This window comes from Dipteris shenzhenensis, chromosome 23 (genome assembly GCF_047967505.1).
Source record: "Dipteris shenzhenensis isolate YYH24624 ecotype China chromosome 23, Dip_SZ_1.0, whole genome shotgun sequence".
Taxonomy (NCBI): Eukaryota; Viridiplantae; Streptophyta; class Polypodiopsida; order Gleicheniales; family Dipteridaceae; genus Dipteris; species Dipteris shenzhenensis.
Window position 1 is genome coordinate 8,658,025 of NC_141618.1, and position 72,089 is coordinate 8,730,113.

Genomic DNA, 72,089 nt, shown 5'->3' on the forward strand with positions numbered 1-72,089 from the left:
CTATGTATTGTGTGTGCATTAGATAAGATCTAGTGTTAAAACTCTAGAGGTTCCTCATCCAAGATATATATTAGAACCTTTTTCTTCTTTACTATTGAAAATTTTAATAGTACATCTCCAACAAGGAATTTTTTATTAAATTATTTTTATTAGATTCATGGATTTGTTATGGAAAATGCACTCTCAAGGGGAGATAAATCATCACAGGTGTGGAAGTTTTAGGATTGGCCCTTATCATCAAAACATTATTTGACTCTCTTTAAAAAAAGAAGATAAGAAGTCAACTTTTATCAAGGGGATGTCACCCTCTAGAACAAGGACTAAATAGAAAATTTGGCCAAAGTACTCACGGCACTCTATGCATAGCCTATGCTATAGTGCAGCTATACTAATTTTTAGGTAGTGAATTCCCCACATGTAGTAAACATAGTGAATCTTTCTTGCTGATTAGTAGGACAAGGTCGAGAACACAATCACCTTCAATATAGCCAGAGGTGCACAATCTCTGCGACCAAGTTCCACACTCTTGTGCAAGGCAATCTAGTTGCCCACACCCCATATACTGATCGAGCACCCCATATACTGCTAGAGCACAACAATAGCTTGGAGATACGGCCAATAGGCTACCAAAGTAGACAAGGTCTCCATGATAAGTGCAACATCCATTTAGAGACAAGAGACGGGCCATTCCAACTTGACCTTTCACACAGAGTCCTCCACTTGCTGCGAAATCCCACGGCATGACCACATCAAATGTCAAACCTCTTCTACCAATTTACTACACAACCAAAACATGGGAGTGACCCCTATCCATTTTGACAACCTTCCTTGAACTGCTAACCACATTTTTAATGTTTTCCACAATAAGAAACTTGCTTTTCCCTCTTGGCATCCCTTCCAATGTCCTTGAGCCTAGACTTTGACCATCCAGGGCTTCACCTTAGGCTCCATTTCTTATTTAACTCAAGCACCAAAGATTAGTTAACAATCAACCTTCTATAGACCACCCTCATAGGGATATTTTGCAAACAACTTTTTAAAGGCACCATTGAGAAACCTACTAACCGATTGAAGGAACACAACTAAATGGCCAGTCCTCTTGAATATGATCTAACACAACACCTAGCAAGGAAGCCTCTTGATCACTAAGAGAGAATTGTGCATGAACCACTATTTTAGAGTTTTTGAAGGGCATTGCAAGCTCTCTACATGAGGCAAGTCCATATGTGCAAAGGGTTTTTAATCCATCATAATAGCCCAAGTCAACCAGATGTCATCCATAGGCTTGCATCACCTCTCAGGCCAAGTCTCGCTTTTTGCAATTCAATGATAGTAAGACTTCGAGTCTAGCAGCTAGATCAAAAACCTACTATCTTTAAGGGAAACCTTGTACATATTTTGTTCTTTATCATACAAGGAAAGGCCACTCCATAGCATCATACCTATGCTATTTCCCTTCTCAATGAAGTCAAATATTTCTCTTCATGCATTGGGTACAATATTTGACTAAGTGAACTCTTAAGCTTCTCCTCCTAAAATTCAATTTAGTAATGATGATCTATTTTAAAGAGCTTTGTAATAGTATCCTAAAGGTTGTTGAGGTTTCATTTCTTTTTAGGGAGAAAAGGTTTCCTTCATTGTTCTTCCCATATACTACTAGCCATCTTTTCCTTATACCAAAGGGAATTACCATGCAAAATGTTACAATGGGTCCCCATGCCTAGTCCCTACTTTTTGAAGGGGCTAAAGGAGCTACATATGCTACCTAGTATTGGCCGATTTTAGGCCTTATTTACAAGGTGACCAATTACTTTCTCCTCACTTAAGAAGCCTAATGGGTCATTGTTTCCTTGGATGTAGCCATTTTTTATGAGGTTCAGGAATTTTTTTATGTAGGCATCTTGCATGACCCATAACTTATGCATTGCTCAATGGAATTCATCAAAAACTTTGTTTTCAAGTTGTAGTACACATTCCAAACTTGAACATGAGACCAGAAAATTATGAATGATGATTGAAACAAGACCGTTAAAGCATTAAAACTGCTATGCTGCATGTGAAGCATGCATCTTGAAGAGTCTAGGAAATAGCAATATATTCAAAAACATCAAAATTTTATTTTGTACGTACATGCAACCAAGTAATCATTCAAAAGTACACTACGTGAGCTTCTACTCTATGTGAGCCTCTATAAAATTGCTGAAATTCTGGGTGTCCATGTCCTTAGACTCAACTCGGCCCACTAGATTGAGTAGCAGTAGTGCCTAGGCCATTGCTTCCTCCATTGCTTTGGTGCTCGAGGCACCATTGCTTCCTGCAAGCTTGGCACCTATCTGTGAGTAATGGCCTAAGATAGTTGGTGCACAATAGCTTGGCCTGCTGCCAAGTCATCATTGTTTGGTCACTGTCTCTAGGGTAACTTGTGTGGTTGCTCGTCAAGTGCTTGGAGGAGCCGAATAAGAGACTGAAGTTGAGTGTAATGCTCCAACTTCCCTTGCATCCAAACGTTCTCCTTGTAAGAAAATAATACAACGTCTATACTCAACAGATAATAGGATCTCGTATGTAAGAGAGAAAACAAGATAGTATAGAGAATCAAAATTTTGATTACTATAGAACTGATACAATAGATGGCGCTGCCTCCCAACCGTGCACTCCTGTGAAAGAAGCTTTGATGGCGTGCTGGAAACAATAGAAGACGGAGGCTAGATGCTAAGGAATCAGGGTTGTTGTAGCCAGTAATGAAATGGGCTAAACGGGCTTGCTCTTATATAGCCACCAGTCGTAGTCGGTTAGGCTCAATTGGGTGATCGACCCAATCCGGCCAAAACAGTCGACTAGGGGTCGATCCTGAAATAGGCCACTGACCATACGATAGAACCGATGCGTAAAACAGAGCAACTGACCTATGGTCACCGTTCGGCATAGAGCCATCCGGGATCATCTGAGGCTCCAAACGAGCCCCGCAACCCGAGAGTGGGCTGCCCTGGGAAATGCTCCATCTACCCTCAGTGCGGTCAGTCAAGGGATGCCTTCCCACACTTGCATGTAGCCTAGTTAGCGGTGTGCCAAATCTATCTAAAGCCGTCCAGCCATCAGGCCACACATGGCCCCCATCTGGTGTCCAAACCAGGACCTACCGGATAACCGAGCTACTCAAATGCCTTCTCCTCATATGGGGGGCTTACAAGTAGAGTTAGCTAGTTCTTGTGTAGTTACATGAGAGTGGAGCATTGATATCTAACACCCCCCCTCAATGTCCACCCGCAAGTGAACTTACTTTTTCGGCCCAATGCCAAGTCGATGAAGATGCCTCTCCAGCAAGTCTCTTCCAAGAGCCTTCGTGAAGATGTCCGCAACATTCTCTGTAGTCATACAATATACAAAGTCGACCTCTCCATCCATGATGGGCTCGTGTACAAAGTGATATTGAATCTCAATGTGTTTTGTACGAGCGTGGAACATCGGGTTCTTTGCAATCGCCATGCAACTCTGATTGTCACATGATAACTGCATAGGCTTGTTCTGCACTGCACCCATGTCCACCAAAATCCTCCTCAACCACACTGCCTCGCAAGAAGCAAAGCATAAAGATTTGTACTCGGCCTCGGTAGAAGAAAGAGCAACTGTGGGTTACTTCTTGCTGACCCATGACACAACTCCAGATCCAAGTGAGAAACAATACCCTGTCACTCATCTCCTGTTGTCCACGTCTCCTGCCCAATCCAAGTCACAGAATCCGTTCAAGATGTTGCCCTTGGTATAGGTGCTGCCATAATCAAGTGTGCCTTTGATGTATTTCAGCACCCGCATCCCTGCCCTCCAATGGTTCTCTCGGGGCTTATTGGAAAACCTGCTTAGTACACCAGTCACAAAACTGATGTCCGGCCGTGTGTTGCATAGGTAAATCAAGCTGCCCACAAGTCTTCTCTGTACTTCGCTTCATCCACCAGTGGTGATGAATCCTCGTTTGAGAGCTTCGCGTCAACCTCCATAGGGGTACCAACTATCTTGCACTCAGCCATGCCAAATGCCTTCAGTATCTCTTCCCAGCATGCTTCATCTGTGAAATGAAGATCTGTTTCGGCTCCTGCCAAACTTCAATCCCCAAACAAAAATGCATTAGTCTGAGGTCTATCATCATTTCAAACTCTCTTCCTACCAAATGCTTCGTCTGCAAGATCTTCTCTTCATGGTTCCCTGTTATGACAAGGTCGTCCACATAAAGGACCACAATCATACACCTGCCTCCTTCTCTGAAGATATACAAATTTGCATCAGATGGGCTCCTCCTGAACCCGTTTTGTAGAAAGTAGGCATCAATTCGCTTGTACCGTGCTCGTGGGGCCTGTTTCAGCCCATAAAGTGCCTTCTTCAGTTTGCAGACTTTACCTTCTGAACCGAGGATCTCAAAACCTGGTGGTTGTTCCACGTATACCTCCTCCTTGAGATCTCCATTCAAAAAGGCGGATTTCACATCCATTTGAAACACAGGCCAACTTCCCTGGGCAGCTAAAGCCAAAACATTGCGAATTGTGGTTAGTCGAGCTTTGGGAGCAAAAGTATCTTGATAATCAAAACCATGTACCTGTGCAAATCCTTTTGCCATGAGCTGAGTCTTGTACTTATCCAACAATCCGTCGGACTTATACTTGGTTTTATACACCCACTTGGTTCCGATTACCTTGCGTTTTGGTGGTCGATCCACAAGGTCCCGAGTGTTGTTCTTCATTATGGAGCCATACTCCGACTGCATAGCCTCCATCCACCTATCATCGCCTTGTGCCTCTTCCAAGACACTTGGATTCATAAGCACGGATCACTTTTGTCATCAAAGCATAGTTGACCAAGTGTTCCTGTGCCCTTCTTTGCTCCTCTAATCTCTTGGACCGGCGATGTTCGGATGGTTCCTCCTCAATAGTTCTCTGCGGTCCAAAAGCTGCTTTACCCACTTCAAGAATGGCCGTTGCCATTGTGGTTCTGCAAGCTTTTCTTCATCTTCTTTGTCTTGAATCCTCCCAAGCACTGTTGGGGGAGTTTGGTCTGCTGGATGGATATCTTGGTCCTGGTTGTCTGGGAAGGAAGCATCCTCCTCCAATTGATGCGGCTGTTCTGAGAAGACCACATCGTGACTTATAATTATCTTCTTGGTAATAGGGTTATAGAGATGGTAACCCTTCACCTCTTCACTGTAGCCCAAGAAAATACACTTCTGGCTCTTCGGTTCCCATTTGGTCTTGGTAGCATCAAGGACATGCACAAAACAGTCACATACAAAAACTGTTAAATGTGCAGCTAAAGGTTTCTTACCAGAAAAGGCTTGCAGTGGAGTCATCCCGTTCACAGCCTTCGTGTAGCTACGATTTAGGATGTAAACTGCAGTGTTACATGCTTCAACCCATAAAGGCTTTGGCAAATCTTTCCCTTTCATCATACTCCGGCCTGTCTCGCAGATGATGTGCATCTTGCGTTCTGCTACTCCATTTTGTTGTGATGTATGTGGTGGGGGTTTCCGCCTCTTGATTCCATGACTTTTGCAGTAACTTTTGAATTCAGTTGATGTGAACTCTCCGCCTCTGTCTGATCTCAACTTCTTCACCTTCCTCCCCGTTTCTTTCTCGACCATTACATGCCATTCCTTGAACCTACTAAAAGCCTCGTCTTTAGTCTTCAAGAAGTATATCCATATCCTTCTACTGTAGTCGTCGATCAGTGTCATGAAGTAGTAGGAACCACCCAAAGCTTCCGTCTCCATCTTTCCACAGAGGTCCGTGTGAACGAGCTCTAGAGGAGCCTTTGCCTTGCTGGCCTCTTTAGGAAAGGGCTGCCAATGCTACTTGCCCATCATGCAAGATTCACATACATCGGGCAGATCTGAAATTTCTGGTAGGTCTGCAATCATTCCACTTTTATGCATCTCCTTCAAAGAACTAAGGTTTAGATGACCAAACCTCTCATGCCACAGCTTAGTGTTCTTCACATCTGCTCGAGCATTGAAAGCTGAGAGTTCATAAATGTTGTTGCACTGTGTACCTTTACCAATGACCTTTCCTTGAAGATCTAGGATCTATGCACCATTCTTATCGAATTGAACTTTGAGGTCCCGATCCGTGATCGCAGAAATGGACAACAAGTTCCTCTTGATATCTGGCACATAAAGAACATCGGACAACTGTTTTATAACTCCATCTGACTTGAGAGCAATCGTACCTTTTCCTTTTGCTAGACATTTTGCATCATTGCGGACTGCTACCAGGATGTCATTCCCTACCGGCTGTAGAGAGGTATACCAATCCTTCTGACTGGTCATGTGGTGTGATGCACCACTATCAATGATCCATGGTTCATCTGCAAGTACTTGAATTGCCTCCGTGCAAATCTCCTCAATTGTGACGAACAGCTCTACTGGTACTGCCTATGCGCTGTTGCTGGACTCTTTCTTTACTCCGTTCTTCTCATCTGCAATCTTCTTTCGGCACTCATTCTGCTTGTGCCCTGCCTTGTTGTAATAGAAGCACTTGATCTTCTTCTTTCTCTTTTTATCATTAGAAGAAGATGGGTTACTAGAGTCCTTACACTTACCTTTCTTTGATCCGGTCCAGAAAGCCGAATCTTCTCCAGTCCTCATCTTTTGAAACATCTCCTCCTCCAGAAGCATCGCACTGAAATCCTCAAAGTTGAGGGGTGGATTTCTGTTCTGTGTATTCAGCACTGTAACAAGACCGTCATACTTTGGTGGGAGAATCCATATGCACCTTCGTGGTAGATTCTCGCTGGTGATGGTGATGCCAATCGCAGTCATCTGATCGTGCAGATTCTTTACCCTGGTGATGAACTTCTATGCCGCTTCAGACTCAACCAACTTCTCATTCACAAGTTGAGTCTCAGATTCTGAATCCGTGTCTGATTCTGGTCTCGTACTGATTTTTCAAGACCGTCCATGCCTCCTCCGTTGTGGTGACATGTTGAATTAACGCCATGATGGAATCACTAACACTGCAGACTATTGAACACATCGCATCTGCATTTCTTCTTGTCCACGCGAGAATCTCATCTGCAGTTGGTACGATCTGTTGTCCTGCATTGGTTGGATCCGGTCTCGCAACCAGCCTCACGTCCACCCTAGTAGCAGTATCCCAAAGCTCATATGTGCTTTATCTTGAACTTCTAGAGTGGATAGTTAGAGCCATCCAACTTTTCGCTTTTGTTGAATGGTGGGATTCACAGTCTTGCGAGCTGGGCCATCTCTCACAATCTGCTTGCAAATAGAAACACACTACCAAATCTTCTTGCTAGAGTCCAGGCTCTGATACCATGTAAGAAAATAATACAACGTCTATGCTCAACAAATAACAGGATCTCGTACACAAGAGAGAAAACAAGATAGTATGGAGAATCAAAATTTTGATTACTATAGAACTGATACAATAGATGGCGCTGCCTCCCAACTGTGCGCTCTGTGAAAGAAGCTTCGATGGCATGATGGAAACAATAGAAGACGGAGGCTGGATGCTAAGGAATCAGGGTTGTTGTAGCTAGTGATGAAATGGGCTTCACGGGCTTGCTCTTATATAGCCACCAGTCGTAGTCGGTTAGGCTCAATTGGGTGACCGACCCAGTCCACCCAAAACGGTCGACTAGGGGTCGGTCTCGAAATAGGCCATCGACCATACGATAGAACCGGTGTGCAAAACAGAGCAACTGACCTATGGTCACCGTTCGGCATAGAGCCATCCGGGATCATCTGAGGCTCCAAACGAGCCCCGCAACCCAAGAGTGGGCTACCCTAGGAAATGCTCCGTCTACCCTCAGTGTAGTTAGTCAAGGGATGCCTTCCCGCACTTGCATGTAGCCTAGTTGGCAGTGTGCCAACTCTATCTGAAGCCATCCAGCCATCAGGCCACACATGGCCCCCATCTGGTGTCCAAACCAGGACCTACTGGATAACCAAGCTACTCAAATGCCTTCTCCTCATATGGGGGGCTTACAAGTAGAGTTAGCTGGTTCCCACGTAGTTACATAAGAGTGGAGCATAGATCCTTAGTTTCCACAACTGCTTGATGGAGTCGATGATTTTTTGCATGCAGTGCTTCCACCTATGTCTGGGTTGCCTACCCTTGTCTGCTACACTTTTGCTTATTGGTCTTGAAACTAGATGTTGGCTGCTTCCAAATTTACTAACTCATTTTGGCACTTGTCATTAACCGTTTGCATTCTATCTACCTCACACTTGAGGTTGCCATAGTCTAGCTCGGTGTGATTCTAACTTAGTAGGGAATAGTTTTGGACCAATGCATTGTGCACTACTTTCTTGCTATCAAGCTGATCCCGTAGACTTTTGCACTCAACTATGAGATCTACTGATGTCTATCTTAGTCCTATTCTTTGCTCCTTTGAAAACCAAACTAGCTCATCCCTTCCGTTCAAGTTTGAAATTTATTGTAAGGGGTCCGGCTTGGCCTTATACAATAGTACGAGCATACCCTTTTCCAAATGCAGAGGGACAACATGCCATGTCTTTCTCCTACACTGTATCACCTGGTATGACAAACTTGATCAAAGTTATAATTCATCAGGTGGCTTAGCTGATGCAGTTCCCTTGATAGCCTTTGATTCATTTAGATGATGCTCATTCGCTACATAAAGACTAGGAACAATAAATTCTAAGGGAACCACCACTTCTAAGCTAAAGGCCATATGTAAGCGAGTTAGATTTGTAGTGACTTTGTAAGCAGATGATTGCACTGTTTTAGTGAGAATAAGTTTCAATGTCTTATTCATTGACTCAACTTCACCATTTCCATGAGCATAGTAAGTGGTCAAAACTGTATGCATAATTTTGAACTCAAGCTTGAGGAATTGCACGATATCATTGAGAAAATGTGAATCCTGATCACTATGTATAGGACATCCACATCTGCAAATGATATTTTCAAAGATAAACTTGGCAGTGTTCTAAGCCAAGTTATCTCGTAGTGCATTACCTCAGCCCACTTAGTAGGAAAGTTAGTACCCACAATGATGTATTTGCTTTGTGTAAACCTGGGGGACCAATAAAATCCAAACCCCATCTTAGGAATGCTTCCCAAGGGAGAGTAGGTTGCAATGGCATAGGCTGATTTGGCAATAATTGTCCAATGCATTGGTAAATATCACACTACATAAACTTAGTATGAGCATCCTTGAACAAGGTTTTCCACCATAACCCAGGGGTCTATAACACTTTTCTTGCAGTTCTCTCTCCTTGGAATTGTCCTCCTACTGAAGGACCTGAGTGAGCTTCCTGTAAAACTATTGCTCACTCGTGTAGCATAACCCAGTGATAAAGAATACCACTGACACACTAACACTAAAGGTGTCCACAGTTAAAATATATTTCCAAGCCTTCAAGGCTGATTCTCCGCTCTTATCATGAGGCATTGTGTAAGGAAATGTACCCTTAGAAAGTAAATGCATCAACTTGGCATACTCATGTTCATAGTAGTCAACTGCAAAGAGTTCATAGCATCTAGAAGTCTAGTGGTAACTCTCTGAGTATCTTCCAAGGCAAGTGTCTCGACAAATATCTAGTTGTAACTCTCTGAGTATCTTCCAAGGTAAGTAGTCTAGACAGATAGTCAGGTCCTATATGAGTTTTCCTAGGCTTATGAACAGTCTTAAAATTGAACTCTTAAAGAAGAAGCATCCAATGCACGAGGCATCCTTAAATAGATTAGGTAAAGTAATGCCTGGTGGTGATCCATACAAAATACAAAGGGGTTGCCAAATAAAGAATGTCTTAGTTTTTGCACATTGAATATCATACACAAAGCTTCTCGCTTGGTGGTACTATAGTTGGACTCAGTGGGAGTCAATATCCGATTGGCATAATAGATTGGGTAATCGAACTGACCATCTAGTTGAGTCAGGAAAATAATATTCCATCTCAATTGTCTCAAAATGGGTGTAGCCACTATTTGTCTTTTTAAATCATGGAAAACCACAGATAACTCGGCGGTCCATTCAAACTTGGCATCTTTCTTTGTTAACTCACACAAGGGAGCTACAATCTTGGCAAAATATTGAATAAAGAGTCTATAGAAATTGATAAAGCCCACAAACAAATGCAATTTAGATTCATAGCCACAAGAATTTGTTGGATAGCATGAATTTTACTTGGCTTGGTGCATATACCATCTTGAGAAATTACATGACCGAGCAATATGCCCACTTGGACATGGAATACACTTTTAGCTGGGTTGAGTGAAATACATGCTTGCCTACATCTTTGAAATGCCTTTTCCAAATAATTGAGATGATCTTTATCTGAGGAGTACACACAAAATTCATCTAGGTAAATGGCAATGAATTCAGTTTGGTAATCTCTAAAAGATTCTACCATAAATTTCTCAAAAGTTGATGGAGCATTTTGCAGCCCAAAGGGCATCACTTGGGTTGCATAAGCAACCCATTCTATAATAAAGGTGGTTTCAGATTGATCCTTTGGAGGTATAGTAATTTGGGTATAACCAATATAACCATCCATCCATAAATGAATACATCTCATGTCTTGCAACTTGATCCAGAATTCAATGAGTGAAAGGTATTGGCTGGGACAGTTTGTGCATTTAGTTTTGATAACCCATTTCTTTTACCATTTTCTTAGGTACTACCACAATGCGCTCGATTTGTTACACCTTTGCTTACCATTGGTTGATCATCCAAAATCACTTACTTCTCATACTGCAACTGATGCTCGATTCAAAAAGTCACACGATCATTTTGAGCAATATAACACTTGGTATCATCTAGGACTGTGCTTCTATGTTGGCCTTAACCTAAGGGCCAACATGTGGTTCTACATATAGGCTCTCTTTGAGGTATGCAAACCCATGATTGGCTGTCCCACTAATGTATATTAAAATTTGCTTCATCCCATTCAACTATGGATACACGACTTTGCCATGGATAGGCTTGATAGCCCTACTGCATAGCAAATATTAGGTTGTGTAGATGTCATCAAGTAGATGAGGTTACCAACTTCCTGTTAGTATAGTTTAGGATCTAAAAGATCTACCAACTTTGTAGTTTTAGCATCTTATGCCCGGTCTCAATTAGTGTACTCAGAGGTATGGCATCCAACATCCCAAACTACTCCAACATAGAGTCAATATACCTTGTTTGGTTGAGAAATATGCCTTCCTCTATTTGAGCCATCTCAATACCCAAAATATAATGCAAGAACCCCAAATCATGCCTTTCAAACTATCTGTGAAGATTGACCTTGATCCCCTTGATCAGCTTGCTGCTGCTGCCTGCTATAATGAGGTCATCCACATAGAGTTCTATGATTGTGAGAGCATCAACATTTATCTTCACATACACCCCATGATCAAGTTCACTTATTTTGGGTTGTTGCCTCTAGCTTGCAATGAGTTGCATTTGCATGCAAACCAGTGGTCCCCTCTCTCTCACTCTTGCCCCGTTTGCCTTCCGTACTCCGCTCTTCTTATCATGAGCTCATAAGATTTTGGAAGAAGTTGCCTTGATTCCTGCCATCGTGAGCCCGTAGGAGCTAGGACGCAACGTGTGTTTGTCTAAAGGGGGTGAGCAGAGCTCGTGGCTCGGCCCCTTTCATGCTACCTTGGTAGATTTTGGCGCGCTTCTTGCCATATCCCATGGGCTATGGTTGCCTTGTATCTCAGCTCGACTCTAAGGGTTGGATGTAGTCAGCTCGTGTTCCCTTCCAGGTCTCTCTCCATTGCCCATACATGCCATTATTCGAACGACTAGCTAGCTTCTTCCTCCTTGCATTGGGTGGCCTTTCTTCTAGTGTCCCATCCTTCACTGCCTTTGCATTGGGACTGGCAAAGGTATTCAGCAAGCCATTCTTCAAATTACAATCAATCCAACCTTTGAAGATCGACTCCTATACTTCCCTCTCTCTTTCATGCTTTGAGAGCTTGAGCTTTCTTGTGCAAGCAACTTTGCAAGGCTCCTTCTCAACTGCCCTCTTCTAAACCATTTTCATGTTCCCCCCTATCCCAAAGGTTTAGCTAGAGGGGCAAGGATTGAGGTTATAGGTGTGGGGCAACTTGCCAAGATGTGCACCATTTTTGCACACTATTGATGCACTCTTTTACATATAGGAGGGTCCAACCTACCTCTACATGGCCAGTTTTTATAGCTTTGTATCTCGCACATGTTTTAAAATTTTCATTTTTTGATCAAATTTCATGCACTTAGCAGTTAACTCCACTAGAGTAATGAAGAGGAAGGGTTTTTGGCACTATTTTGAGTACCCCTCAGAGTCAGAGTCAGAGTCAGAGTCAGTAGTGGTGAAAGACAACTTATTGCTTATTCCAGTGTTTCTATTCTTTGGTGGCGACCTTTGGTCTCACCAAAGGGGCTTCATGGTAGCACCCTCGATCCCCACAACTATCAAAGTTCTTCTTTCACCATCGGATAAGCAACAGGTATAGCAGGCAATGAATCTTCTTCTAGACAAGGCAGTCCTAGGAAAAGCAATAGGTAGAGTAGGCAGTGAACTTATTCAAGACAAGGCAATCCTAGGAAGGATAGTTGGTCTCACTCCCTTGAGGAGACATAACAGGGATAGAATCTAGGCCAGCCTTGCACTAGATGGTGACCACATTTAGGAGGTCACTATCTATGGACGCGGTGTTTTCCTCCTCCAGTTTGGCTCCTTGGATATTGCTCGGGCTCTCGTGGAGAGGAGCCCTATTCTCTGGTCCCCCATTTGGTGTACCTTATTCCTTGGAACCATGGATTCACGGTGGAGGACATGGATTCATCGACTCACTATGACCCCCGATTTCCTGTGAGCAGGAGAGGCTGGGTGCTGACTATGATCACGTGACAGGATATGGGCTGTTGCTCGAGGCTATGAGAAGGCTATGGAGTGCTAGAGGTTGTGGGCGAAGAGAGGGTGAGTTTGTAGCAACAGGCTATAGGAGCTCGACTGGAAGAGGTTGACTGTTCCGTAATGGAAGCTTGTGGGGGGAGATTGGTTACAGGGCGGCGCAATTGGGAGCTGTTGGAGGTGGGTCGTCATGTGTGAAGAGGAGAGGCACTGAGAGCAGGGATCATTGTAAAAAGAGATCGTAGTTCCTAGTGGGAGCTTCAGGATTTGTACTGTTATCAAGCATATAAGGTGATCGTGAGACTTGGCCATGGCTCTCTACTGTGAGCTTCTTGATCGGGGGTCGGCTTTTGCTTTGGGTACTCCTGGATGGTGGAGGCGTTGCTAACATGTGGGCTGAGAGAGCCTTGGAAGAGCTTTGTGTGCCCTGTGAGCAAGAGAGGCCGGGTGCTGACTATGTTCACGTGTATGAAGGACTATTTCTCTGGTCGAGAGTTACTGGACAGAGGCTTGGCATCGCTATTGTGAAGTGGGGTGCTTGATGAATGTGGTGGGGAAGCCCGAGTCTATGAAGCTGCACATATTTTGAAGACTTTACTAAGAGGCAAAGCATATTTCTCTGGTCGAGAGTTACTGGACAGAGGCTTGGCATCGCTATTGTGAAGTGGGGTCCTTGATGAATGTGGTGGGGAAGCCCCAGTCTATGAAGCTGCACATATTTCGAAGACTTTACTAAGAGGCAAAGCAAAGCTTCTCGTAGCAGAGCGTTTGTACATTGCTGCTATATTCATAGCTAGTGGGGTGCTTCGGATGAAGGAAAGCGTGTGAGCTAGGTCCCGGAGAGAAGCCGCGACAATGCAAGTTCTTGAGAACACAGAGAAGAATGACTATGCAGGCGTGAAAGAGAAGGGCGATGCATGAACTCCGTGTTGCAAGTGCTAAGCTACAGTTCTTGGATTATCACGAAAAGGTGGTGGATCCTGCTTGAAGGACAGACTGTGCGAGCTGGAGCTTCATGGTCTCATGAAAGGGTGTCGCTACTGTGGGAGCAAGGGAACGCTATAGACGGAAGCTTTGTGAATGAAGGTGGCGACTCTGAAGGAGGTTGGTGAACTGCGACAACGAGATTGTTCTGTGAGTCACGAGAGGCCGTGGCTTTTGGCTGAGAGGTGCTGGACGAAGGTGGTTAGATAAACGACTGTGTGTGGGCTGGGGTGCCTTCGATGAAGGAATACATGTGCGCCAACTCCTTAGGAGAAATCTTGACACTGTGATGAGAAATCTTGACACTGTGATACGGGAGCGTAGCTCACCATAGACTTGGGAGCTTGTACTGTCAATGGGTTGCTGGCAGTTCGGTGGTTAAATGTGAAGGCAGATAGGTCGTTCATGACTTGTGTGAAGCCAATTGATCAAAGAAGAGGTCGGGCTGTTTGCTCTTGCTGGAATTTTGAAGAGACTTGGCTATGGCGTTGCTAAGAAGCAGGTCGGGAGTGCCTTGATCGATGGCATGTGTGCTCTGTGAGCTGAGAAGTTGACTGGCAACTATAATCTCTTGAAAATGACGGATGCATCTGCGAGGACCTCGACAGTGAAGAGCTCCAGTTATGGCAAGCTGTGTCGGGTGTTTTCCTCACTTCACGTTTTCAAGGATCTTGATAGGAGCTTGAGGGTGGCTGGCTATAGCAAACCTGGTGTCCATTGTTAATTATAGAAGAATCCTTGCTTGTGATGACGAGACTATCGGCAGCATGTAAGTGATGAAAAGTGGGCTTCATGGAGTCGAAGGTGCTATTACATAACATGCTTGTATAGCTCAGAGTGTAAGTTCTCTTACAGGGTGGTAGTTTGAGCATATGCTACTTGAAGTCAAAGAAATCCGGGGCTGTTCTTGACGGATTTTGTCAAGGGAGATATGAGCATGGTTGTTTATACCTTGAGCTGTCAGGAAATGTTCCATGGCAATTATGCAGTTCTGAAGTTGTCATTTTCTTGGGATTTATGTTTCATGGGTCTTCTATGTATTTTCTGAGCTTGATCCCAATTAGTAGGAGAGCTTGTCTTGAGCTGTGTAGCCCTTTGGGTTCTTTTTTAGGTTGTTTGGCTTTGGGAGGAAATGTGGCCAATGTATGAACATGTAGAGAGGTGTAGAGACAAGGATTTTGAATGAATACCTTTTACCTGGTGATTGAGTTGTTCATTTGCTTTAAATGTGGATGATGAAGGTGGTCTAGGCTCTACTGCTTTTGTCCATCCAACGAGAGATGGTGGGACTCGGAGACCATCTAGGCAGACACATGAGTAGTCCCAATGTGAGTAGGAAGAGTCCCAGACCCCTTGGGTTGAGCCTTTAGAGGGAAGGTAGACCAAGTTAGGGAAAAAGAAACAGAGCAAATGGGCTAATAAGAACCAACATAATCATGCCAACCATAAAAGGTGAGCACAGATAGTAGCACAGACATGGGGAGACTAGGTCAGTGGCCCATAGATAGGAGTACCATGAGATCCAAAGAGGGAGCCTTTGGCTTCAGGACATCCTTCAAGCCCCTTTCTAGAGGAGCAACTTCTAGTTTTCCACCGAACCCCTCGTAGCATTCAGAGCAGACATCAGAGACTCTTAGAGCACTTAGTCTAGTATGCTTGGCCCCTCAGAGATTAGAGAGGGAGCCATAGGGACTGCATGCTCCACCGCCGTAGCAACCAGCCAATTGAGACAGTGTTAGACCCTGCCCAGTCGCCTTTCCCATTACCCTTGGATCCACCTGCCCTCTCTGTGCAACCCCCTGCTGCACCTTCCCCACCTCAGCCCTCACTGCCTGCTCCTTCTACCATGATTACCCTCATCACCTGCCCCCCTCTCCTCCCTCTCCAATAGCAACAGCCTTGCTTATGGCCTCTTCCTCGGGCGGCCCGCTAGGTCTGATGACGGGATCCTCTTTTGAGAGTAAGGGGAAGATAAAGGTTGCTATGCTGTCCTCCCCACAACAGCAAGGCAGTGCTTCGAGCACATAAAATATAACTTCTTCTCATACCCCATGACAGAGTCCTCAGACCTCCACATGCATGCAGGCTGACCTTTGCCGAGGGAGTTTTTGTGGTTGGGACCATGGAACTAATTGGAGATCCCCGATGGGTACCCAATGCCCCTAGAGCTTACCAGTCTCATCCTCCAGCTCTGGAAGGGGGGCATTAGCATGGTGGGATCATGTACCCAGCCAATTCAGGAGTAGGACCCAGGGTCCCAGTGGCTCAAGGATCGCCAAGAGAGTGCATGCTCAGAGCTATAGGACTTGGAGATCTACAAAGCAGAGTTCTCTTACCACATCTCTTGGGCCCCCGATGGGTCCAACAAGGGGATAGGTTGACTAGACAAGAAGGGTTCCTAGTCTAATCTTAACCTCAACCCACTAGCGAGCCTGTGGTGTTTCTCACTCTTGTCTTGGAATATGTTCGCCTTGATCCCTAGTGGCCCATACTTTCTCGCTAGAAAAACTCAATGATCATGCTTTGAGTCCATTTTGGCTATATACACCCTGATCTTGCCTATGCATCCTGAGAAAATGCTCTCTATGTGGGGCATCCTCATTGATGAAGGTCGTTAGAGACAATGATAGCAATCTCGAATCTCATAGTATCTAGATTATCTGAAGTCTAAGTGATCCTCTGAATCATTATCTTTTTTATTGCATAAAGTGTAGATGTGACACTCTTTGGGTATGCCCTCATCACATCTATTCTCAATGCAAAGTCAGTTTGATCTTCCCAATCAATATCCTCAAGGATCGGGCGAGATGGATCCATGTGTATCTTGGTATATCAATGAAGCCCTCCATTGAAATTTCTAGACAATGGTCTCTATAGAAGTTGAGCTTCACAATAATATCACTAGGTCAAAAATGTGTGTAGAGGTGTCTAAAAGATCCTCTCCAATAACCCGATTCACCTCATTATATGTGAATGGGATAGAGGGTACCTCAATGCTGTACTAAAATGGGGGTAATCTATCTATGTGGAGTCCTAGACTCTCAAACCATCTCCATGTATGTGCATACAAACATCTCTAGTTGCCTCAATTGTCAAAGGCATGGATGAGGATAGTGCCAGCCATTGTAGTCTATGTTGCCATATAGTACAAGAGCCATACCCCTTGACATGGTAGAGATACATGATAACTTGTAATGTTGCATCAAGCTATGTGGTGAGAATGCGATGAGCTCAGCTGGGACTATTTGATGTGGGTCTAAAGGCTTACTATGCATAATCCTTAAAAACAAGACAACTTAAAGCCTCTTTCCTTGAGCCCAATTTTCTCTGCTCTAATAGGTCTTGCCCCTAGTAGGGGATACCATACATACTCGTTGGGTGGACCAATATGTCAAAGAGAAGAGAGGATCCTAGAAATGAGAGTGAAAGCATTGCCACTCAACTCTAACAAGCATGACATATCCCCTATTCAGTTGGGCCTATGATGCTTGTTGCATCATTAAAATTGATCCAGAAAAAAGAATCCCGAAGTATGTATAGCCTCCATTACCACCCATCTACTGTGAAGCGCTCTTTGTGCATAGGATGTATTAAAGATCATGACCTTGGTTTTACCAAGGTTGATCTTCAAGTCATGTGTCTTACATAAGTGTAAAGTGCATGCACGTGTCTTTGGAGGCCCTCTTATGAGAATGAGAGTGGGACCATGTCATGGGTGTATAAGAGAATTTGGATCAAAGATCCAATTAGAGAGCAGCCAACCCCCCCGAGGGTCCCAATGAAATTCTCGAGCTCATCTATATAGAAGCCAAATGTAGTTGGTCATAATGGACAAAATTGTTTGACCCTAATAATGCTCAGAATCTCCTCTCTCCACCATGTACCTATCCAAACCTTATCCAAGGAAAATTGTCATGACTACCCAAGTAATCTCTTTATCATAGCCCAACTCCAACAAACATCTGATGAGTTGAGCTCTTGACACAATATCCAAAACTTTGCAAAAATCTGTAGAGCAACAATAGATCCTTTGTCTCCATGTCTTGGCCTCCTTAATTACACCTTTAATTGTGAGAATATGATCTAGGATCTTGTGGTCTCTTCAAATTTTTGCTTGTCCAATGGCTCTGAGTCCTTGTATCTCTACAAATTAGCTAACCTTTGTGTTGATGCATACATCTTGTACATGAAATGTTCAACTTATAATGGTCCTCTGATTTTCTAGGCTCATGGGATCCCTTGCCTTGTGAATGGAGTTAAGGGTTTAGGTATGGAAAAACTGATAAAAATCAATTTGTTCAAGAGCTTTGCTAACATCAGGGCTACATTATTGATTCCATATGTAATGAACTCAATACATAGGCTCTCATGATCATTTTCTTGGCCGTTGTAAAGCCTTAGGGCTACAAATTTAACACCACTAGCTATGGAGTGGGAGAGAGAGAGAGAGAGACACACACACATGCACACACACACACACACACGGATTTTCTATTTATATTGAGCCAAAAGATTTGTATATTATAACTTATGTCAAATTTCACCTCACACGAGAGATATAAAGAGAAATCTATAAAAGACACAAAAGTTCACTTCCTATTTGTGATGATAGCATTAACTCAAAAAAGGTAGGCTAAGACTTGTTCGTGATTTGGTTGAAGTGAGCTACTGACTTGAATAAGCAGATAGTTGCCACACTGAAGAACATGGGCATGTCTTTACCACAACAGAAGGTAAGACCATTTTGTCAGATTTGTCAGAAGACAGGCCATACAGATAGTTATTGTTGGTATAATCCCAAGGGGCACAGAGCGCAGAGCAAAGACAGTTTGATATGACGCAGTTGACGATGACATGGTGCAACGCGGGTGGTGCAATCGCGAATGATGTGGCACCACGACTGACAAGGCACACACACAGGTTGATCATCGTGCCATGTATCACACACGGCGCATAGTCTATTAGTGGGCCGGATGGGACAGTCCACCAGCTGGCATAGAAGCAGAGCTGCAGAGCCACATGGTGCTTGGAGTGTCATTGAGGCAACATACATGGGACAAGTGGTTGCCATTGTTAGAGTTTGCCTACAATGATAGAAAACATTCCTCTACAGGGTTCAGTCCGTTTGAGCTGAACAATGGTTATAGACCAACAAATTCAACTATAGTTGAAGTACCTCAGAAAGTGCCTAGTGCCGCGAACTTTGTGGTTTAGATGCGGGTGATGCTAGCACTTGCGAGAGCTAACAACCAGAAAGGTGACATGGTGGCATGGCTAGGGCACCAAGTGGCACGTTCGGGCAGAGGAGTAGGGACCAGATGGCCTAGCATAGAGACGAGCAGAGAGAGAGAGGAGAGAGAGAGAGGACGGAGAGAGGGAGAGAATGAAGTAGAGAGAGAGAGAAAGAGAGGGAGAGGGAGGGAGGGGGGGAGAGAAAGAGAAGGGGGGGGAGAGAGAGGGAGAGAGAAGTAGAGAGAGAGAGAGAGAGAGAGAGAGAGGGGGGGGGAGAAAGAGAGAGATAGAGATAGATAGATAGAGAGAGAGAGAGAGAGAGGTGGGGGGGAGAGAGAAGTAGAGTGAGCAAGAGAGGGAGAGAGAGAGAGAGAGGGGGGGAGAGAGAAAGAGAGAAGTAGCCGAAAGAGAGAGAGAGAGAGAGAACAAAGTGTGTGTGAGAGAGAGAGAGAGAAGAGACAGAGATAGAGACAGAGAGGGAGGGAGCGAGGGAGAGAGAGAGAGAGAGACAGTGAGAGAGAGAGAGAGAGAGAGAGAGAGAGAGAGAGAGAGAGCAAGGGCAAAGAGAGAAAGAGAAAAGTAGTGAAAGAGAAATAGAACGAGTGAAATAGATAGATAGAGAGAGAGAGACAAACAGATAGACAGGGATAGAGAGAGAGAGAGACAGAGAGAGACACAGAGAGAGAGAGAGGGGGGGCAGAGAGAGAAAGAGAGAAGTAGTGAAAGAGAAATAGAAGGAGTGAAGGAGAGAGAGAGAGAGAGAGAGAGAGAGAGAGAGAGATTCACCGAAGAAGTGTTTAAGAGTCGAGCTGCTAACATGGGAAAATTTGTGGCTAGGTTACATAGCACAATCTTAACAAGCTACACACACGAGCAAGAATTAACTCCTGGATCTCAAACATCGCATGTAGTTTTCATCATCAGAATTATGAACAAAAGGTAATTGGTCTATTACTCAAAGAATTGGACCACACATGCACCAATCTGGGCCATGCCTATTACATGAAAAAAACTAGGTTGTGGATAATGTGGTTTTAAAAACTTGAGCTCCATTAAGTTTGGTTGTAATGTGTGATTCTAGGCATTAATATTGTGACGTTTCCTATAAAATGTATAAACATAATTGTTTAAACCTTTTGTTTGTTTTGACATGCATTATAATAGTTTCATGTAATTATTGTTCAGAATCATGCCCTTACTTTCTCCATGCATGGGTAGTGGGTAGGTGCAACATCCCAAGCAATATTTGCAAGGGTTTTATGTAGGTGGTGGATGTCATTGATGTCATTGAGAACACGATAATAGATTCATGATGGGCAACAAGTGAGGGAGATTGGAAATATGGTAGATTTTGCCAAGTATAGCATGAAGAGCCAATGGAGATGAGGTTGACAACCTTTATAGGCCTCCTCTATCTTTCAATTGATATTACATGTGACATAACCCCTATTGAAGAACCTAAATTCTTTATTTCTTGGCCTTGCAAGTTTTCCACCTCTCTAAGGTCATTTTTAACGTGGCCATCAGTCTTATGTGTTGATAACTCCCACACGAATGAATGGAAGAGACACTACCTACATGTCAAATGGCTTCTCCAAAGAGTATCAGCGAGATGTTCAGCCCTCGACCTCGACTCCTCCATTTGCCTTCTACAAGATCTAAGGCCTCAATCCCAGACATGAATGGTCTCTTGAATCAAGTGGTGCCAGCCTTGAGAGGTCTCCAAATTGCCAAGGAAGTATCCAATCAGAGACGTGTCAATCAAAAGAATTGGGGACAATATGGTTGTACTAGATAGCGGAGCATCTACAAGTATGGAAATGAGGATCATGCCCTTCTTCATGGAGAGTAACAATCGTCAACTTAACCACACCCATGTCCTATGAAAAGAGATGTTGATCTACAAACATAAATCATGACTAATGCTCGTTGTTCCCCAGTTCCATGTGAATGGAGAAGGAATTCACGACATAAACACATTGATAATGTAAGATTTGCGTAGTAGAAGATTCAAGGGATTTCCCTGCCCAATATGTGATCATTTGTGGTAGATTATAAAAATTTCCCTTCACTTTTTGAATGATGTAGTGGATTTGCAGTATGTTGTATGGGTGCATTAGCAATAATGCATTTCTGATCGCATCATGTAGGGTGAAGAAGATAATGGAGAGAAGGTGTTGCTTTTTGTCTTGCGAGAAGATATCTTATGAGAGAAGATAATGTGTTTCCCTATTGCTGTCTTTGAGCGAATTTGGGAAAGCCTTTTGTCAAGATTTTGCACATGTAGTAAGGATGTGTGGTTTTCTTGCATTGCAATAGTCATGTCTTCAAGTTCATGCCAATGGAGATGGGATTGACAATCTTTATAGGCCTCCTCTATCTTTTTGTCATGACTCCCAATGAAGAACCTAAAATCTTCTCTGCCATCCATTTATGTCAAAGACATCAACACATAAAACTGATGGAAACTTAAATAAACTGGAGAGGTCTTGAGGGTGTAGACCCATGAGAGACCCATAGCTTGCTGATCAACATGACATTGCTGTAGGGGCAAAGCCATAAGAGTCTATCAAAGACTTGCAAGACAAAGAAATGACAATACCTGCATGAATGGCTTCACCAAGAGTGTATGAACAAGGTTTTGCCTCAAGTTTCAACCTTGACCTCTTTGCTATTATCTTCTACAACATCCTTGACTTTGTTGTTTCCAAGTCTTAGATTTGCGGCCTCATCTCAGCCATGAATGATCCCCTTAACCAAGGGGTGCCAACCTTGAGAGGTCTCAAGGTGATGTTCAACACCACAAATCGCCAAAGAAGTATCCAATCAGACGGATGTCAATCGAAAGGATTGGAGATAATAAGTTTGTACTACATGGAAGAGCATCTGCGAGTAGGGAAATGAGGATCATGCCCTTCTTTAAGAAAAAGTAAAATCGTCAACTAAACCACACCCACACCCTATGAAAAGAGATTACAATTGACAAAGTTGAATTGTTTTCTTTTATTTTTTTTCCAAATGCCTTGCAGCATGATTTGCAAACACAAATTACAAATAAAGCTCATCGTGCCCCAATTCCATGTGAATGGAGAAGCGATTCACTTCATTGAGACATCAGCTTATTCAAGATTTACATAGCTGAAAAATTCAAGGGATTTCTCTACCCAATACACGATGGGTTGTGGTAGGTTATAAATCTTTCCCTTGACTTTTTTTGAATTGTGTAGTGGATTTGCAGAGTGGATTTGCAGTATGTTGTGTGGCTACATTAGCAATAATGCATTTCTGATTACATCATGTAGGGTGAAGAAGATAGAGGAGAGAAGCTGTAGCTTTTGGTCCTAGAATTGGCAGGGCTACCTAATGTTTTTGTGCAAAGTTCATCAAATGGGTGCATGCAACCTTTGAAAGGGGTAGCATGAAAAATGGGTGCATTCAAGTAAGCTTATGTAGCTACGCCATCATGTTGAGTGTATAGCTTGCAGCCTATACAAAAGTAGAATTTTCATTAATTATCGACCTTTTCCTGACATTCTTAGCTAGGAAAAGTTTTGATGATGGCCCCGTGCAAAGGTGCAAGACAGCCTTGAGAGCTGTAGCGGGTTCCTTTGAGGGCATTGTCAATATCTTCATCAATAGCCAGAGCTCACCATCTATCAACCCGCACTTTCATGTGTAAATATTAACCTATACGTTGTAGCCATTGGCGCGCAAGGCATGATGAAATGAAAAAGTATGTCCATTGGAATCATCACCATGAAAGATATGGAATGTGTCTTCATTGTGCAAAGTTGGGCTAAGGGTGCACCCACGAGTCAATTCCTGCACCCCCAAGGGAGGGCAACTTTGGCTAGAGGGGATGCTTGAGAGAGACACACACACTAACACATACGTACATAGAGAGACACAGACATTGATGGAGATGATGATAGATACATAAGGGTAAGGAGGGGGAAGGAGAGCTTGTGAGGTGGTGGCTATGGTAGAGGAGGAGCAAACAATGAGAGTGATGATGATGATATCATAGGGGTTAGACAAAGGGGCAAGGGTAGGGGAAGAAACATAAGAGAGTGTGAAGGGATGATGGAAGGGAAAGGCCACAGAAAAGGAAAAGCAATGCTGTGAGATGTGAGGAAACCATCTTCTCAGCTGGCTCTTCCCTACTGCTATGCTCTTTGCATGGAATTTGTGGCTCCATGATCGAGAGCAAAAACGATTAGTCCAGTTAATGCACAATATCTTCACCACACTGAGCTTCAATTCATGCATGAACATGTGTGGTTCACTACTAGATGTATGAGAAGCATGGATCTATGACATAGTGATGGAATTGATATAATGCCCAAGTGGAGTTTCCTTTTGCTCTCCCATTATGTCCCAATCCTTTTCCATGTTGGTTGTAACAAGAAGGAGAAGGATGTGTTGGCTTTGGATTTGTATGCTTGGATGTCGTGGTAAGGCATCCAATTGAATGCCCAAACATTCAGTTGTGTGCGCCAGTGCATGCACACACACACATACCTATATATGTCGGATAGCTATTGCCCAAATATGTTCAATACAATCACAAGAAGAAAGCAAGGAAGCCTTTGGCCTTTATGTGCGAATGCAGGGGCAAGGTCTCTCGCCAAGTAGCTTTACCTTTGTTGCCATCTTGAAAGCATGTAGCAACACAACTATGGATACCATTGTCAAATTAGCAAGGTTGCTTTTGGGATTCCATGTTGAGACCAGCGAAGCAGGTCTCTAGCGCGTAGATGGGTCAGGTTACTCGTTATGTTTATGGTTGTAGTCCAAGTGACAATATTGTAGGAGGATGAGTCACCTTATGCTGCACCTTCCAAAATATGGAACTTTGATAAAATGCTAGGAAAATGCCTGGCTCGCAAAGGCAAGTGTCAAAGTTGCTCTCAACAAGGCGGTAAAGATTCATCCATGAGCAACGCTTCTTTTTTTAAAATGCAGTCGTCTCTGGTTTTCGGTATCGCCTCTCCATCCTCCCAATACAGCAGTCCGTCTTCTGCTTGCTCAAAATCGCTTTCTCTTTATTGCCATACAGCGACCCTTAGAATTACAAGTTTGGCGTACAGGGATGCTCACGGACGTGATTTGTGGGCCTCGTGGACTACGGCCCGTGGATGTCTCTGTGGAGCTGTGCTGCATAGTACACGTCCTTCACGAATTTCTAGTTCTGGACAAGATTTACGACAAAGAAAGCACAGAAGTAGATGGCTTTGCGATTGGAAAGCAGTAGGCTCGTATGTCACGCAGAAGCAAAACAAATCGCGGCATGGAACCCGAGTTATCTGTATCATGAAGAGAGAACTTTTCAATTACGATGTTTTAGTAGGAGCAAACGATTGTTTTCCCCCAAACACACAATATTTACACAGATATGACAAGCTCAGCATCCGCACCGTCAGTGATTTTGTCAGAAGCAGCACGGGACAATCTCCTTGTGGAGGTAGCTGTAAACGTACGGCAACCAGGTTGCATTATACAAGTTCGGCAAAGTTTGTCACCGGTCATTTGATGCTTGGGGCTTTGCTTGGCTTCAGAAGCTCCGTTGCTACTGCTGCTACTACAGGTTTACAGGCTCAGGGAACCGGTTTCAATGCAGAATCACCAAATTCTGTTCCTCGAGACAACTCGTCGTTTGGGAATGCAATCGTGTCTGTAAAGCCGGGCCTAAAGATTGAAGGTTTAGAACAATCTAATGCACTGCCTGGTGACAACTCAAGTGCTGAACACCATCTGGCTTCAAAACAGGGCAGCGGAAATGTACCTATATCAGAGGAGAAACGTGCAAGGGGCGCACGTCCGGCTGATTCAGGTATCACATTAAGGAGAACTAAAGAACAGGTCCAGGGGAAATTGTCAGAGTTTGGTCAATGGTGGAAAGACATCCATGAAGTATATCGTCAGGACACTGCGGCCTGGGGCTACGGTACAAACCCAATCTTTACGGTATATGAGGGCCCAGATGGAAGAATACATAAAGTCACCATCGATGAAAAAGAGATTCAAAGACGAGCGGGAGTTGAGCCTCTTCTTTTAAGCTCTGCGGATGAAGCTAGCAAGGCCCAAGCACATGAAAGAGTAACGCTTGCAAAAACAATTGCAAATGATATAGAAATGGGGAACACACAGCCTCGAAGAAATAGCACAATCTTTGCTGTTGTGAAACACAGAACCATGAATGAAAGCCAGCACAAATATGGGAAAATTGTCAATCAAATTGTTTCTGTGGCGCACACAGCTGGTCCTTTGCTTAGATCCACATTTTTGGTGGTTGTGCCTATATATGGGATTTGCGTTCTATGGGGTGCTTACCTGTTGCTTTCTAAGCGGAGTGAAGAGGATATAAAAAAGGACGAGGATTCAGCAGCCAGACTCGCTAAGATGAGAAAGTTGAAAGTTGAAATAGATAGACGTAAAGACAGCCGAAGCCAGGACAAAGTTGGAAGCAAGCAGGAATCTGCAAATGCATCTGATTTCATGAATAAGTTAGAGGAAGTTAGACAGATGGCAAGGCAAGTGCGTTCTGGAGAGGAGCTACAAGCATCTGTTGAAGCAGAGGCACAAGGAGGTTCCACTACTGTTTTGGAGGATCAGACTTTGAGGCATAGTTCACCGGATGGAGCCCATCTGAAATTGCTGCATTCAGAGATAAAAACACAGGTTCCAATCAATATGAACAATGAAGAAGTGTACAGTAATGATTTCTTAGAGGATCTTGAAGGTTCAACACAGGAAGATGGAATTGCTACTCTGGAAAAGGGGAAAAAAAAAGCAAGTGCCATTGCCGATTTGGATAAAATTGCTGCCAATGGTAGTGTGCAGGCATCGGCCCTAAACAATCAACGCAGGAGCCCAGATAGCCCTTCAAAACCTTCATTTCGAATAAAGCCTCGGATTATTATGTCACCAGAAGAGGCCAGGGTCACCATTGCTGCTAAGAAAGCAAGAGTAATAGGTACACCAACAAAGAAAGGAACAATAACTGATGGAACCACCTTGAACTCAATAATGGAACACCATTTAGCTGGAGATATACCAGCAGCCAGTAGCATTGCCAATCTTCATACTGAAAATGGCATAAACCCAACAGCAAACAAATCAAGCAGCTCGGTTGATGGTGGGGCCTTAAACAGTTGTTCAGAACAGATAAGTGACAGAACTATGGAACCCCCAAACGAGGGACACCAGAAAAGGGAGGAGGAATACATAAAAGCTGGCTGGTTGTTTTCAGATGTCAATGAAGCAAAGGATGAAGTGGCCAATGCTGAGCTAGAGGGACAGAACAGAAGACATAAGCTGGAGATAGAAAGGGTAGAAAATGCCAATGATAGACGATGTAAGTATTGCCCATTTAAAGCCGTCACTTCATGCCTTCCTTTATTTCAAGAAAGAACATGAGGGAACATGCGTTTGATGTGAAAATTGACCAAATCAAATTATCTAATCAGTGGTAAGAACTTCAGAGTGAAAATTGGTTTAAAAAAGGAAAGAGACTTTTGCTAGGTCTATAAGCTAATGCCTTGTCTTTCTCTTTTATTTTCAGATGGAACTGGAGTTGATGATGCACCCGAAGAGTATTTACCACGCAGGAAGGATTCTACTAAAGCAGTCAGATCTCCATCAGTAGATAGATTCAAGGATGACAGCCAGGTGTTTCTTAGGGATCAGATGAGGGTTCAGCCATCACCCTCCTTCCCATCTTCCTCTAATTCACGGAATTTCCCTTCTAGCAGTGCCTCCAGTGGTTCATGGTCTTTATCTCACGACTCTATTGCCAAAGGTTCTGATGAAGAAGTACTTTCTAAGCGGCATAAAAGTTCCAATGAGCTTGCCTCAAGCAGTAATACGACAGTTGTGGTAGGAAGTGGACAGCCTTTGAGGAAAAGGGAGACATTCAAGAATACCAAACGCTGGGGAAAGGATATTCAGAAAAGATATGACTCAGAAAGGGACCCTGAGATTAGGGAACTAATGAAAGAAATTGGGTCAGATTTGGATAGTTGGGTCACTGAAGAGGAAGTGGAGGAGGCAGGGAGGTTGGCACAAAAGATTCTAGAAGGAGAAGAAGAGTCTGTACTTGAGCAATATAAGAAAGTGCAAGAAAAAATAAAAGAACAAAAGCAGAGATTTGGATTGGAGGCTGTCTTGAACAAGTACAAAGAATATCAGCCTGAGGCAGAGGATGAACTATGGTGGCTAGATCTCAACTGTGTGCTGGTAGGTGTATTTAATCCTTCTGCTTGGTTTGAGTTCATTTCTTGAGTCTATCTTGAGCAGAAAGTGTCTATTTTTGCTCCATCTTGGTATGAAAAAAGAAACTTCCAGTAAGCCTTCCATTTGTCATATTTACGACAGGGTTGAGAGCACAGATTTATGCTCCTATTTTTGCTCCATCTTGATATGAACAAGGAAACTTCCAGTAAGCCTTCAGTTTTCATGTGTACAACAGGGTTGAGTGTGGAGACCTGTTTATGTGTCTGGAAGGCCGAAACAAGATTTGTAGGACTGTCATGACTGTGTACGATAACAAAAGAGATAGCAGTTCTTGTTCCTTGTAAATAGGTTGCCATGTCAATGTGGCAGTGCTGATGCGACACATCTAAGTTCAGGTGGTTTGGTAGAGAGTCTTGCCTAAAATGTGGTGCAAGAGGACTAGCAGCTGGACGTCTAGGCCAGAGGCTAAGGACAATGGTATAATGGATTTTCATGAATATTACATTCAACTGGCTCCCTGAGTATATGAGGAATTAAAGGAGGATTATTTCAGGGGAAATTATCAGACCCTTCTATGTTGTTCTTGCTGAACTCCTAACCATTGTTGCTAAAGCCCCGTGGCAGTCTGTGTAAGAAAAACAAGGGATGCTTGCTGTAGCTACTAGCAAACGCTAGCAACAGAAACATGAAAGAGGATCACACCTCTCCCCAATCTCACCGAGAAAGTACTCAATTTTGAAACCCACAAGAATCTGGAAATGAACAATGAAATGAATAGCCAAAAAGTTCTCCATGAAACACGTGGAAGAGAAGCTCAACTGAGAGCTACAAACATCCAGCAAGTGCTGGGATCACTACAGCCAAGAAAGTACGCTGAATCTGCAAGAGAATGCTGAGGCTATCTGCTGCTCTTGTGTGCTTGTAACTTTGAGAGAGGCAGAGGGGGGGAATACATGTCATATGCCTTCAAACAATTCTTGAAGGAAAGAGGGATTATGCAGCAGTGTACAACCCCTATATACCTCAACAAAATGGTATTGCTGAGAGGAAGAATAGGTCTCTAAGGGAGATGGCGAGATGCATGATCAAAGGGAAGAGGTTACCACACAGATTTTGGTTGGAGGCGATAATGTGTGCAGCACTGTTTTGAACAGGTGCCCCACCAAGGCCTTGAAAATTATGACTCCCTTGAGGCATATGTGCATACCCAAGGTATGCACATATGCCTAGTCAGTTGAGATGCATGTCGGCTACAGCAAGTGAGAGCAAGGCTTATCGTCCCTACAATCCTCAAATAAGGAGTTTTGTCAGTAGAGTTTAGAGAAGTGATTTTAGCAGACCTCAGATCAGGCCCTCATCCGATGCTCATTTGTCTTGACAATCTCAAAACTACCTGGTTTTTATGTATCATACAGTGAGCTCATCCAACCTGAATCAACAAAGTTTGCTCCACCTGTACCTCTTGAATCAAACCTTCTCCTACTGAAGAGAAGGGCTGAAAGTATGGTGGCTTACAGAGCCATCGAGGGGCTGTTCTAGCTTCTTGTGAAGCAGCCCTCTCTTCTCTGACAACGCCCTGCACATCCTCATGGGTGATAGGATAATGCTAGACCTGATCTGAGCATCCAAAGGCTGCTGAGTATCAGCATGTGCATGCTGAATATTCTGATTTTCTACTGGTGCACTGAAGTGCCTTAAAATGCAAGTGGAAGCAACCCTTCAAACACATTCTAATTGCTTGTATGCAACTGTCTATCAAACTCAGTCAGGCAGAATTGGATTTTATCATAAAGAACAGTACATGGGGAACTGGTGGATTTTCCCATAGGGAAGAAAGCTATTGGGACAATGTGGGAGTACAAGATTAAAGATCTGATGGTACCATTCATACAAGCCAAGGTTGGTTGCCAAGGGCTATTCTCAGCAGAAAGGGATAGCTTATGATGAAACCTTTGCCCCCACTCCTAGGATGACCAAGGTGTCTGGCTGCTCATTTTGTTGGAAAGTACATCAGTTGGATATAAAAACTGTTAGAGGTAGCATCTCCTGTATCATAGAGTGAGGGCCATTGTTGTGGCTGTGCTCGCCCATGTGAGGTAGAGCGAGTTGTGGGACTGCGTGGCAGTAGATGCATTTTTCTTGAGTTCTTGTGCAGGCTTCTGTGTGTGTGTGTGTGTGTGTGTGTTCGCACTTTAGTGCGCTGTAGTTGTGCTCTCTTTTGTGGTGTAGATTCCGCTGCACTTCTCACATGGTATCAGAGCCAAAGGTTGGCTAGAGACCTGAGTTGTGAAGGGTGCTTGGAGCAGCGAGCTGCGAGGTGTTTTGGGCTGCTGTTCAGCAAAGTTTGAAGAGGAGTGCGAGGAGGTTTGGACTGCTTGGGAGTACAGCAAAGGGCGACCTGTTTGAAGGGTGGTTTCAGAATAGAGAGGTGGTGTTTTCCAGGGCCGGACTGCAAGGACCTGACCTTGTCCTTTGCCAGCCCGTACCTCTCTTTTACCTTCAAGTCCCCTTTCTTTTATCCTCCAAGCCAACCTTCTCTTTCCATTCTAATTCTTCCTTCCGACATGGCAGAGATGGCTGAGAATAAAGTGAAGGTTCCTGTATTACCTACCTTCCCAGTCGACCGTCAATTCAATGGAAGCAATTACGGTGTTTGGCATGTTATGATGGAGTCCGTCTTGCAGTCATGTGATTTAGAAGACTTCATATTGGTGGGGATTGTCTGGCCTGATCCCATTGCAGAAAATCTAGAGATTTTGCAACAGCAGGAGGCAGAGACCATGTCTCAGTTGTGGGACCGAGTGAATATGAGGGTAAGGTCTTTCGTTTTCCTAAACTGTACTCCTCAAATAGTTCATCATATAATATAAGAAATCCTAGATTTACTATTATATAAATGTGCTAAGGAGCAGAAAGGAGACTAAAAATAGCAAACAACAAGGAATAGTGTATTGCTTGAAATGTCTAGACTGTGATTCCATACAACTGGGCCTCTCTTATATAGAGAGTGAAGAGCCACACATGAAAAGGCATGTGCTCCGAAAAGGTATGTGCATGAAGAGGTGTGTACCCCTTATGAAGGGTGTGACCTTTGATGAGAGGGTACATTACAATAGTACCAAGCAGTAATCCTCTTCATATGAATATATCTCTTGTAAAGGGTTGTGCCTCCTAGGAAGTGTCATAGTAGCTAGTCCTTGCTATGTGTGATGGAGTTTATGGTTTTCAACCTTATGAGTGACTATCATGAGATTGAAATTGCACTAAGTTGTGTTTTTAGAGGATGAGTTTGGGCATGTTCCTGGATTCATATACATTCATTTAGATATGTGCCTCATGGGAAGTGTCCTATCGAAAGGGCATACTCTTTCACAAGTGTCCATTCATCGCAGCATCCATAGGTCTAAGGAATAAGGAAAGGCATACACCACAGATCGTGACATCCTCTCCAACTAAAAATAAGACCTTGGTGGAGAAAATGAGCTGTTGTAGAAGATATCATGGTAAATTCTGGAAATATTGCTGTAATATGCCAGGGTGCTAGATTGCCAAGTAGTGTCGGAGTCGTCCAGATCACACCAGAGAAGTGATGAGTCAATGCCGAGTCTCTTGCTGTCGATGCTTAAGAATACACTTAGGGATAAGGATAACATAATCATCTTCAATTTTTGGAACATATCGCCTGGAGGAGGAATATCTTCATCACTTGGAATATATGTCTTTAACCAAGGAATATGAAATGTAGGATGGATTTTACCCCAGGATGGTGGTAATTCCAATTTATAACTTAAAGATGAATGTTTCTTGATGATCCAGACTGGTCCATAGCATCTTGGCCACAACTTTGGGAACACAGACTTGATCGTCTTGTAGTGATGTGGAGCTATAAATAACAGCATCATGTCACCGATTTCAAATTCAAGATGACGTTGGCATTTGTCGGTGGACTGTTGATACCGTTGTTGCGCTTTACGCATATGTGGAGTAGAATGTCTTGCATCTCTTGAACAAGCTGATTAGACAGAAAGGCCAATGATTGCCAAATTTTGTAGAGGCCTTAGATATTTCTTATCTACAAAAGAAATCCTTCAGGAATCTTGTACTAACCAATCTGTAATTGTATGAACCAACATTTCACCTCCACTTTGAGCTAGCTTTCCTTTTATTGTTTGAGCTCCTCTGACTCAGATAAATTCTGAAATCCTGCTCACGAAACTCATCATCATTGTCACTATCCGAAACAATCATTGTGGAAACATCGTCTGGAATGATTATAGGGGTGGCAAAGCGCTTTTCAATGTCTACTGAATTCTTGCTTAATGTAGGAGAAGATTGAGAAACTTGTGACTCATCCGTTGTTCTTGCAAGCTTCAATGACTTTGTCCTGAACATTGAGGAAAGATGCTTTTCATCCTTTGAAGCATTGCTTCCCCCTTCATATAGGTACGATTTGGAAGCACCTGTTCAACTACCCCTTTCATTAGCTTCAGCCTACTCTTTCCATTGTCAGCTCCAAGACTGGGAGACTTCAAATTTTTGACTGTTTTTGGAATAGGAATCGCAATTTTCCGAGGGGCTTGTTTGGGAAATTCCTAGTTGATCAGGGGCTGTTCCAGGAGTTGCGATTTGTTTCCGGGCTGTCCAAGGGTAGCTGCATGCGTTGCAGGATGCTGTCTGGCTGAGCAGGAGCTTCTACAGGGATTTCGACCTGTTTTTGGTTGCTTTTGGGCTGTTGCTGCTGGTTTTGGAGCTTTCTAGGCTCTTCTTCGTTGCTTTTGGGCTGTGCTAGGGCAGAATCAACTATTCTCAGTATCTAGGGTTTTCCAGCCCAGGTGACCTGATTTCTATGGATTCTGGGCAGAGGAAGGCTAGCTTTTGCTGTTCCCGGACTGGTTGCTAGTTGGTTATTGCGTTTGAGATTGATTCCTCGCCAAGAAGGGTTGGTTTTTGATGTTGGGCAGTGGCCAGAGGGCCACAGATAAGGGCGACTTGTTTGGAAGTGCTTGGTGGATTGATTGCACCAGAGTTTGGCTGTTTGAGGCTTTTCTGTAGTTGTTCAGATGTGTTTGGCTGGTTGGGCACTAGGTTGTGCAGGTGCAGGAAGCGCACAGTCAGTTGATGCCTTTGGGGTGGTTGGCAGGGAGATTGTAGGATTGCCTAGTGATTGGATGCCAGTTGGAGTTGTGGTTAAATTTGAGACGTTCAGTGGTAAGGCAATTGTTACAACGGAAAGGCATCTGCAACCACATTTTTCTAGCTTTCAACATGTACAATCTGAAAATGAAACATAGACAAGAAGTTTGCCCACCTCGTGCTTCTCAGATAGCTTGGATTGCGTCAAAAAGTAACGCAGGGATTGATGATCCGTTTGGACCGTAAAATCGGCTCCAAGGAGGTAATGTTTCCAGGTGGACAAGGCATGAAGTACAGCCAACATGTCCTCATAGATCTGCAAATGCTTCTCAGCTGGCTGTAATATATGACTCTCTCATAGGCTACAGGGTGCCCATCCTATGTTAGAACAGCTCCAATACCATTCTTACCACATGCATCCGCGTGCACATGAAAAGATTTCTGCAAATCAGGTAAAATCAGCACCGGATCTATTATAAGTTTCTGTTTCAACTCCTCAAAGAGTCATTCCCTTCCTTTGTCCACCGAAACTCCCTTTCTTTCTTAGACAGAGCATGCATAGGAGCTGCAATATTTGCAAAAGGACGGATAAAGCGGCAGTAGTATGAACACAAGCCCAAGAAATTACGAACGTCATGTAAGTTCTTCGGTTGTAGCCAATCCTTCCGTCTTTGGTAACAATATGCCCTAGAAAATGAATCACAGCCATGAAAAGCTCACTCTTCTTGGGGTTTATAAAGAGTTGTTGCTTCCTGAGCTTTGCAAACACAATCACTAAGTGCTCCCGATGCTCCTCTTCATCTTTCGAAACACAATCATGTCATCAAAGAATGTACCTACAAAGGCTCTATGATTTCAAAAGATCCTGTCCATCATGCGATTGAATGTTGCCTGAGCATTAGTGAGTCCAAAAGGCATGACCAAAAACTCATACACCAAAAGAAGTCTTGAATGCCTGCTTATACACATCTTTTGCGCGTATGCGAACCTGGTGATACCCACTCTTTAAATCAATGCGGCTGAACATAGCTCCTCCCTTCAACCTATCCAGAATGTCATCTATCTTGGTATCGGGAAGCGATTTTTAATGGTAATCTTGTTCAAGGCATCGATAGTCGATGCACATACACTAAGAACCGTCTTTCTTCTGCACCAACAGGATCGGAGAACAGTAAGGTGATGAGCTCGGCTAAAGCAGTCCTTTCTCCAAGAGTTCATTAACTTGACTCATGATCTCCTCTTGCTACGCCGCACTGACCCTGTAAGGTGGTTTATTAGGTGGACTACTGCCAGATATAATATTAATTCCATGGTCCTCTGGCCTTTCTAGCGGAAGCTCACCAGGCAATTCATTTGAAAAGCAATCTGAAAACTGAAAACAGCCCCTTCTCTCTCCATACGAGAAATAGTATGCTCTTCATTTACTGCTATGTTTCGGAGCACCAGTCTCAATGGGAGAAATTTCTACTGTTGGTTGAGTATGCATATAATAACACGGTACATTCTTCTACAGTTAAAGCTCCATTCGATATAGTGGAAGGCAGCCGTAAGATTCCACCCATCCGACAAACCAAAGACAAAATTTTTGAGGCTGATAAGTATGTGGAAAGCTTGGATGTAATTTATCAAAAGGTGAAGCAAGCACTTCAGCGGGTACAAGATAAGCACAAGAGGGCAGCAGACAAACATCGTCGTGAAGTTGTTATTAATGAAGGTGATTATGTCTTGCTGCGTTTTTAGAAGGCAAGGCTAAAAAGTACAAGTGGTTTATGAGGTATTATGGGCCTTTTAAGGTAACAGAGTAGATTAATGATGTAGCATTCTGGTTGCAGTTGCCTGATCATTGGAGGATTCACAATGCCTTCCATGTGAGCATTCTTAAGCCTTTTCAGGGTAATGTGCCTGAGGATCTGCCTTGGGAGATGCAGCCAGAAGTGGAAGAGTTGGATGAAATTCTGGTGCCTGAGCAGATTCTAGCACACAAGGAAAGGAAGGTAAAAGGTAAAGTCACCCGACGCTACTTGGTGAAATTTCTGAATTATTTATCATTGCGTGTGAAGTGGTTGGAGGAGGAACTGGCAGATTCTCCTCAGGAGTATCTAGAGGTCTAAAATATGAGGTACTGGTTGCTAACGGTATTTCTGCTGTAGGGCCTCTATGATTGGTGTACTAGTCATTTGGTTATGATACATCTGATGTGCGATGTTATATGTATTTGTTATTCATGGCTCTACAAATATGTATACATTGTTGGTTGATCTGTTGGCGGCATGGTTGGCTGTCCTTTCAGATTTGGTTGGTCTGTTGGTTGGCTAGCCTTTCAGGGACCAAAGTGTGCAATAGGGGGCCCAAAGGGTGGTGCAATAAAAAATTGCTAGCACGGGATTTTAAAAAGAGCAGAGAGCCCTGTTTTTGAAGACAAGTGGCCAGAAGCAGCCCAGAAGGAGCCAGATCAGTAGTCGTGACCTATTGGAGCTGCCAGGTGCTGCCAGATCAAAATTGCCATCTGTTAGGAGGATCCAAGGACTGCCAGGAGAAATCACCACCAACTACCAGGAGGTCCCAGGAGCTGCTTGGAGAATTCACAATCTGCCAAGAGACTGCTAGGGAGCTGCAGGAGAAATCGCAATTTGCCGAGGGGCTTGTTTGGGAAATTCGCAGTTGATCAAGGGCTGTTCCAGGAGTTGCGATTTGTTTCTGGGCTGTCCAGGGGCAGCTGCAGGCATTGCAGGATGCCGTCTGGCTGAGCAAGAGCTTCTATAGGGATTTTGACCTGTTTTTGGTTTCTTTTGGGCTGTTGCTGCTGGTTTTGGAGCTTTCTAGGTTTGGGCGACCTCTTCTAAGTTGCTTTTGGGCTGTGCCAGGGAAGAATCAACTATTCTTTGCAGGATCTAGGGTTTTCCAGCCTAGGTGACCTGATTTCTATGGATTTTGGGCAGAGGAAGGCTAGCTTTTACCTGCTTTTTCCGTTCCCGGAGTAATTGCTGGTTGGTTATTGCGTTTGAGATTGATTCCTCACCAAGAATGGTTGGTTTTTGCTGTTGGGCAGTGGCCAGGAGGGACACAAATAAGGGCGACTTGTTTGGAAGTGCTTGGCGTGGATTGATTGCACCATAGTTTGGCTGTTTGGGGCTTTTCTATAGTTGTTCAACTGTGTTTGAGCACTGGGTTGTGCAGGTGCAGGAAGCACACAATCAGTTGATGCCTTTGGGATTCTGTTGCACACTTGGTTGGCAGGGAGATTGCAGGATTGCCTAGTGATTGGATGCCTATTCACCATATAAGGTTGATTAGGGATTGTAGGGTGTGCAGGATATTGGAAGTCTATGGGCAGTGGTTTGCCTGTGGTGCAGCTTTCAGGAGACCTTGTAATCAGCTGCTTGGCTTAATATGAATATTAAAGAAATACCGCAAGGGGCGCAAGCGTTTGGGGCCAATCGGTGTCCTTGTTTCTGAGTAGGAGTGCTCTAGCTCCCTGTGAGTAAGTTTGTGGTGATTGATTGTTTGATTAATTACTGTGTATGCTGTAGTTAAAGTGGATCCCACCACCCTTTAATCTGTGAAGGCTGGTTTCACCAAGTCGGGTAACCGACCAGCAGGTAGGGTTATTGCCGACCTTGGGTCGGCGAGTCTAGGCCCCTTGGTCGGTCAATTTGGCTGGAAGGGGCTCTATAAATAGGGCTCCTCCCCTCATGGTTTCTCATCTTTTGTATGAGGTTTTCTGCCAACAGTAGAGGCATTTTTCCTGAGTTCTTGTGCAGACATTGATCATAAAGCAATGTCATTGGGACTCAAAGGGATCAAGTATGATGCAGAGAAACAGGAAACTACAGCACATACCAGATTAAGAATGGATTACAAAAAGGCTCACATTTACGAACAGAAATGAGAGACAAAGATAGTGCAATGTCAAATGCCTTATACATGCCAAGACGTAAATAATTGTATGACAGAAATTCTGCATAAAACAGCCCAAGAATGCTTCACAAAGAGCAAGGGAAGGAGCAAAGGCATGCCATGCAATCATTGGTATGACCCCGATTGCAAGACAGCAAAAAAAGCATGGAAAGCAGCCAAGACGAATGAGAAGGGGGATAAACGACTTTAGAGTTTCAAGGATCTCAAACAAAACCCCAGCAAACAACAAGAGAGGATTGCATCGTGGGGAGACATGATACAATTTGTTAAAGAGTTATGCGAAAGAGAAGGAGAGGAAAAGGTAAGACACGATTTTTCTATCAAAGCAGCGTACAATGCCATAACAGAAGATGATGTGGAAAGTGGGTTGAAAAAACTACCAAATGGAAAGGCTCCAGACAACCAAGTAGAATTGTACCAATCCACAAGGGAGGGGATAGTAAGATGGCAAAAAACAATAGGACCATCATGGTGAGCAGCTTGATGGCCAAACTATATGGAACCAACTCAGCAAGTGGGTAGAGGTAGAAGGGGTAAGAGCACTGTCAAAGGCAGGGCTCCGTCTCCATAGTTACCAGGGAACGGCGTTCTGTCTTCCTCGAACATGGGAACACAGTTCCCAGGTAGAGCGCCTATCGGGAATTCTGGTAACGTTCCAACTTTGGGAATGCCAGGGAACGCGGCCGGAACGGCCAGGAAACGGCTAGGGTTTGGCGTTCCCGTTTTAGGGTTGCGCGGGGAATGTCTTTAGCCGCCGATGGGGGGTTTTCCCACTCTTCACCTTCCCTCCCACTCCCTCTCCTTCCACTCAGCCCCCTTCCCTCCCACATCACCTTCTCCACTCAGTCCCCTCCCCTTCCACTTCCTTCTCCACCCCCTTCCACTCAGCCACTCAGCCCCCTATCCTTCCACTCAGCCTCCTCTCCTTCTACTCCCTTCTCCACTCAGCCCCCTCCCCTTCCACTCCCTTCTCCACCCCCTTCCACTCAGCCACTAAGCCTGCAATCTCCCTGCTGTTTTTCTACCTTCCTTTACTCTCTCTTTCTCTCTCTCTAGCTTTCTCTTTCGCTCTCTCACTCTACATAGTACTAGGGCCGAGGACAACAGTCGGGCTGGACCCCCCCGAAGGATTTTATTACTTGAGAGAAGAAGGAATACAAGAGTTCAGCGTAGAGCTGTCTGATACCAAATTCAAATGTGAATCCATTTTACAAGAGCTTCAAGATCATTCCAAAATGGCAACATGCCACTTTTAAAGAATCTAGACTAAATCCTTTTACATGCCTCTAAGGGCAATTTCTGGGATCTTCATAGCATTTGGTCATGCGGGTGGCCTCCGAAATACTTGCTATGCTCCAAATTGCTTGGGTCTTTAGCCCCTCCTAGTACCTGCAACAATTAATTAAAACACACCACCATGGCACCCATTAATTGTTAGCGCTTTGCATGCAAATAATAAACTATGGACTAATCCTAGTCACAGGTGGGCGTCCCCACTGAACAAACATGTGAACAAAACATAGAACACAATTCTTGGTTGACTGAAGTCAACCCTCTTGGTCGTAATTAAGGAGCTTTGACCAATGGTCATGGTGCCTTAATTATGGCCAAGTCTCTCCAATCGAAGCTGGTACAACTTGGTTAACTGTAGTTAACCCTCTTGGCGCATGCCAAGTCTCGTTGACTGAAGTCAACACTCTCTGACCGTAGTCAGCTATGTGGTTCTCTGGTTAACCGCAGTTAACCCTCTCGGTAATAAACCAAGTCTCTCCAACCGAAGTCAGGCTTACTTTACCAGAGTCAAGTGTCTTTGACCGTAGTCAATTCTTTGACCATCAAAAGAACTCTTTGACCATAATTAACACAAATGAAAACTCTTTAATTATGATCAGATAAATGGTAAACTGTACTTTAACTTAGGATATTTACATTATGGTGACATCCCCTCGTCTTCTATTGAGTTGACCTTAACTGAAAAGCTTCCTTATAAACATCCAAAAGCTGTGGATGATCGGACAACATGTCTTCATCAATCCACTTGGCATCCAATGCCGTATAATTCTTGAATTTTACAAGATACCTGTAAAACTCCTTGCCCTGAGGGACTTTACGTACAGTATGGTACACAATCTGCTTTGGCTAAAGGACCTCCTCTACCTCATCCGGTTCTGGTGGATCCTCTGCTATTGGATCTGTAGGCTCTGGCCCTTGGAATTTCTTTAGAAGACTCACATGGAAAGCATTGTGAATCCTCCAATGCTCTGGCAATGCCAACCTGTATGCAACCTCATTTATTCGTTCTGTAACCCTAAAAGGGCCATAGTACCTGGGAGATAACTTTGCATATACTTTCTATTTGCCTTTAAACTTGCGGAGCCTAGCTTTTTCGAACTTCAAAAGTACCCAATCCCCTTCCTTGAGATTTAGTTGTCTCCTATGCTTATCTGCAGCTCTTTTATGCTTTTCTTAAGACCTTTTAATTGCTATCCGGCCTTGGCTGAAAGCTGTCTGGAGGTCTCTCACAAACTGATTAGCTGCAAAAATTTAATCTTTGGTCCTTAGGATAGGTGGCAGAATCACCTTCCCATAGATGACCTCAAAAGGGGCTTTCCCTGTAGAGCTATGTACTGTATTATTGTAAGTGAACTCTACCAATGGTAGGTACTTTTCCCAGTCTGAACCTTGGTCACCCACGTAACATTTCAGCATATCCAATGCTGTAGAATTTGCTACTTCACTTTGACCATCTATCTAGGGATGGAAAGAAGAAGAAAAATTTAGATTCGTCCCCGTATTATCAAATAAAGCTCTCCAGAATAGACTGGTCATTCTGGGATCTCGATCACTGACAATGGACTTAGGCATACCATGGTGCTTAAAGATCTGTGCCATGAAAAGCTTAGCCATATGATTTGCCTTTATGGTTTTACTAACCGGAATGAAATGAGCTTGCTTGCTGAATCTATCAATGATAGTCCAAATCCCATCATTCCCTGACTTTGATCGTGGCAAATAAAAATGAAGTCCATTGCAATACTTTCCCACGGTGCATGAGGCACGAGAAGAGGCATAAGTAGGCCAAGTGCCTTCCGTCTATCATACTTCACTCTCTGACACGTAAGGCATTCAGTAACAAACTGATGTATATCCTTTCGCATCCCTGGCCAAAAGAAATACTTCTCTAGTGCTTGAGTTGTTCCTGTAATTCCTCTATGCCCAGCATAGGGAGGTACATGGCATTCTTCCAAAACCTTTTTCCTCATCTCTTGGGTGATGCATAGGCAATCATCCTTCATTAGATACCCATCTTTCAGGGAATAGTGACTGGTGGACTGCCCCTCTTGCATTTACTGTAAAATCTCACCAAAGTCTGCATCATTAGCATATTGCTCCGTCATGTCTTCCAGGTCCTGATGATAAGCAATAGTTACATTGTCGACTTGGGGTCTTCGGGACAAGGCATCTCCCATTCTGTTCCGAACTCCTGGAGTATGGATAATCTGAAAATGGTACATTGACAGCATATTTGCCCATTTCATATGCTTCTCGAAAAGTTTTGTCTGAGTTAGAAAGTATCTCAGACTTGCATTTGCTGTAAAATCTCACCAAAGTCTGCATCATTAGCATATTGCTCCGTCATGTCTTCCAGGTCCTGATGATAAGCAATAGTTACATTGTTGACTTGGGGTCTTCGGGACAAGGCATCTCCCATTCTGTTCCGAACTCCTGGAGTATGGATAATCTGAAAATGATACATTGACAGCATATTTGCCCCTTTCATATGCTTCTCGAAAAGTTGTCTGAGTTAGAAAGTATCTCAGACTTGCATTTGCTGTAAAATCTCACCAAAGTCTGCATCATTAGCATATTGCTCCCTCATGTCTTCCAGGTCCTAATGATAAGCAATAGTTACATTGTTGACTTGGGGTCTTCGGGACAAGGCATCTGCCATTCTGTTCTGAACTCCTGGAGTATGGATAATCTGAAAATGGTACATTGACAGCATATTTGCCCATTTCATATGCTTCTCGAAAAGTTTTGTCTGAGTTAGAAAGTATCTCAGACTTTGGTGATCTGTTTTAACTGTAAAATCTGCACCCAAAAGATAATGCTTCCAAGTATGGATGGCATGAATTATAGCCAGCAACTCTTTCTCATAGATTCCCAGATATCTCTCTGCATCTCGGAGTCTCCTGCTCTCATAGGCCACTACATGACCATTCTTATGCAATGCAGTTGCAACACATTCCCCACAAGCATCACAATCCACATCAAATGGTCGATACAAATCTGGAACTATTAAGATTGGCTCTGTGGTCAGCCTCTCTTTGAGTGTGGTGAAGCTTGTCTTTTGAGGAATTCCCCATCTGAAAGCTGTATTTTTCTTAGTAAGATCGTGGAATGGAGCAGCTATATCCGCAAAATGCCTGATAAATCTTCTGTAGTAGCCTGTAGGAACACAGGTCTAGGAAACTTCGAACTCCATACACAGTTTTCAGCTTTGGCCATTCCTGAATGGCTCGGATCTTTGCCGGATCCATCTGTATCCCATCTTTGGATATTATATGTCCCAAGTAATGAATATCTTCCAAAAAGAATTCACTCTTCTTGCTGTTTGCATAGAGCTGATGATTTCTCAGCTCTTGAAACACTATAGCAAGATGTTCCTTGTGCTCTTCTTCAGACTTAGAAAAGACAATTATGTCATTGAAGAAGGTACCAGTGAATTGTCTGTAGGGTCGGAAAATACGATCCATCATCTGATTGAAAGTAGCTGGGGCATTTGTCAATCCAAAAGGCATCACCAGATATTCATACAACCCAAAAGTAGTGCGGAACGCTATCTTGTGCACATCCTGAGGTTGTATCCTCACTTGGTGATAGCCACTCTTTAAGTCTATCCTACTGAAAACTGAAGCTCCATTTAACTGATCTAGCACATCATCAATGCGTGGAATAGGGAATCTATTCTCGATGGTCATTTTGTTTAGAGCGCGATAATCGACGCACATACGGAATGAGCCATCTTTGTTCTGTACTAGCAGCACAGGGGAACAAAAAGGATAAGAACTGGGTTGAATCAGCCCCTTATACAACAAGTCCTGCACCTGAGTCATAATCTCCTCTCGCTGAGTTGCACTAACTCTGTATGGGGGCCTATTGGGTGGCTCGCTACCAGGAATAAGTTCTATGCCATGATCCTCAGGTCTCTCAGGGGGTAACTCCCCTGGCAAAGCGTCAGAAAAGCAATATGCCTCACTTATTTATTCTGATCTGCCTCACTTTTCAAGAGACTGAAATTTTTTCTGATCTGCCTCACTTATTTCAGCATGCATTTCCATATTTACAAAAACCATGTAAGTTGAAACTGCAGACTTTATTTCTTTTCCAACAGAACTATTTGATACAATGGGAATAGTTTCCCCTCTATTCCTAGCAACCACACGATGTACTTTGTCCCTATGTACAAACTCGAGCACTCTTTCAGGAAGAGTCAACTTCACTACCTTGCGATGAAACCAAGGCATACCCCAGACTACATCATGATGTTTCAGTGGAGAAATGAAGAAGTCTTCTTGATCCACATAACTCTATACATGAAGACAGAGCTTCCCTATCAAGGAAGTGACTGGCACAGGGTTCCCACAGAACATCTGGTCGGCATCCAAAGCCCTGCCCAACTCCTCTGTCTTTATTCCGAGCCTCAGAGCTAGATCCTCTGACATAAAGTTATCATAGCCCCTGGATCAAATAAAATCAGCGCTTGCTGGTCTTTGACTTTGCCCCATGATAGCAGCAATTCTCGTTCCTCTGGGTTTGGAACATGACCTAGTATGTCAGGAATTCCTCCTGCCATTGGCTTGTACGGTCCTCGTGGCTTCTTTGCCTCTTTTCCCTTCGGAGTTGAAGGATTTTCTGGGCACTGGGCAGCCACATGCTCCTCTTTTCCGTATTTGAAGCATTTACCCTCTTTCTCGAAAGTGTCAATCTGTTCAGGGGTAAACTGTGGTCTTCCCTTATAGGGCTTTTGTACCTGGTTTCCCCTTGGCTTCTGAGGCTGAAATCCCCTCTTCTGAGCCTTGGGAAACTCTCTTGTTTCAAACTTGGGGATTGCTGGCTTTTTATCCCCCAGTAACCCTGCTTGTAGTGAAGGCACACTAGTAGGATTCTACATGTACACGAGACTAGCCACATTGGCTGAATGCATGAGATCTGATATTTCTTTAATATCTTTAGTGTTCACTTGGGCCTTTATCTTTGGAGTGAGTCCCGCCCGGTACTTCCTAAGTTGAGTCTTGTCAGAAATTTTCTTGAAAGGCAAAACTTGCAAGTGTGCATCCCAAAATTTCTGGCTGTAAGACTCAACTGTATCTTGTGCTTCCATATGAATGCTCTCCCAACCAAGAAGGACATGATCCCGAAACTGTTTGGGAATAAACTGTTTATAGAAAGCTTTCTTGAAGTCCTTCCATTTCCTGGGGACTACATAGTTGGCTGTTTTAGCTATCCACCATGCACTGGCTGTACCAGTCAAGTGTAAACCAACCATACGGAGCTTTGAGGACTCACTGAAATTTTCCAGGCTGAACTGCATAGCCTTTTCGCTTGGCCATACTGGCCATTGTAAGTGGCAAATCTTACTGACTTCCCACCATCCTTGAATTCTTTAGTCTCTGCCTTCCTGTTGGACTTGTTGTTCCTCTTCTTCTTCTTCTTCTTCTTCGACTCTGAAGATCCCGAAGAAGGAGATGTTGTCGAGGATGAAGAGGTAGAGCTAGAAGATGAAGACGAATTGGATGAACTGTGATGATGCTTCGCCTTTTTCTTCTTGGGAAGAGGACCTGCTCTTTTCCTCTTTTTGCCCATCACTTCTTCCTAATCTGCTCCAGAGGGAGGCTTCTCTAGCTTTCCCTCAAAAAGAGGTACAATCCTGCGAAACAAGGGATCACTTGTTGTCTCTCCCAACTGAGTAATCAACTCTCTGTAGGCATTCTCTTTATTTCTGTAAAGCCTCAGCCTGCTGTACCTGGTCAGACTCTGCCATTCCCTCATGGGATGATTGGGCATGCTGTTGTGAAGACATCTTTGCAACTTGTTTGAGATCTGCAGCTCTCTCACACACACTGTGTAAGCAACTGATGCACTCAGCCTCCCCTTTTTCAAAGAGAAAATACCTCAACAAGAGGCGTATTGCATTCACACTTGTGATAGTACAAGCTATCAACTCAAAGCATGAACTCAAAACTGTATGCTCCTTTTCTGGCTACTGCAGATGACACTGAGAATGCATCTGATTCCCTTTTCTGAGCACAAAGGCATGCGTTTCTTTACTTGTGCAAATCTCTGATTTCTCTGCTTTTCTGCTGTTTTTTTGACAGGAAAAAGGCTGACAGATAAGTGAAAATTGATGGCCAGAACTGTCTCTGCAATTGTCTTTTTTTTTGTGTGGACAGTAACTGGATGGGTAACCGACTGGTTACACTAACCAGACTAGTTCTGGTCTGGTTTGGTTGGCTCCCAACTGAACTCAACCCACTGTAGTCTAGTTAACCAGCTATGGTCTGGTTAACTACAGCCAAGGTTAGTTGGTCAAACCTGGTTTGTCTAACCAGTCTGGTTTAGTTAGACCAACTAATTGAACCTCTGACCAGGCTTAACTAACCAAAGTTAACTTAACCACTGGTTTGCCACATCAGCCTGCCACGTGCCTTGCCACGTCATCTGCTGAGCTGGCTGCCATGTCAGCTCTGTGCATGCACTGCCATGTCAGTTGGTGTCCTTAGTGCCACGTCACCTGCCACGTGTCAGGTCACACACGTGTGCCACGTCAGCTGGCTGCCTTGCCTGGGTACCGAACTTGGACTGAGATTTTCAAAATGGGTTGATCCAACAAAAATGGGAATCTTTTGCTACATCGCTAGAAGACGTCGGATGAGGCTCGATAGTAAATCTGTAAATCCATAGTAAATATGTATCTAATTTACAGTACAATGCTGAATTTCTGATACATCCCCTGAATTTGAGGGCCTCTGCTCATTTCCTCCCAACCACGGTTTCGCAATGATCCCCCTTTCGTAAGTACCCTTTCCTTTTTCATCATGCTGAAGATCACTCTCTGGAAACCTCCCCCAAGCCCAATGCTTGCAAAGTGGCCTCCTCTTTTGGTGCCATGTGTCCCACACGGGACCTTACCCTTCTAGCCCCCTCATGGGCTCTCCTTTGCACCTCTTAATAATGTCTAGGCCTAGGCGTGACCCTAGACCCAAACCCTCTAGGCCTCATAGTATGCAAGCATTGTCAAGCCCTCTGGTTTCCCGCCTAACCACAATCACAATACATGGTTCCGGGATTATGGCTGACGTAACATTCCCTTCCCCTTAAGAATGGTTTACGTCCTCAAAAACAAAATTGGGAAACCTCCTCTGGAGATTGCTTACCCTTTTCCATGTTGAACTCTCTTCAGATCTATCTTTCCACTTAACCAGATATTCTTGCCATATAGTATGTCGTGTTCTTTTTTCTTGTCTATCTAAAATTCTTTCTGGTTCATGTGGTAAAGATGCAAGTTTAATGAGTTCAACTAGGACTTCATTTCTAATGAGATTATCATCATCTCCTAATTTTCTTTTTAGCCTACTCTACACCCCTTAGGTAAGGCTAATTTGTAAGCAAGTTCTCGAATCCTCTTAAGTATTGTGAACGGTCCACAATACCTAGGAGACAACTTTGGACGTTTAGAGATTTTGAAGATTCGGGTACCTTAAGGTAGACTTTCTCATTTACTTCAAACTCCAACTTTCTATGGTGGGGGTTTGCATAACTTCGTGCTCTATCTTGAGCTCTTCTTATGCTATCTTTAGCTAACTTAAGCGTTTGATTCATATCCTCAAGAAAGTCTTTGGCTGCTTGAACCTTCTCTTTTTCGAGTTCCACTGTCATTGGGGCTCTTGGTTGAAATCCATACATCATCATGAATGGACTAAAACCTGAAGTTAAATGTTTGGCACTGTTATATGCAAATTCTAATATGGGCAAATACTGTTCCAATTAGTTTGCCGTTTACTTACATATGCTCGAAGCATATCCTCAATGATCTGATTGACCCTTTCAGTTTAACCATCACTCTGTGGATGATCCACGGTGCTCATATTCAATGAAGTTTGTAATGTCCACTTCCCTGGTATTTGTTCGAGGCGTTGGATTTGTCTTCACGTTTTCTTTGATCCGCGCCTTCTCGCTTTCTTTTAATTCACAATCCTTCGATCCCGCTTCTTTTGTTTCCCTCGATGTAGAACTTCGAACTTCTCGACACCTTCTTCTTCTTTCAATTTGGTGAGGCTAAGGAGTTTTGGAAGAGTTATGGGTAATGAAACTTAGAGACAAAAAGGACATTGCCTTTGGAAAGCAAAGGGGTTTAGACTTTCGAGAAGGGTATATATAATAGTCTTGCTGATGTGGCCTTTTCAAAGGTCGGATGACCTTTGCTAATGTGGCACGGCTTCTTGCTCTCAATGTTTCAAATGCCTTCTTCTCCCCGCACGTCAAGCTCTATCTTCCTTGCAAACGAAAGAGACGGACCGTAAAGTACTTGAAACCAGCAGCCAACAGGCAGTAGCCAGGAGCCCAGACGTACATCATCTTTGACAGCTTTAGTGAGGCGGAGCGACTCCCGTGATGGTTTCTTCACAACAGTACAAATGATGGATCACGGCTCCTTTCCAACGCGTACAAACTCCATTGGCCGTAGAACTCCAGCGCCATGTGAACTTGGAAGGCATGATTTGAAAACGTTTTAGAGCGCCTCTCCCAAGGACAACTGTGCTGGGAGTGCTGTCTTTTCTTAGTCAATTCGCGGGTCTGCTACAACACCAATTCCAGTTTGCAGAAGTTGGCAGAACCTGTATAAGCAAACCTCTGAACTCTCTGCCATATACAGATATACTGGGCTATCGAACTCCTTCTCTATAGATGAACAGGGCTGTGCAGATCGATAAAACAGCAGCTCATTTTATCTGGGTTGCCTTGCCTGGGGGCTCAGACTCCGATTCCAAGCACCTTCCTCCTCCTGTCGTCGTTGCGCATGAAAACCTTTTAAAAGCGCTCCTCAATCCATTCGATTTGGCTCTAATACCAATGATACACCCCCTGAATCTGAGGGCCTTTGCTCATTTCCTCCCAGCCACGGTTTCGCAGTGATCCCCCTTTCGTAAGTACCCTTTCCTTTTTCATCATGCTGAAGATCACTCTCTGGAAACCTCCCTCAAGCCCAATGCTTGCAAAGTGGCCTCCTCTTTTGGTGCCATGTGTCCCACAAGGGACCTTACCCTTCTAGCCCCCTCATGGGCTCTCCTTTGCACCTCTTAATTAATATCTAGGCCTAGGCGTGACCCTAGATCCAAACCCTCTAGGCCTCATAGTATGCAAGCATTGTCAAGCCCTCTAGTTTCCCGCCTAACCACAATCACAATACATGGTTCCGGGATTATGGCTGACGTAACAATTTCCTTCTTGATTGATGAAACCGCTTAAGGAAATGAGTAAATAACAATTGATTTTCATATTCTACAAAGGACATTAGGCACAAATTGACAATACTGTTGTGTTTACAAAATTAATATTGAAGTAGCTGAATGTTAGGGACCTTACATGATGGACTTTGGTATGGTAGATGAATAGATTTTGAAAAGGAGTATGAAGTTTTTTAGATTCTTATCGCATGCATAATTATTTAGCTTTGATTGTGCCGATCAAGTGTGAAAATATTTTAATTAAAAAAACCTTGATAATGTCAAAAGACCGGGTGGGCTAAGTAGTGAATGAAAGTCAAAGTAGAGTGATTAGTGCACTTAGCAAGATTACATCTGAAGTGACATACTGAAGTTTCACATAGGTCAAATTGATTTCTATCCTTGTCTGCTTATTCGAGAATATGCATAGAGTTTCTCGCGAACTTTTGCTCGACATAAAAGTCTGTAACTAGTCTCTGATAGGCTTTGCATAGTTCAAAGGTTGAATGGAGCTTGTGGCTGTCTTATATACCCCTTGCGGTGCTCTCATCTCAACCACGTTCTATCTAACATTCTAACAATCATTGACAGGTCGTTCTTTTGTATACTTTTGTCCATGACATGAGATGACGTTTCAATCTGGGTTTCCTTTTTTAAAAGACATGTTACAGTGGATGTTGGTGCTAGTATTAGTAATGGCATACAAAAGCAGAAGATTATTATCATCAACCTGATGTGGATGCATCATTCCTTTCTTTCTGTGCTTAATGTGAGGTTTTGCAGGGTATAATGGTTATTTCTAAGGATCTAGGGGGAGGAGGACTGTATAGTTTGGATATGACACTGGATCTTGAGGGACCAAGCAGCAAGCCAGCAAAGCATGTTGTTGCCTTTGAGGACCGAAAAGACGCAAAGAGTTTCTGCCATTTATTGGAACTCAGATCAGATTCTAAATTTGAGCATGCGGAAGTTTGCCCATTTTCGCCAAAGGTGAACAACCTCAGACCCGTCTCTCGTCCTTCTCCCCTTTTCCAAAACCTTTTTTGAGAAAAAAACAAGAAAGACACTTGTTCATTGATTGGAAAAATGGTTGGTGGGTTGCATTTTTTCTTTAGTGAGGTTTTTGATGGGGTTGATTTTGTGTGGCATTGGCAGCAACTATGTAGGACAGCAAAAGCTGAAGGTTTTAAGGTGACAGTTCTTAAAAGAGGGCAGATCCAGGCAAATGTTGACCAAACCCTTGATGAAGTCCAGGAAATGATTTTGGAGATAGGGCGTCAAGTCTACTGGAAGGGACTGGAGAGGGAACGGTCTGTAGATATTGACAGTATTCTTGATCAAGGTTTTGGTTTGTAATGTATTTCTTACCATAAGAACAGAGGAGTAAAATGGGGGAAGTAAGGACTTGATATATTGTGTTTGATTAAATCTGCAAATTGGTCCTGACATTCCTTTAAAAGAAGTGCGAACTATGTGAAGGCCTGTTGATGATTTTAAGTGCCGATTCTCTGATTGCCTTTGCATCGTGGTCGAGGCTACTGTAAAAATACCATGCATATCCTGTTGCTCATAAAATACTTATCTGACCTTGCCCTGGCTGTAAAAAAGGAATTATTAAATATCCTTGTTAGTGCATTCCATTGAGGTTGGGAAAACATCACATGGGATTGTGGATATCTATTTGTGGTCGGTCTGTGAAGCAATCGATAGAAAAGCGTGAGTTTTCTTTGGGGTTGTGGAATGAGTCTTCAGACTTGCTAGAAGAGAGTCGGTAATTCATCTCAAGGTGATCAGATTAGTAGTGCATAGATTAGTGTGCGGGTATAGAGACATGGTTCTTGTGGTGTCCTATATCCTCACATCTTCTCCCTTATCCCCACTTTACCTCTGTTATTTTATCTCTATCTTGTGTCCACTGTCTGCTTTATCCACAGTGCACACGCTGGAAAGAAGTTGTGAGCGCTCCTCAAAAGCTTGTGTGGCAGGTTTTGAGAGAGTTTTGAGGAGTCCAAAGCTTTGATTTGCAGCACAGGTGGAGGAGAATCTTCCTTTTACCAAGTCAGGGAAGCATCGGAAGCTTCACCTCCTTAAGTACCTGTGATTACTGGATTGTGCAGAGCTTTTGGCTGAGGGATGCAAGGCAACCCTGTTGAAGAGAGGTGGTGGATGCTGCAAAGCAGCAGATGAAAGAGCCTCACAGGCAGGTGAATAGAAGACCTCCAAGCCCTCTAATGGTTTGGGAGCTAAGACTTGAGCTCTCAGTGGTTCTGAGATAGCTGTTGCAAGCATCAACATAATTGCACAGAAGCATAGGAGGCCTGGTGGCAGAAGCAAGACAGCTGCAACAGCAGCAAAGGTGAGCTCTTTGGGCACAGAAGATAGCGATTGGAGTCCTAGTAGACAAAGCTGCAATTTATTCTACACATAAAACAAGGAGTTTTGCAGGTTGTGATGGGCAAGAAACGTGCGCGCGCGCGAGAGAGAGAGAGAGAGAGAGAGAGAGAGAGAGAGAGAGAGAGAAAGAAAGAAAGAAAGTTTATTAAAGTCTTTGGGAGACCGTGAAGGTCTATGAGACTAAAGATAACTGATACAATGAGCATAACGGTGGTGGTCTCAAAACGGGCCAACCAATCGTTTCTACAAAAAAGAGGTTATGAAGGACTATGTGTCTAGTCCTGATACAAAAAATATGTGTCTACCTCCAGATGATACAAAGAAGAAGAAGGGGGGGGCACAAAAAAAAAAAAGGGGCAGAGGGGGGAGATACAGTATACATGTGCAGGTGGTGATCGTCAGAGACCAATCATAGAGGGGCCGTCAAATGGGAAGTCGGAAAAAACCCTGCGATAGATGATTGGCCTCTGACGTCACGCGGCCTAGTTGAGCTCGGTCGTCGGGGGCGGCAGGTGGCCCTGTGGATGAGGGCAACGGTAACCCCAGTGGGGCGGGCTGAGAGCAGAGACGAGATGTCATGGACTTGGATGTGTGAGTCTGTCCGCTGACGCAGCTGTCGTGGCTCTGGCTCTCGCTCACGTCCGCGTCGTCGGCTAGACTGAGAAGAGGTATCCTGTGATTGAAAGAAGTCAGTGATAGGCCGCTGGGTGTCCTCACGCTGTGTGTGCTGCTCGTGTCGCCGTGCTCGGAGAGAAGTATCTCGATGGCGGGTCATCTCATGTAAGAAAGCGGCTAGGCACCGCTGATCCGGGAATTGTAGCATGTGTGGGAGGGAGCCGAATCCGTTGCGGAAGAGGCAGTGGTATCGGCCTCGAATGGCATAATAGATAGGACATCTGAAAGCAAAATGCTCCTCCGACTTGATCTCCTGTAAGTCGCAAAGTGGGCAAAGGCGGTCCTCTCGTGAGAGAGAGAGAGAGAGAGAGTCTATTAACGTCCACTGGAGACCAAAAGGTCTATGGGACAGCAAGAAACCCTCTAGTACGTCTGCTTTAGGGAGGGCACATGGCAGCTCCCAAGGAGTGCAAAAAGCCACCCCCATTATTTAGAATACCTACATGATAGTCTGGAAGAGTAAATAGCCATACATCAGTTTAAGACTGAGAGTATTTTGGTTTTGATTTGAACTCTCTGATTAGTGCTACGCCTTCACGGTAAACTGCCCATTTTCCATCCTTTCTGGCAGCCCTGACTTTAGCTAATTCAGTTGCCTTAATCTTAAGTTGAGCTTGTGTAAGCTCCTCTGCTATCCATACTTTGGGGCCCTTCAACTTGTAAGATTGTCGAAGAAGCTTAATCCACATATCTTTTGACTTCAGTGTAAGGATAGCATGACCTTTATAGTGCAAAATAGAAGCTGGCCTGGAGTCGTCATCATCCTGCTCATCATCATCCACTCATTCAGTGTTGGGAAAGCTTGCTTTGATCTTTGTCAATATTTCACTATATGTGTCCTCCTCTTTGTACCAATCTTTTGGGAGTCCCCCTATTCTAATCTTCAGCACATTATCACATCTAGCTTCATGTTCTTTAATCTATGCTTGAGTATCTAACTGACATGCTTTGGTGTGCACTTCCACAATCACTTCCTTCTTAGCAGTTTGTACTTTAGTGTGAACAAGATCTTTGACTGTAGAGACTAGCTGCGGGGTAGGGGGGGAATCCTTACAAGATTTTACAGCCTCATCAATTACTGCCTGCTTACCAGGCCCTTCCAGAATGTGAAGTCGAGCCTTTACTTCTGCGAGTTCCAATCGTAGCTCTCTCACTGCCTGTTGCAGATAAAAGATCTGATCCTGTTGCCGAAGGATGGGTCGTTTTGAGCCTTCTTGTTGGTAATTCCGTGCATATGGAGAGGGTGTCATGGCTGCAACTGTAGAGTACCGAGTCTTGATGGATGTTGAAGGAGTTGAGGGAGTTAAGGAGGACTTGGAGGAGAGGGTAGGCCAGTAGTCCATAGTTGGCTGTCTATTTGAACCCCCTAGGTTAACCTAACTCTCGGGTTGGGTTGGAGGTTTAGCCTAACTCGGGGTTAGGGTTAGTTAGCTGCTTCTAATGGGTACGGAGGGAGAGGTACTAATGGAGAGGTACGGCTTTTGTTGACGGGCGGTATGGTACTGGTTGCCTGCTGACAGGCTATACGGACGGGGGGAGAGGTACAGACGACTGGATTGTACAGTATTGGCCGCCTGCTGACGAGCTGTACGAACGGGGTACGGATGACGAAGGTACAGAGGAGGTACGGATAGGGTACGGATGAGATACAGATGGGGAAAGAGAGAGAGAGAGGCTAATAGGAGAGGAGAGGATGAGCGCGGAGAGGCTAGCGGGAGGGAGAGCCAAAGACGGCTTTTAGAACTGAGAGGGGTACGGACGGGGATAGAGAGAGAGAGTATTAACGTCCACGGGAGACCAAGTGGTCTATGGGACAACATGAAAACCAACTAGTACATCAGCTTAGGGAGGGTAGCTCCCAGGGAGTGCATAAAGCAGCTCCAATTATTTAGAGTACCTACATTATGACTTGGAAAAAACATATAGTCAGCCATAGATCAGTTTAAGACTGAGAGTCTTTTGGCCTGGATTTAAACTCTTTAATGAATGCTACGCCCTCACGGTACATTGCCCATTTTCCATCATTCCTAGCAGCCTTGACCTCAGCTAATTCCGCTACCTTATTTTTCAATTGAGCTCGTGTAAGTTCTTTGGGCCTCTTGGAAGAAGACTGCCCTCTATTGGTGTTCACAGGTCTGCACAAGCTGTGCTCTAGTACCATGAAAGAAAACACAGGAGGCCTGCTAGGCTGCAGTGCCCCAAACACAAATACGATAGATGCGCACACAGTGAATTACTGCAATGGAAATGCCAACCTTGGCTAGAATGAAAAATGTGCAGCAAGTAAACTAAACATACAATGAACCTCACATATGGCAAACCATAACTTGAGGAGATGAGGGGGAGAAGCTTTGTGGTGGCTTCTCATAGGAGCCAAGGATTCAGCCCCATCCTATGTGGCACATGGACACTGTACCCAAATTACAATGCATGAAAGACATGCTAGAGATGCAATATCTGATTGGCTGCCCTAAAGTGAGTGGGATGGTGTGTGCATTCCTGTGTGGCATGTAGGAAGGCCACAAATACCAATGGAATGGTGCCATGTGGCAACCATCCCCTTCATCCATGATCAATGTGTGTGTTGGAGATTTTGGGTCAATGCCCCACCTGTGAGGCCCCAAATGAGGAGAGCTCATGGGGTTGACACCTCAATGCCAAGAGGTTGCATCTCATGCTAGAAGAGCAGGCAATCCCTAAATACCATCATCATGAATGGCTTTACTATTTGCAACCCTATCTGCTACAATCCCCGCCATTCAGATCGGTTGTGTTGCAACAAAAGATATTCTTGAATAAAAGAGGTAAACTTTTTGGTAGGAAAGTCCCAAGTTGAAATTGTGGGTAGATGAACCTGTAAGGGGAAGGGATGAGGCTGCCATGTGGGCATCAACATAGCTGTCACATGGGCAGCAGATCATATTCCTTGTTAGGGTTGAACTGGGGCAGCCCAAGGGCTGGCTGAGGGGCTGGAAAGAGACCAGCCAATTCATAGATGCAAGAGCTGAGCATTTTCTGGACACTTCAGCCAGCAGACTAGTACCTTGCTGGAAAGCATTGTGGAGGGCAGGAAAGCAGCAGTAAACCTAGGGATCTACATCGGCAGTACCCCAAAAGGGGAAAATACTTGACGTAACACATCCAATGTAATAGGGTACAAGAGGTTGTAGATGGTAATCGAAAGAGTTCCCTTGGGCTGAAATCCTGCTGTGGGTGCAGCGTCTGCCAGGCGTGGTGTAGAGAATGCATTCTGGCTGTCTGATTGGACCCCATGCTGGGGTATAGGCTGCTTGCCTTTGTCCGGTAATGCATGTGCGACAACCTGGCCAATCTGTTGAGACTGCTGACTAATCATTTGCTGTCCCAACTGCAAAGATGTATCCTGTTGGAGCAAGGAGGAGAATGCTGCAAGGAATTGAGCCTGAACAACTCATGATCTAGGAGAGAGGGCCTGAGTGGTAGTAGGAACATTTGTACCACTAGTGGATGCACCCAGTGTGGAAGGCAAGTGCTCATGCTGAGCAGCCTCATCATTGTCATCAAGTGGCTCAAGAGGGGGACATTGGGGTGCCATGGTGAACTGCCACGGGAGAGAGGAAGCTTGAATGTATGGCTTTCCCTGCAAAGAAATTCCGAAACTGAGATAGCGTGTAGAACCACGAAAATGTCAATGGAGAAGCTTGAGAGAAAGGTCGATGAAGAGGCTGCAAAATGTGGGCCCAAATAAGCCTGAACGAGGCTAGGAAAGGCCCCGAAATTGCTGTGAGAAAGAGGCTGGAAAAAGGAGTTTTTTTTTTTTTTTTGGGGAGGGGGGTGTTCCTAAGTCACCTAAGATAGTTATGACAGCCCTAACCTAAGACTACTAGGATTGTTAGGACACTGACTTAGGCTAACTTAACCCAACCACTTAACCCTGGTTAGCACTAACCTAACCTAGATCACGACCTTAACCTAACCTAGGTCCTAATTTAACTCAACCCGAGTTCAGTTAAGCAAGTAACCTAACTAAGCCTATCTAACCAAACTAACCCCAACTAACCCAGGTTAATGTAACCTGACAATTAATTAATGCAAGAGGCTAAGGTTGGTGGAGGCGTGGCCATGGGCAGCAGCGTAGCGACAGGCGGCGCACCGGCCTCGGCGAGGGTGACGTGGTGGAGAGGCGGCGTCCGTGAGGCGGCGTCAAAGTGTTGCCAAGGCAACGGCATGGTGGAGAGGAGGTGGCGAGCAAGGCGGCAGAGATGCGTGCGGTGTGGGTAAGCGGCACAACCGATGGTGACCACGGGAGACGCGAGCAGATAGGATGGCGCAGGCAACTAGAGCAGACGAAATTTGACAGCGCGGGTAAGGCGTCAACGAATGAGGCCTACGAATGTGAGCTGTTGAGCAGCTATCCATTGAACGGACCATTTGCCTTGCTACTGCTTCCCACCATGGCCTCCCTGTGTGGCTGCCCAACCATGAAGCATAAGCAACGGGTTGAGGCTCTCTGATTGAGTCTGAGTTGGCGAGCGTTGGCCAGATTCGGGTTGAGTGGTTGATTGGGATTCGAGTTGTCGTTGACGTTGGGATTCGTTGATTGTCGATTAAATCATCGTTGGAGGCGCGAGCATGCACAACAGAGTAGTGTTGTCGAACGACAATCTTCAAAGTAACACCTTCGTGATTTTATTCGTTCAAGCCAGCTTTGTTACTACTATGCTAATCTTTTCCCAACATCTAGCTCTGTCAGGCGTTCATTAGGTTGCTTAGCGTCGGCTGTCAAGTTTCTGCATTGCTGTCCAAGTTGCAAGTGTGTGTTGCACTTGAGCCAGAGCAAGGGTGCCAGGGTCGGAGCTCTGATACCAATGTAGAAAAGGGGGTAGGGACAGATTTGGAGAAAGGGGGTTAGACTAGCAGAAGGGGAGAGAGATAGGGGAAGAAGGGAGGAGAAGGGGTAGGAGAGAGAGAATGAGGTAGGAAAGACAGGGAGAGAGAGAGAGGGAGTAGGGAAGAGAGAGAGAGTGAGCGAGCGCAGGCAAGAAGGAGGAAGGGGGAGTAGATAGGATTAGATGTCACATATAAAAGTCCGTATAAAGGTGTGGAGGTGGACTTATATAGTCTCCCTCTACTATATCTCCTTTTTGCCCTTTCCTCTAGTCCTCTAGGTCTAAAAATCCCTTAAGCCAAATCAGGCCTAATCCTCACTAACTTGGCCTGATCTTGGCCTTCATTACAAAGTGTAGCAAAGGGAGCTTTGTCAGCACAACATAATGGAGCATATTTGAAAGAGTGGTCGGCCTTGAGTAGCTAGTGAGCCCACTCACAGAGGCACGTGGCAAAGAGGAGTTTCCTTTCAGAGGGTGCAACAAAACAGAGCGTTTTTTTGGTACCTTACCTTAGGGATTGTTTTTAGAGGGGTTGCTACATATGTTGGCAAGATTTTGTACTTGAGATTCATCTATATATATATATTCTATTTTGGCTGTACTTTTGACTTCTCTTTCTTATAAGTTTCCCTTTCCCTCTTTACTTCTAAGTATGCACATGTATTTGAGTTGTGTTCCACATTAAGTATCTTGGATCTAGGGGTGAACTCTTATTGTTTCAGAGTAGTGTTGGCCTTAAGCAAGCAACTTACCTCTGCTTTTTTAATAGTAGTGGGGGCTTGCCACATCATGTGGCCCCTTAAAAATCTCTAATCCCTATTCATGACAAACATCATGGATGTCCTAACCAACCTAGGACCTAAGGTATACCTACCACTCTTTTTGAACTTTAATTAATCCTAACCCAAAATCTTCCCAATGGTAATTTATTGAACTAAACTCCATAATTCATCCCTTTTTCATATGTAGTAGTAAGTTTTTTTGGTGTGTGAAACGACGGTTCAAACGGGGTTCAATTTGGCTGCCAAACAGATGAGTTACGATGTGGTCCTTTTTTGTTTTGGAGGGGGGTTCCTTAAGCCTAGTGTGAATGGACTTTAGTGGGTGGTAACTGAACTAGGGAGGTTAGTCTAATTGTCTAGTTACTGTGACTAATCTAACTAGCTATAGTTAGGTAAACTAACTAGAGTGAGTCCACTAACTGAATTGTTGTTAGTCTAACCTAACTAGAATGTAACTAAACCACTCTAGGTTATTCTAATTTAACTATGAGCCTAAGTAACTACAATTAGTTAAACTAACTAAGAGAGTTAATTATAACCTAACCTAACCTAGACTAGTTTTAGGGTAAGGTTTTTTTTTAAATGAAAAAGAAAAACGAGGGGGTTTGCGGAGAGGATCAGTATGGGTATGTTCCTAGATTCATCTAGATATATACTATGTTAGGAGTCGTATTCCATTTTTGTGAGATCTCATTTCGACCACCAACAATTGAGTATTACAGTCCAAAAGCACATTAGAGTATTTTGGAGAATTCTTGAATCATATTCACCACAAATAGGGGGCATCAAATGTTATTTTATATAAGTTGGTACAAATTGAACAATTTTCGAATCAATCTTCAATGGAGTTTAACAAAATTTTCTAATTGTTTAACCTCTATTTTTTAAGAGCTAAATGCCATTACATGATGGATAGGAGAGTTTTGTAGATCATGTTATTTGATAGCAACAATTATTGCATCTTATGGGGTCAACAACTTCTTAGCTGTTAAAATTTTATAGAACCTGTTTTTATAGAAATAAAGGTACGAGATGAAAAAATGATTGGAGAAAGAACATCTTATCATGTGAAGAATCCCAAAGACATTGCTTTGTTATTTTCTTTGCTTCACATTTGCAAAAGATGAATGACCAAGCTTGCAACAACGATTTGTGAGGATAAACGAGTTGCAATGGGTTGAATGTGAAAGCACAATTGATTAGGTGAATAGTCATGGACCATCTTACAAAAATGAGCATTCTCAAGGTCGCAGTCATAGTGATTGGCTTGACTGTAAAAGGTCCTAAATTTGTGGAGTAAATCGTGAGCAGTGCTTCCCACCATAGAAAGATTAAAGTTGCGATTTTTGCCAAATAAAATTTGGTAAATGTTATGCATGTATTGTACTTTTGGTTCAAGAGGTAGCTAAAGGAAGTACACATAAAGGAAGCAATGTGCTAAGAGCGTGAAGAAAAATGAGGTTCAAGGTGCATAGTTTGTCAGCTCACATAACCATGGGTGCACTTCCTAGGGTTATGATTGTTGGGTAAATGGAATGAATTTAATAAGGACAAATCAAATAAGTAGTATCGATAGAATGACAACAATAACAATCAACATAAGTCAAAAGTGACATTCTGCAAATGTTTAGAGGTTCATATTGCAAAATAGTTCGTCTAAAATGAAAAGCATCACCAAGGATTCATGCCCATGTTGCAGTAGAGATAGAGGACAAAAGTGTAGCTGACTAAGAGCAAAAGTAGCGAAATCAAGGCACTAAAACTATTGCAATCACAGTAGAAGTTAGTCGAACTTTGCAATCATGTAAGGCACTAAAACTATTGCAATCACAGTAGAAGTTAGTCAAACTTTGGAATAGATAACAAAATAAGTTGTGTGGAGGAGTTCTTTTCAATAGTTATAGATTACAACATTGTATTTAAGAAAGAAGGTGAAGAAAGATTGTACCATAGAGATTGTACTTTCAATATATGCTTGGCTTATAGTGAACAATCTTAAAGGTTAGTATGCATGATAGCAGATGGAGCCCAGGGAACTATCTACTTAAAAGTAACAAGGGCAAAAGGTCCATTAGACTGGGGTCGCATTGGTAACGTAGCATTTATACTAGACACATTGCCCTATTGTGCTTCTTTCATGGATTATATTAGAAAAGGCTTTCATCTAATTGTGCAAAAAAACATTTCAATTGTGGATTGTGCATAAATGCCTCGGATGTGGGCGATTGGCTATGAGAAAGACATAATAGTAAGGCAAACCTTTGAGAAAATACTATAAGAAAGGACCTTAGTTTAGACATGGGACACACTTAAAAAGAAAAAGGCAATATGGTTTGATTGGCACAAACAATAGTCTTTTGTACACCCTAACAAAATTCTATGAAACAAGATGGAACTAGTTAAGACTTTTCATTCTAATCAATGACGTGTGTTCCAATTAAAGCAAGAAACTAGAGGGGACATTATACTTTCTTGGAAAATAAAAAGGCCTTTGTTTTTCCTTCATAAATATTCATTTTTATGAAATTTAGCAGTACTTCTATTGGCCATTTTTCTCTTTTTATAATTATCAATCTATGCTAATTCTTTATTTTCCTGTTCTTCAAACTATGCATATAGCTAGGCTTCTTTTGTACCTTTTGTTTAGCGTGATATTAATTATATACACCATCAAACGGCTATTTTCAAGTAAATGTTTCAATCATGCAACGTTGCTACATGCCCACATGACACATTAGACCTAAGCATACATACTACATCCCTCTCATAAGCATAGACACACACCCACATGACACATTAGACATAAGCATACATACTACATCCCTCTCATGTGGCAATTCTCTAAACAAGAACAATACATTTTCCTCTCAAATGTTACTCTTCAAAGATTAAAAAGTGCAAATCTGATCTAATGATGTAGAGATTTTATTAGCTCATTCTTTGAGAAGCATTGACCAAAATTCATAATAGTATGTCAACTTTTTAAAAAAAGGAAAAAAGAAGGCAACCGTTTTTAGGTGAGAATAAGGCACAATCTCTCTCTCTCTCTCTCTCTCTCTCTCTCTCTCCCTCTCTCTCTCTCTCTCTCTCTCTCTCTCTCAGGTGACTGCTAGAGATTAGGAGTCACGCTTGATGTCGCTCTTCGGATATAGTGATGGAGGACACCACAACCTCCACCGCATTGAGAGACATCTCGATAGAAACAGATACGAGAGCTTCTCACATCTTATCAAAGGGCCACTATGTTACTTGGATATATGGAACCCGGGCATGTACTAGGAGCATTAGCTCTGAGCACCTCATAATCTCCAGATATTTTGCTACTCCTACTACTTTGTTCACTAGCTTGCTCTTTAGCTTTCCACAAGGGCCTTAGTGATCCCTTTGAAGCCCTTAATGGCTTGTATGAGTTACCTTTTGGCTTTGCATTTGTCTCATAGGCCCGCGAGGCCTCCCGCAGATGTTAACATACATCTCTCTCTCTCTCTCTCTCTCTCTCTCTCTCTCTCTCTCTCTCTCTCACGTGACTGCCAGAGATGAGGAGTCACCCTTGATGTAGCTTTTCGGATAAAGTGATCAAGGAGACCACAACCTCCACCGCATCGAGAGACAGCTCGACAGACACAAATACGAGAGCTTCTCACATTTCATTAGAGGGCCACTACGTTGCTTGGATATATGGGAACTTGGGCATGTACTACGAGCGTTAGCTCTAAGCACCTGATAATTTCTTGATATTTTGCTACTCCTACTACTTTGTTCACTAGCTTGGCACTTTAGCTTTCCACAAGGGCCTTAGTGATCCCTTCGAAGCCCTTAGTGGCTTGTGTGAGTTACCTTTTGGATTTGCATTTGTCTCATAGGCCCATGAGGCCTCTCGCAGATATTAATACATCTCTCTCTCTCTCTCTCTCTCTCTCTCTCTCTCTCTCTCTCTCTCTCTCTCTCTCTGTCTCTCTCTCTCCCTTCCCAAAGCCCCCTCTAGTCCCCTCTCCTCCAACCCCCCTAGCCCCATAGGCCTTGTTGCATCGTGGTAAATAGGTATTGTTGTTGCGGCAATCTGTGTCGTAGCACCACACAAGGTTGTTGCCACGCCAATTTCTTATTTGTTGTTGCTATTGATGCATCATCTATTGTACTAGCTATTGGTATTCCTCTATTCCAACAACACAGTGGAACTTCTACTTTGCCCTAGACTTGTTGATGGAGTGAACCTTTGAGTTGACCTAGAATCAATATTGGAGAGCCAATCTTTAACCTATTAACCATGGACAAAGGAAAAAAATAAGCAAGGACAGACACATGGTAGCTTGGAAGAGAAGAGCCTACCACGTGTCACAAGGAAGGAGCTCTTGGATGGAGGCTTGGAGAGGGAAGGAGGTGGAAAGACAAGAGGCAGGCTTTGAGTGGGAAGGAGGAGATAGAAGGTCAATGGAATGGAGGAGATAGAAGTTCAACTTTGGGAATGGAAGGTCGATGGAATAAAAGGAGGTGATAGAGCCATGGGTTAAGACTTAGCCAAATTTTCAAAAGCCAATCCAAGTATGCAAGGTTAATTGATTAGCAATTTAAGAACCGATCACTGCATGTGCCAAAAGGAGTTTCTCTCTCTCTCTCTCTCTCTCTCTCTCTATCCTGCAGCAATGCACGGGTTGCATACTAGTCATATTAGAGCTTGTACAACTAGCGATTGTTGAAATATATGCGATAGTATTGTGGTTGTTAAAACAAGTCAAATTACATTGTAGAAGTTGATGATACTCTGCTAATATACTAGGTGAATAGGTCAGAAAAGATATTAGTCCTAAGTGATCCCCTATGTGGACTCTGTCCCCCCATTCCAATTTCTACATGTTCTCGAAAGGGTAGATTTAGCAATGACTAAATTGCAGAATGAAAACACCATGCTAATCAAGAGGTCAATCAACTAAAGGACAACGTACATGAGCTATCCCAAAAGACGTTATCAATGGAAAGAAAAATAGAAACTAGATATTCCAAGGTCAGTAACATGGAACAAAAAATAGAATAAAAAATGCTAGAGCAAATAGTGCAGGGGGGGTAGAATTCACACCAATAGTACAAAAGGTGCAGTAGGATAAGGCCCTCAACCTATGAATTGTAGGGGTGGAAAAGAGCAAGGAGGAGGACATGGAAAAAGTCCTCACCCATTTCTTTCAAAAACCAAGATGAATTTCATTCAAACAGCCTGCCTAAAATTGACTTGTGGATCATATATAGCTTATGGATCATCAATTGTAGTGTAGATGAGGGAACGGTCTGACTAGTAAAATATAGTTTGTCCTTGTCATTGTTGGACTTATACTCAAATTTGTCTAGATATGATCTAGAGTGGATCCATAAATTGTTGTTGGCACTGTTGGTAAACTGAAAAGAAAGAGTAGAGTGGACACAAACTCAAAATACTTACATTATGGAATGAAGAAGAGTGAGGTCCTTAAGTAGGCACCTCATACATGCTCACTGACATCACTGATGACTTCAAAGCTCCACAATCATCTCCTCAATCTGCTCCTAGATTCTCTCAATCATCCTATGTGGCTTTCCACCACCTAACTGTGCTTGTGGGCACCTAACTGTGCCTCTAACACTCACACATAGAAACCAAGGTGTGCCTGAGGCATACACCTTGAGATATCCCATCAAACCCCCCCTCAAGGGAATGCCTCAGGCTATGTCAAGGATACAGCTAGCACAAAGTGTCTCATGCCATCTCATGGTGATCATGGATCTATCAATGGCTAGGATCTCAAGCTAGCAAGGGTTCCCATGGGTGTAAGGTAAACAAAAAGGGATACAAAAAGACCTTCCAATGGTTATCTCCCCTGCATGTACATGCACACAATGTTTGCAGGAGGTACCATGGAGCAAAACATACACATGACCTACATCATAAGGTGACCAGAGGTGTTTACAAAACACACAAAACACAATAGTTTATTTCATTCATTTTGGAGGACTATCCAGGCTGAGTACCTTGACATAAAAAGAGAGATCTGGAGCATACATGGAGATGATTCAAAAAGCATAATCTTCATGGGATGCCTCATCTTGTGGAGGCAAAATATCCATGTCAAGGCAAGGTCTTACCACATGGGCAGTGTCTAGTGCCTTATAAGATGGTACCATGATAAAAGAAGTAGAACAAGTGGATCTGAAAATCATATCCTTCAAGAGAACAATTATCTTGTCATCTCCATAGTTGTGTAGAGAAGCATATCTTAGGTATCTGACCTTCATCTTTTTCTTGTACTTAGAGTCAAATGAAGGTGCCACGAGAGGATAGATCTCTGTCTTTGTAGTTGATTCCTTTTTGGCAACCATTATTTTGGCAATCTTCAACAAGGAAGCCATGTTGGCATTTTCTTCCTTTGTAGCATAACAAGACATTGCTTTATGTTTAGGCTTTTATGTTTAGGCTTTTCACATATTTTGAATAAGCAAGCCATGAGAGGGTCTAACCCAGGTATTGGGCAGTGTATTCTCTCTTATAGGGCTTAGAATAACAACTGAAATGCTTCAAAATATAAGCATTTAATGTAGCAAAGTCTTGTGACCAAATTTCATACTACAAATCAATGATGCTTTCACTTACATGCTTCATAGAGGTGGCTAAGATGAAAGCTTTCCAATCAAAACCAGGTATAGCAACTCAAAGAAAAACTGAAGCCACAGTTGTACTGATGTTATTGAAAACTTCAAAAACTCAGAAATGCTAGAGTAGCATCTCATGTAGCATCACTTTCAAAAACTTGTCAAAACTATCAAAATCAAAAGAACTTGGAGGGCTTGTATCTCACTCTTCAGAGCAAAGGAAAAGGGGCTTTTTGAAGAAAAAGAAAGCTCACATAAAGGTGAACTTCTGGTGCAGAGGTCTGAGGAGATTTCGTGCAACTTTGCTGGCTAGAGCGTCTTCAAAAATGACTGGTTTTTCTCTATTTTTACCTTGAATATGCAGCCATTGCTACTCAGATTTCAGCACAAGATAACTCTAGGTATGGACTACCTCCCCCTGAAAGGAATTAGAGAAGTATGGAGTATGCTGAGAGAAAATGTAGGAGCAAAGGTCGACGAACTGCGTGTAATGGCGACGAAACGAGCACGAGTTTTGTCAATTCCTTTCAGCCAGGTGTTCGCCCCTTTGAGGTGGATCTCCAGCAGGAAGGGCATCGAAAATGGTGGAGAACCAGAGGAGAACATGCTTAAGCAAACTTTGGGAAGAAGAGGAAGAGATGGTGAAGAAGAAGATGGAGAAGAAGATGATGATGTGGCAGAAATGGATCAAGGGGGATCAAATGGCTCTGATACCATGTTGGTAAACTGAAAAGAAGAGTAGAGTGGACACAAACTCAGAATACTTGCATTATGGAATGAAGAAGAGTGAGGTCCTTAAGTAGGCACCTCATACATGCTCACTGACATCACTGATGACTTCAGAGCTCTACAATCATCTCCTCAATCTGCTCCTAGATTCTCTCAATCATCCTATGTGGCTTTCCACCACCTAACTGTGCTTGTGGGCACCTAACTGTGCTTGTGGGCACCTAACTGTGCCTCTAGCACTCACACATAGAAACCAAGGTGTGCCTAAGGCATACACCTTGAGATATCCCATCAGGCATGTGTATTAGTTGACGAAGTTTGTTTGTTTCCATGAAGCAATTTATTTTAGATGTTGGTGTTTTTATGCCGTGGTTGCTGTTGAAGTCTCCAAGTATGTATATAGGTATATTTATTTTAATTTTTAAAAGGATATTTTGTAGTATTGTTATAAGATATGATGTTTTTGATCGTATTGATTTGTAGATATTGATCACGGCAATGGATGGATGTGTTTTTGTTTGATGAATCGTTAGTAGTGCTTCTACTCCATGGTAGTTGTAGTAGTTGTAGTGGATGAGTGGTGCGTTAGGTTTATAATAAGTTGCTATTCCACGGCCTGTGTTTCCGTTGATGTGTTTTAATCTAGGTAGTTTGACCTTCTCTCGATTGTGTTCATGTGTTTCTTACAGGCATAGTATAGTTGCCACCAAAATGCTATTGGAGTTTATGATGTCATCTTTGTAGTGACCCATTGACCTTGTGTTTAGCGATTGTAGGTTGCTAAAGCTATTCCCATGAAAGGAGAAATCAATTTGTTGTGTTTCCCATTTTAATTCTTGTCTTAGTGTTGCTATTTCTTGTAGCATAGTATCATCGACCTTTATGTGTTTCCTCTCGATTTTGTTTGTGATGTACAAATTTTTAGGATCTTTGATTCGAGACAATGCTGTGTATACTAGCCCATGGTTTTTGATGTTAGATGGATCGAATGCCACATACTCCACAGATAGTCCTTGTGTTCGATATATTGTTCTTGCAGCCGCCACTGGTTGTACTGACAATTGTGTTCTTGTGATCGTATTCATGCTATTTTTCCCGATTTGGAACTCTTTTATTACTGCTAGTATTGGAGTCCATGTGTTTGGTGTTGCGTCATTGTAGAGGTGTTTGCTTTGCGAGCGTGTCATTGGGCCAATGTTATTGTTAAAGAATTCGATCCATAGCATCCCTGTGTTAGATTTTTGTGAGAATCCCTTGAATGTACCATCTGCCCCATGCTTAGATTGGCAGATTATATTTCAATGAGCATTCCTTCATTTAATATTATTTCATTGTGTAATCCAACTGTTAGTTTGGGGTTAGTTGCTACTTTTATTGTTTTGTTGCAAGTTTTCTGGTGCCTGTCCATGGCCTTGAAAGTGTGTGGTGTTGTTTGTAGAGCATTGAAAACATATTCATTGTGTTTGTCTTTTGCTGCATTTGTGTAGAAAAGATGTGGTAAATTGTGTTTTTGATGTGAATTCCTATGGTAGTTTTGGTTTAGAAATTCAATGTTTTCATCAATTTGGTTGCCTAAACGTATCCTATTATCTCAAGGAATTGCTTGTGATTTTGTCGCATCAGCCCTGTCAACTCATAATATTTGAAGTATTGTCTCCAAACTGAGGGTACAATTGTTAAGGATGTGGGCTTACATAAGAAAATCCATGTGTCCTTTGTTGGGCTCACTTGGCATAAGTCTCCGCATAGTAAGACATCTACTCCTCCGAATGGCACTATGTGATTGTGTTTTATTTCACGCATATGCATATCTACTGCAATGAATGTGTTTTAGCTGATTAGTGACACTTAATCAAATACTATAAGTTCTACGTTCTTGTAAAGCGGCTGTCAGTTGTTGTAATTTCTCAAAAGATAAGCTTGTGTAGTTTGACGTTAGCAATGGTAAGTGTAATGTTGACTGTATGGTTGCCCCTCCTATGTTGAATGTAGCTCCACCTGTGTACGCCAACAATAGCATGCGAGGTAGTTCTGTGTCCGATGTTTGTTTATGGTTGGCTGTAGTGGCATAGATGTGCTTGTATCAAGAGTAGAAGTGTAAATGTCTTATATGTCCCTACATTTCAGTGAGGAAAATGTGTAGCTTTGAATCTGGGCATGTACACTTTCGCAAGATTAAGTCTTCTAATTTAGAATTCATTGTTCTTGATTAAGTTGCTTGACTTTTTAATGGAATTCTTCATTTGACATTGTTGTATATGTAAGCCATGTAGATGATGTGATGTCTGTCCTCTCGTGCTCTAGATTTGTTTCGTTAGCCAAGTTGAAGCCCTCACGAACTTATGGTGCATCTGAATCTGTTGAGGTTGAGTTGATAAACGTTTCTTGGTTTGAGTCTTCAACTTCTCCAATCGTTAGTTGTTGAATTTTTTTTTGTTTTATTCGATGATTTCCTCTTTGCTCTTGTACTTGTCATTGTTGGGATAAGTATGGTCAAGGGCTTGCTCTATAGTGCATGTGTGCATCTAGGGAGTCACATGTGTGTGTGTGTGTGTTGTAGAGGCACATCTAGTGCTATGATGTGTCTAATGTGTCTCCTAAGTGATGATGTAAGCCAAAGGCCCCCACATGGGAGGTTCCTTTGATTTATGCCTGTCCCAATGATGTAGGGGCTGATTGCCACTGATATAGGGGAGGTGCCTGCACCATCCTCTCTTTCTATAAAATGGAGGTCATTCCTTCATTTTAATACATGGATTTTGCCTCACTTATGCTCTCACTCTTTGTGCCATGATGCATCTCTTCTATGCCACACTCTTCTACATTTGGTATTAGAGCTAGTACGCTTTGTAGAACTCATTTTGGTAGTGCCATCTCATCATCTTCTCCATCACCTCTTTTTGAGCTTTCTTCCTCCTTCCTCTTCAAAAATGGCTTAGCTCTATTCTCCTCAACCCTTGCATTTTTTGCCAAGCCCTCCTAGCTAAAACTTCTACACTATGGGGCGCTCCTCTGGCTCAAAGCATTTCTCCAGATATGAAGAAAATCACCCGCGTTGATCCAAGCAAGCCGAAATGTCAAATAGTGCAATTTTGCCCTTTTGCTCAACCATTGCCTGAGCCCTTCGAGCACAAGTTTTTCCATCCTAGAGCCTATTGCTGGTGAATTTGGAAGGCCAATGCTTGCTGGATCAAGGAGAAATAAGAGAAAAGACAGTCAAAGAAGGTGCAGCTCTCCTAGATAAAAAGGCGCACTATTTCATCTATGATCTGTGGTGAACTTACTTTGATATTCAAGATTTAGTTTTGCATAGAAAGCCCTCTCAGACTCTTCTCCAGTTGTGTAAATTATGCCCTCCAAGTTGAGCTAGTCTACTGCAATGCATTTTTGACAGTTTTGGACATTTGATGCTAGAGTGATGCTTGAGGATTGAAGTAATGCCAAGGTACAGATCAGAGAATGCATTTTCAATTTGAAATTAAGTTGGGACTGATCTCTTGTCAAAATTCCAAGTTTTGAAGGTTCTTCTAATGCTAAGCACTTGAAGAAGACTACAAGAAGGACAAAGTTCAAAGTGAAGAAGACCCCAGCCAAGAAACTTTGGGAGAAGCCAACTGGGTATGAATATGCTAAACAATTAGGATTCTCTGAATTTATCTCTAGCAATCTACATTTGTATGGTGAGGGAGATTTCTTTGTTCAACAAGATCAGTCATTTTGTAAGAGAGTAGACACTGCCTGACAAAGGTAAGACCCTCTCATGGCTACTTATAAAATTGACAAGTTCAATGGGCAAGGCGTCCATACCTGGCAGATGAAGATAAAGTTTATGCTTATGGAAGAAAATCTATGGGACTTAGTCAAGGAAGCAACTCAAACCTCTCAAGAAGGTGAATCAACTACAACCAAAGGTAAAGGAAAGGCCACTAACTCTACTTCTACACCTACAGATGCAAAAAGAATAGAGAAAGCCCATGCCATCATTGCATTAGTTTTGGGTGATGATAATGTACACCACATTTTAGATTTGGAATCCCCTTTTGAAGCATGGCATAAGTTAGACATATTGTTTGGTGCTAGCTCTCATACTTCCAAATTAAATCTGAAAATTAAGTTCTTTGAACTTAAAATGGAAGGAGATAATGTTGTTGCTCATGTCAACACTATGAGGAGTTTTATGGCACAACTAGCTTCAATTAATTCTCCTGTCACTGAGGATGATGCTATGGCAGTGCTTTTAAAGAGCATGCCTCAGGATTTTGACTCTGTGGTTACTACTCTGAAGAATCTTCCTCAACCCTCATTAGAAGGCATCATCAGTGCCTTACAAGAAGAGGAAATCAAGAACACTTCAAGAATGGGAAAAATGCATACAGAGGCACTTGTAGTGAAGTTTCAAAGAGCAGGTACAAGGCTTGTAAACACTATGGGAAAAACAATCACCTTGAGAAGGATTGTTATAGAATCAAACCCCCTTGCTCATATTGTGGCAAGAATAATCACTCTAAGAAGTTTTGCAATGAGAAAAAGAGGAGTATGACAAATCTGACTTTGCCTTTTGAGCAAATTGTCTTTGAATTTTTGTTTTTGGTCAAATTTTGAGGTCCTCTCTATTGGAGTAGTACTACAAAAAGAATGCTATGTGTTTTGTAAATCACCTCTGGTCACCATATGATGTAGGCCATGTGATATGTGTTTGGTCTATCCCATTTTTGTAAACCTTGACCCTTGGGCACCTTTGCTCGCATGAGACCCTAGACATAGATTTATCCTTGACCACCATGAGATGGCCATGTGTGACCACCATGAGATGGCATGAGAAACTATGAGACTATATGTATCCTTGAGATTGTAGGAGGTAAACCCTTGAGGGGGGGTATGTTGGGATAAGTATGGTCAAGGGATTGCTCTATGGTGCATGTGTATGCTCTAGGGGAGTCACATGTGTGTTGTAGAGGCACATCTAGTGCTATGATGTGTCTAGTGTGTGACCTAAGTAATGATGTAAGCCAAAGGCCCCCACATGGGAGGTTCATTTGATTTAGGCTAGTCCCACTGATGTAGGGGCTGATTGCCAACTGATATAGGGGAGGTGCCTAACCATCCTCTCTTTCTATAAAATGGAGGTCATTCCTTCATTCTAATACATGGATTTTGCCTCACTTGTGCTCTCACTCTTTGTGCCATGATGCATCTCTTCTATCCCACACTCTTCTACAGTCATGCCATGTATGGGAGTATGCATCCAAGGTCTGTTCGTCATGAATGAATTGCAAGTAAAGAAAGTAATGGTTTTTAGGATCTCTCGCTAAGCCATCGTTGTTAAATCTAATTATCTTGTGGCCTTTTTCCTCTTGTTGATGTGGTTTCCATGTATGTTGTACTTTGCAATGAATAATGCTAGGAAAAGATTGGCCATTTGCATGTTGTGTTTGCAATACTTTTTGATTAAGTCGTCAAAGAAAATGTATGTGCTTTCAGGATTCATTTTTTCAAGCTGTAATCGTATTTTGAGCAATAATGTGCGTTCTTTTGGCTCGCTCATTTTCACATAAGTGAAGTCCCTTGTATTGTTTGTTAGTGGTAGTAGTGATAGTGCTAGGTACATAGCTTGTTGTGCACTGATATGTTATGTATTGAGGATTGCATTACCTACCTTCCTAACTCTCTCAAATGCCAGTGCATTTTTTCCCATGCACAATGTCATCGCTTGTTTAATTGCCTTTGTAGCTGCTTTGTTATGCTTTGTCATGTATGATGTGCAATATGCTGTAGCCCCATGGGAGTTCAATACAAATTGTAAGTCAATGTTTGCACCCCATAGAGTCGAGATTTGCAGGTTGAAATTGTTTGTGAATGTGTCCTTTGGTTGTTGAAGTAGAAGAATTGTTGGTTGAGAAATCTTTGTGGACAATGCTATTCATATGTAAAGCATAGCTTTAGAAGGAAGTTCTTGAAGTCTATTGTTTGAGTAGAAGGGTTCATGGTACTCTTGCACCAACCATGACAAAACATTGTTTCACTCCCCAAAAAAGTGGATCTGTGGAGAATTCCATGCAAAAGAATACGATCATTCACTAAAGTATAATACTTAGTTCTATTGAAACTGAAGTTAATTTGAGGGCAAACTCATTGTGACACGGTCTTCTGGTAGAGGGCCATTTGCAATAGTTAAGCTATCTGAATCCGCCTTGATAATTACAAAAGCAAAGGTCCCAATGACAATGGAAATCGTGCCTTTGGTAGTGTGCACAAGAGAAGAAGCCCAAGGAACATAGCATGCAATTGTTGTCTTTGGGAAAATTAAAATATTACCCTCGAAAGGCTCCCCCCTTATGACATTTGTGGTTGCATCAACGTGGAGTGAGTAGGTGACTGTATCTCCTTCACCAGTAGCATGCTTCACTATCACTACAAGGCACAGGCCCTTATCCGACAAAATACCAATCTTTTTTACACTAAAAAGTTTTTTTTGATGGGTGCAATGGTCGGTATTTACATCGCTATTAGCATCAAAAAAGAACGGTCGCTATATTAGTGTCGCTATATAGCGACACTGGTAAACATCACTATATAGTGACGATTAATAGAAGCTTTTAAAAAAACATTAGTGGGGCTAAACAGGGCCACAGCAAGCCTTGTTTTGCCCCACTAATGTTTTTTTAAAAGTAATTACAAAAGAATGTTTTTTGTTACAAAATTTCCCTTGTGGAAAGGGTGATACAAAATGGCTCAAACAAGCCGAGTGATAGAAGCATATACATGTCAAAGGTATACAACATTGTTTGTTACAAAATTACCCTTTCAAAAAGGGTGATACAAAATCGCTCAAACGAGCCAACACATAGAAGCATATACATGGCAAAGTATATGCAAACTACTACTAATAATACTACTACTACTACTGCTCATCCGAATCATCATCCTCATCCTCGTCGTGTTGGCTTGATCCCTGGCCCTCGTGAGCTGTACCTAATCCTTGGCCCTCGTGAGTGACACCTGATCCCTAGCCTTTGTCGAAGCTGTGTAAGCCTAATCCCTCATCATCACCGCTCACCTTCGCTGATGGGATGTTTGAGCTTTGATTCTAAGAGTGAAACCATATTAATTGGAAATTAGATTGGAACTTAAAGAATAAAACAGTTTAAAAAGTGAGATTACAAGTAGGAGTAGACTTATACCGTGTGAGCAACCACCTCATCCCAATCGACCATTACTCCCAATGCCTCCTACTCAATAAACCATGGCTTTGTTCCTATGCGGAGTCCGCGTCTCGTCTCTGTGTTTGTGGGAAGGTGACCCATCGCAGCTTGCTGTGGGCCCAATTTACGAGAGTTAGATAAAGTGCATGCAATATGTAGTAAAACAAATAGAACAATACATTAAATGAGAAGAAGTAGACTTACCACGGTAAGCATAAGCATAGGCATAGGCATATGCTTATGAAAAGAAGATAAGGAAGAGGAAAAAAGAGCATAAGCATAAGAGAAGGAAGAGGGGAAAAGAGATTGAAAGAGGGGAAAAGAGCATAAGAGAAAAAGAAAGAAAGCATATGCTTATGCTTATGCATGAGCATATGAGCATAAGAGAAAAAGAGAGAAAGCATATGCTTATGCTTATGCATGAGCATATGAGCATATGCTCATGCATAAGCATGAGCATAAGCATAAGCAAATGCTCATGCATAAGCATAAGCATAAGCATAGGCAAATACATATACTTATGAAAAGAGGAGAAAAAAAGATTGAAGGAGAGGGGAAAAGAAGAGAAGGAAAGGAGAAGGAGAAGGAGACATATGCTTATGCTTATGCATGAGCATATGAGCATAAGCATAGGCATAGGCATAGGCATAAGCATAGGCATATGCTTATGAAAAGAAGATAAGAAAGAGGGGAAAAGAGAAGAGAGGAAACAAAAAGAAGAGGGGAAAAGAGCATAAGCATAAGAGAAGGAAAAGCATAAGCATAAGCATAAGAGAAGGAAAGAGGAAAAGAGGGGAAGAAGAGGGAATAAGAGAAGAGGGAAAGAGAGGGTTCCTATGCCCATCACTACAGCTAGCGCTTAAGGCATTAGCTGTAGGCCAATGCAAATAACGGAAACAACAAAAGGAAAAAAGACGAAGCACTTTCTTACCTGAAAAAGTCCCGCTCGGTGTTTTGTGAACTGGCCCTACAAAAAAGAGGAAACATACCATTTTTTTAGATAACTAGTTAGAGGAAGGAGGAGTTTGGAGAAGCAACTTTTCAAAGGGATTGGATTGAGGAGACAAGCATAATCCTACAAACAAGGAGACAGCATAAGCCTACAAACAAGGAGAAAGAGGAGGAAGAGAAATACCAAAAAGAGAAGAGGTGAGTCTTCTTTCTTTCACCAAATCTCGTTTTTTGTCCTTAACCTCTGAAAATCAAGCATGAAAATTAGCACATAGGCTTAGCAATACAAGGAGAAACATGCTTCAACACTCACAAAATGAAATCTTACAAAAAATGAACCTACATTGCTTAAAGAGACACACCTTCTTGAAAAACTTCCTTTCACATAAGTAAAGAGGGAGAAGGGTGGAGAGGGAGCACAAGTGTTGGGAGAGGAGCTAGGTAGGGGTGAGGAGTGTGGGGAATAGAGAGGAGGAAAGCGAGGTCGTCGAATATAAGGTAGGAGGAGAGATTTTTGCTTTTTTCGCAATAGAGATATAAAAGACGGCATTACACAGGTTTTTGGGTTTTAGCCCCCCAGCGTCACTATATAGTGATGCTGGTCAATCGCTATATAGCGACATTTATATCCTAAAAATGTCGCTATATAGCAATAGAACATGACAAAGTGTCGCTATATAGCGACGGTTCAGGGCACTTATTGTTAGAAGAGAGGAAAGGAGCTCATGGGTGGCTATTTTTTGGATCTTAATAGATTTCCTTGGAGCTCATGTAATGATTTTAGAGGTGTGCAGATGGAAGGGACGAGTGCGTCAGATGATGCACCAACACCCGAGACCATAGAGTGGCTTACGGAGAGGTTGTATTATCATTGCACTCATTGCAAGCGAGAAGTACGACATCAACATCGTATTGTCATGCGCCTCTTGCAGATGTATGAGGAGGAGACTGAACCAATACCCACCGTTAGTGTTGCACGTGGTGATGGATCATTAGTAAGT

At 43.1% G+C, this 72,089-nt stretch overlaps 1 protein-coding gene across 1 annotated transcript; it reads left to right on the forward strand.

Annotated features, from left to right (window-relative positions):
• The first annotated feature begins 23,932 nt into the window (after positions 1 to 23,932).
• On the forward strand, positions 23,933 to 48,462 carry LOC147886953 (uncharacterized). Its single transcript, XM_087394535.1, has 4 exons — positions 23,933 to 26,435; positions 26,643 to 27,316; positions 47,656 to 47,862; positions 48,028 to 48,462. The coding sequence occupies exons 1-4, from the start codon at positions 23,942 to 23,944 to the stop codon at positions 48,226 to 48,228; spliced, it is 3,576 nt and encodes a 1,191-aa protein (XP_087250661.1). The 5' UTR covers positions 23,933 to 23,941; the 3' UTR covers positions 48,229 to 48,462.
• The last annotated feature ends 23,627 nt before the right edge of the window (positions 48,463 to 72,089 follow it).

Coding starts and splice junctions, on each gene's coding strand:
- LOC147886953 (XM_087394535.1), top strand. CDS start 23,942: ATGCTAGGAAAATGCCTGGCTCGCAAAGGCAAGTGTCAAAGTTGCTCT. Junction 27,317..47,655: donor TAGATCTCAACTGTGTGCTG/GTAGGTGTATTT, acceptor GAGGTTTTGCAG/GGTATAATGGTTATTTCTAA. Junction 47,863..48,027: donor TTTGCCCATTTTCGCCAAAG/GTGAACAACCTC, acceptor TGGCATTGGCAG/CAACTATGTAGGACAGCAAA.